The 52,218-nt window shown below is 35.9% G+C and overlaps 3 protein-coding genes across 3 annotated transcripts; 1 reads left to right on the top strand and 2 right to left on the bottom strand.

Annotated features, from left to right (window-relative positions):
* Positions 1-4,481: 4,481 nt before the first annotated feature.
* On the bottom strand, positions 4,482-14,143 carry LOC136814975 (pyruvate carboxylase, mitochondrial-like). Its single transcript, XM_067071398.1, has 16 exons — positions 13,731-14,143; positions 13,380-13,595; positions 13,050-13,230; positions 12,578-12,881; positions 11,689-11,851; positions 11,060-11,242; positions 10,526-10,750; positions 9,964-10,210; positions 9,505-9,740; positions 9,115-9,276; positions 8,415-8,664; positions 7,802-8,046; positions 7,099-7,278; positions 6,500-6,596; positions 5,818-6,110; positions 4,482-5,494 (listed from the first exon to the last, which is right to left on the bottom strand). The coding sequence occupies exons 1-16, from the start codon at positions 14,073-14,075 to the stop codon at positions 5,243-5,245; spliced, it is 3,579 nt and encodes a 1,192-aa protein (XP_066927499.1). The 5' UTR covers positions 14,076-14,143; the 3' UTR covers positions 4,482-5,242.
* Positions 14,144-21,289: 7,146 nt separating this feature from the next.
* LOC136814959 (serologically defined colon cancer antigen 8 homolog) lies at positions 21,290-41,789 on the top strand. Its single transcript, XM_067071384.1, has 19 exons — positions 21,290-21,393; positions 24,395-24,476; positions 24,825-24,898; positions 25,793-25,906; positions 26,493-26,741; positions 32,839-32,898; positions 33,568-33,686; positions 33,906-33,930; positions 34,156-34,241; positions 34,536-34,674; positions 34,974-35,126; positions 35,465-35,530; positions 36,375-36,443; positions 36,964-37,080; positions 37,307-37,435; positions 37,899-38,031; positions 38,241-38,358; positions 38,774-38,927; positions 41,185-41,789. Exons 2-19 carry the CDS (start codon positions 24,431-24,433, stop codon positions 41,296-41,298), a joined length of 1,965 nt encoding a protein of 654 aa, XP_066927485.1. The 5' UTR covers positions 21,290-21,393; positions 24,395-24,430; the 3' UTR covers positions 41,299-41,789.
* On the bottom strand, positions 29,278-31,033 carry LOC136814956 (superoxide dismutase [Cu-Zn]-like). The gene is made up of 3 exons (XM_067071381.1): positions 30,871-31,033; positions 30,087-30,299; positions 29,278-29,669 (listed from the first exon to the last, which is right to left on the bottom strand). Exons 1-3 carry the CDS (start codon positions 30,923-30,925, stop codon positions 29,416-29,418), a joined length of 522 nt encoding a protein of 173 aa, XP_066927482.1. The 5' UTR covers positions 30,926-31,033; the 3' UTR covers positions 29,278-29,415.
* Positions 41,790-52,218: the final 10,429 nt, after the last annotated feature.

The following is a 52,218-nucleotide window of genomic DNA, read 5'->3' as shown; positions in this document are numbered from 1 at the left end:
CAACAGGTAACGAGGAAGCAACTTTGGCTGATGCCTGTTGCAAAACCCTAAATCAAATCAAATTGATTCTAATGTTTTTAACATTATTGCAGAGGAAATACTAAGAGAAAATTAAGTGGGGGTACTTAGCATAGAAGTTGAAGGTTCTTTTAACAGGTGAAATGAGGCTTTTGACAAGAAATTTCACCACTACAGTAAGGAAAAGCTAAGTCTCTTGTTTTTCTTTGTTTTCAAATGCTAAAAATTATTTGCAATTGATCTTTGAAGGGAAGTCTCTTCTTGCATTTCATACCTTTGTACTGTTTTATCATTATAGATACTACACAGACCTAGAAAAGAACTTTGAAGAAAGCTATACTGCCTTACAGATGAACTCTAAGAGGAGGAGAGGATACAGAATTTCAGTGCAACACTGAGTTTTAAGAACCACTTTAATTGAGTTTCATCAAGCATGATCATTTCAAGTCAAATTATTTCAATATTTTGATCAAAACTAATATCAAAGAGTCAAAATTCAACTAATGAAATTGGATGGAATCTAGCATAAATGGTTCTAAAAAATCAATGTTGCACTGAAATTCTGTACGATCCTCTGTAAAGTACTGTAGTTAGAGTTCATCTGTAAGGCAGCATAACTTTCTTCAAAGTTCTTTTCTAGGTCTGTGTAGTATCTATAATGATAAAACAGTACAAAGGTATGAAATGCAAGAAGAGACTTCCCTTCAAAGATCAATTGCAAATAATTTTTAGCATTTGAAAACAAAGAAAAACAAGAGACTTAGCTTTTCCTTAGTGGTGAAATTTCTTGTCAAAAGCCTCATTTCACCTGTTAAAAGAACCTTCAACTTCTATGCTAAGTACCCCCACTTAATTTTCTCTTAGTATTTCCTCTGCAATAATGTTAAAAACATTAGAATCAATTTGATTTGATTTAGGGTTTTGCAACAAGCATCAGCCAAAGTTGCTTCCTCGTTACCTGTTGGGGTCTGCTATTTCTGTCTCTGCGACCCTAATTTGCCCTAAAATTCAGTGAAAATTGTGTCCAAGACTTTGATATTGCAATCTAAGACATTTACCATGGTCTGGAACCACTAGGAAACAGTTTGGAAAATTTTGATAAAGCTGGATGCCTGGTTGCTAGGGAAAACAATGCGTTGCTAAGGGGAAAATTGGCTAAGTCTTGATGACTTAAAAAGATTTTCCAAGATAAATTATGCAAAAATGGTATTAGACCACATGGGTTTGATTTTAGGATTGGGTAATATGGCCAAAACACTAACTAAAAATGGTTTGTTTCAGTGGTGGAACTTAGGGCCATGGCTTTAAAAGCTCATTGAAAATACTAAAAATTGAGCGAAAAGCTATGTTTGACCGCCATTTTAGGGCGTGGCCTTAAGTGTCACATGACAATTTTAATTGAAAGTTAAAGATGACCATAAAGACTTCAGAAATATACAAAAATATCAATGTGACACTTGTGGCCAAGCCAGCTAATTGCTCTCAAAATCTATTCAAAATTAGAAATGTTGTGATTTCAGGCAATGATTTCTAGCCATAGGGTCAAAAAAAATTTCTCAAAATGCCATTTTTTCAAAGAACCCATGGATTTCTTCCAGGAAGATATGTTTTGAAATGAATCTTAAGCTTGATCATGTCTAAAATTGCTCTTGTAGTCAAAGATTTATCAAAAGTGCACTTTTTTGGGCAAATTGGCCCAAATTTTAAAGGCCCATATCTTGGGAACGAAAAAAGATTTTTCAAAAAAATTTTCACAGGATGTTATTTTCATGTATTTGAGCAAAATATCCAAAAATTGGCAAAATCTGAGGATATCACTTCCTCGACCTGTCTGATTCTTACAGAAAATTGCTCTTAAATATATAATGAAGAAAAAAACAAATCATTTCAATTTTCTTTATACGTTTAACCCCCGGAAAAATTATGTATTACCTATTACGTAACTTTACATTTCCCGACTCGCTAACTCCCAGAGGAATTCCGATTTTAAACCCGATTGGTTAATTTCGGAACATCTTCATAATGGCAGATAATTTAGAAGTGTCTAGTGGAAAGGTCGTGTGAATTTTTTGATGTCAGTTAGTATTAATTTTGTTGGTTGATGGCTTATTGAATCTGGCAAGAAAAAAGTAAACAGGTATAGCTTTTTCTAACCAAGGATCTGAAGGATTCGAGCCACACTGCCGAACATGTTCAGGCCATGCCGTGGGTCGTGTTTAGAAACCTAATTTCAAATGGTGCAACCTAAATTGAATGTTATTGATTATTTTCAATAACTTTGATCACCAATTGATTACTTCGCTAACCAGTCAGACCGATAAAATCAATAGGTGGTCACTGAACCTTTTCGATTATTTGATTATTTCTATCTTTCTATCAAAATTAGCGCTATCACGATCGAACATTCGATAGCGATTGGTACCGTCTGGTTGAAAAATGACCTTCTTAATAAAGTAAGTTGCAGCAAAACCAGGCAAAACGTTTCAATATTCAAAGCTTTAAAGAGTTTTCTTTCCAATGCTGTATATACAGAATGCTGTATATACTGGAGTTGCCACAACGGCACACACCAAATGAAGTTCACTTACCCTCAACTATTGGTACTTTTTTATCAAAAATTTCTTTCTGACTAAATAATCTACACGTGAAGTCACATTATTTTCAAACCATAGACCTTTTGTCAATTTGTTCGATTGATGCTAGCTAAGTTGTGTTAAGCTAGGATGTTATGTTGAATAATAAAAAACTCCAGCATCAGAAAAAAGGCCATGTTTTTTTACCTTTTCCCGCCTGTTATAAAAATGATGACTCGGCATTTTCTATGAAAGATAGACACAGTTGTGAAGCAACAGATAATCGAGCTGTCAATCAATTCAAACAACACAACCTTTTCGGGGTTACGGGTTTTTTGAGTCTCTCAATACCATAGAAGTCACCTTTCCCGTGATTCAAACTTCTCAGAAATGGCCCGGGAAAATGTGCGCTCCATCGTTATGTATATAATTGTTTGGCTTTGGAGGTTAATAAACGAACGCATTTTTGCCTGCGATGGGCTAGGGAAAGTGGGTTTTCATCTTCTAACTTTGGATAGTGATCTTATTTTGGCAAAAGATTTTCAGGGTAGTATAGTATCATGAGCAGATTGAACATACTAACATTTGAGGGGATTTTTTTTGACAGAACTTAAGAAAAGCTCAAAAAACCAACTTTCCCTAAGGAAACGCAGGCAAAAACCAAAGAGACCAAACGTTGGAGAGTAACAAAATAATGCGCGTGCATTATACGAATTACGGGAAAGGTGTGGGAGCAGTAGTTCGTCTGGCAGTGTGGAAAGAAAAAGGTCGTTGTCTTTTAAATTGGTTTAATTTAGAGCTTTTAGTTTCTCCCAATAGTTCAGATTTTGTAAAGAAGATATTCCATTTAGGAATGATTTTTGAAGCTGTTCAAGTCGTTGCATTCGGTGTCTCTTGGCTGGTGACCATAGCTGTGAACAGTAATCAATGTGAGGGACTGCCAATGTCTTCCATAGGGTCAGCATTGCATCCATGAACTGATGCCTTTGACTTTTTCGATTACATTTTCTATATAATATATATAGTTGTCATATGTCATACCCACATCTAAAGTGATCCCAAGGGTCTTTGACTGTTAAGTCTTGGTCTCTATAACCTTTTGGGTATCAGTGAAGTATTTGGAAAGTTCTTTAAGTTCTTCATTTCTACCATAATTGAGATGTTAAGTCCATTCGAAGAGGGCTGGTTTCTATATGCTGCGTGTTTATAAAAGTGGTTTTATATGTTTTTCGCTTTTGATCCATTACTTTTTAAACTTTCAGTATATATCCAGTAACAAATTTTACACTAACTTGTAATCTAAAAAATTCTCATCACAATGATACCAAATTATTTCTAAAAAATTTGATAGAAATTCATCAAAGACAGATTTGATTTATTATTTTCGTGCACTTTAGCTTTTAATCAAATTATGGGGTCATGATGCCGTTATATCATTAGAATCGGTAGAAAATTCTGAGCAAGAAAATATAAGTATCTTTTGGTATAAAAGAGGTCTCCCCAAAATATAGGCCCTAAAGTTTACGCATAATTTGACCTGAAACAAAAGAATTTCGTCATACCACGCTAATTATACAATCTTTTTAAGGCAACAACAAAAGAAATCCATTAGCTCGAAACAAACTCCCTTAAGGGCAAAGGACCTGGTATATGACGAGCCGTTTGTCTATTGTTCTGAAGAAGCTGTTTTTCTATCTCTTTACATTCCTCTGGTGTAAGTGTTCGAATCCCGGCCGGGCCCAACTTCAAAACTTTTTTTTAAATACATCTACCTGAAGAAGTGATGTTCGTGACATAATTATGAAAAGGTCTATAGTTTTGAAACTAACGATGTCGAGGGTCGCTCGGAGGCCTGGTTCAAGGTTTGGACCCAAAGAAAGAAGTGAAGTGTATAATTAATTTTTCACTTTTATATTTCATCTTTAAATAACTACTGATAAAAATGTTAGGGCTTTTTTTGAAAATACATATTTTTGCGGTAATAAAAGAAGGTGTACACGTTTTTTTATAAGACAAACTATATAATAACATAAGGCTTCGATGGCAAAAAAATTAAGAACAAGTTGAGAACATTTTAAGGCTTCGCGGATTCACAGCCAATTTCTTAGGAGATTAGGTAAAAATTGTCACAAAATAGTGAAATTAAGAAAATTTTTAGGCTTAAAACCCAAAATGTTAAGAACATCCGAAGGCTTTAAAAATTTTGCATGTTCCCATAAAAAACGTGTACATTGGTAACAATAACGGATATAAAGTTTAACGTTTAACAATAAATAAGTTGAAAAATATTTTTGTTGGTAGCAAAAGGAGGGAGAATAAATAGTTACAAAGCGGGTATGGATGGTAAACTAAAGTGTGGCAAATATTAAGAGAATTATAAAAAGAAAGGATAATTGAAAATAAATACACCGTCGTAATGAAAGAAAATATAATTATAACCATAACCTAAATGCAAGAATTTGTGTCATACTCGACTATTCAAAAAATCCCATAAAATCTATAAATAAACCAAATAAAAATGAAAAGAAATTCTAAATAATCTAAAAAAAATTTGTTAAGATTATCTCTTTTGTGTATATCAGTACTATCTATTTTTTAAATATTTCTTCAAAAATGCGACATTTATCCCATCCATGAAACGTTGAAATATCTCAAGGCACAATGGTAATTAACAAATCAGAAGCGTCCACTTGCATACCTTGTGTCACTGCAATGGATTGGACTGTACCATCTATGGGCGCAGAAACGTTGGTCTCCATTTTCATGGCGCTCAAAACAATAACAGAATCTCCTTTCTTAACATGCTCTCCTTCTTTGACACGCAAGTTGACGACTTTTCCGGGCATTGGAGCTCCCACGGATCCTTTGACGCCTTTTTCAGCTTTAGGATTGCGAACAATGTTCTATTTGAAGAAAGGCAAGAATGCGTAGTTATAATAAGCTATAATAAAAGAAACGAACTCCTAGCTTTTGATATATTGGGAAGAACAAATGTCAAATGACACTTTTTTTATGTTGCGTCAATCTTATGCAAAATCTCAAACTACGTTGAGAAATATTGGGTAGCCCAACGACTTGCTAGGTAGCTGAAGGCTGATGAAAATAAAATTAGTTTGTACCTTTGAAACTAGTTATAAAGCAAATTCGTTCCCGACACTGCACATGACCTTGACGTTTTTCAAAAAGCCTTTAAGTATTTTGACTAAACACCTCTAAAGAACCATACCTCAGTTTCACTTTTATCCTCAATATGGAAAGTTCTCATTTGACCGTTAACCTCACAGAACACTTCACGGTTGCCTTCCTTGGTGACGTCACCAACAGCTATGATCTTCATATGCAATGTCTTCCCTTGTTCAAGCTCAATCTCGAATTCCTCGCCGACGTCAGGACCAACGAAGAAGGCTCGGGTGGGTAGCCCTGTGACAGGGCCAAACTCTTCTTTGAATTGAGCGTAATCAAGGAAAACGTCAGGGTACATACAATAACTCATGACGTCACATTCATCAACCTCGTAGCCTGTAGTGAAAAAGGAAATAGGTCATGGTTAATTCTATATGCAAACCATAAAATATTGTCAATTTTCTCATCCATAAAGCATCAGATTTGCCGGACATTCAAAATAACCCCTAATCAGAGCAAGGCAAATTTTGCAGATTTTTTACTACCCCCTGGACAAAATATCTAATATATCCTCCACCCCCCATGTACAAAAACTTTCTGGAAGAGCCCAATAAAAAACCCTGACAAGACTGGTTACACACACCCCTGCAGAGAGATTACAATCCTTGTACTATGTTGTATAGATCACTAAATTAACGCATGTTGTCCAGTGAGAAACGAGGCATAGAGACATTTACCTATGAACCATAAGAACAACAAGATAAACTGAGTAAAAAAAGATTTACCATGGTCGTCAGTCAATTCTTGTCGGAGAGCTTCGAAATCGACCGGTTCCATTGTCTTACCAGCACGCTCATCCAAAGATGGTCGACCTTTCAATACCTACGTCACAAAAAGAAATAAAAAGTTATTTCAAAAAACAGCTAATCCAATGAACATTGATGTCTCTCAGATCTCAATCATCCTAGAACAATCAGGACTGTTGTCAGAGGTAGTTCTTTAGAACAGAAAGAGTTTTATCTTTTGCTTCGATGAAAAAATCCAATTTTTTTGTCCGAAAATATTGTCATTTCGAAATCGAGCACCCCCTCCTCCCCGACACCGAAACAATTTTAATGTGTCAAAAAATCGTATCCTCGTAAAAGCTTATTTTTTCAACTGTTTGTCAGCTTTTTCAGCCTTTTCCTTTCTTAATATCAAAAGATATGCTCAATTTTTTGGATCACGTTATCAAACACTCCTCTTGGGATTGGTTTCAGATTAAATCACATGATCAAAAAGTGAGCAAATCAAATAAATTTCTCAACGCAAGTCCAAGTTAGAAACAATGGAAAAAAGCTAAAGGCTTCCAGACCGGGGTTTTTTATACGACATAGACAATTACCTTGGTTCTCAGCGGCTCAGGAAAACCACCGTAAGGTTGTCCAATTTGTCCTTCAAAGAATTCGACAACAGAGTTTGGGAAGTCAAGGTCTTCAGCACGATTGATGACGTCAGCTTCACTTAGTTTGTTTTGTGTCATGAACTGTGCCAGATCACCAACAATCTTGGAAGTTGGAGTCACCTGAAACAAAACAAAGACGATGGATAATTGAAAAATATTCCATTGCAATTCACACCTTCCGATTCTTCTCATGGAGACTATACGGGATAAGTCCTTTCTTCGTTGTCCCTTGTCATTAGCAGTTTTGAAAATTAATAATTTTTTAGCGAAATGATGTATTATGTAATTATGCATAAAAGTGCTTGTTTACCGTCGTTCTCAGGTTTAACGTGTCGATAATGTCCGTCTCCGTTGCAGAAAAACAGGGGTCAGAAAAAAGGTGATGTAAAGAGAACCCCAAAATTCCTTACGGGTGACTCTAGAGTGGCAAGAGATGCTTACTCAAGGTACCCCACCTGATCTCAGACTTCGGTCTTAAGCTTAATCACTTTCTTTTGTGTCTTGTGTATTCCTTTTGTTTTTTTACTTTTGTTATTTCTTTCTTCCAAAATGTATATTGGGTTTTTAGTTCAGATTGTCATGGTTAGTCGCTAATTTGTATCTTCTTCAGTGCATATAACTTCACTATATTTCTATTTCTTACCTTCACAATGTTTCCAAGCAAATTGTTGGCTTCAATGTATTTCTGTTTCACTTCATCAAACTGTTCATTCAAGCCCAAACTAAAAGCTTGGAATTGGAGATTGGTGTATTGGCCACCAGGAATTTCATTGAGGTAGACATCAGAATTGCCAGACTTCATACTGGTGGTACATTCAAAGGGTGCATACAGTGTTCTTGTTTGCTCCCAGTACGTATTGTATTTGCCAATATCACTCAATTGAAGTTCTGGAAAAAAATAAAGAACACTGACAAAATGTTTAGTCTCTCTCCGGAACTAAGGGTTTGGAGAAAAGTAATTTATTTTTTCGTTACAGTGAAAATACCAAAAAAATAGTAAAAAAGTGTTGGTTGGGTGAAAAATAATTAAGGATAAAAGCCTAACTATGTATTAAAGTGAGCACAATCAAAACATTCATTCGGTTAACCAATGTCAATCCTAAGCCAAACGAATTTTTGTTTCATCGGTTGAATGAGAAAAAGTAAATTTGTCAAAATGCTGATGATTCGCGAAATTAAATCCAGAAATATTCAGGAATTTTTTGTCTTGCGAGATTGAATCTTGTGAAAATTAATCTTAAAGTAGTACAGCTTACCGGTATCAGATTCAGTATTTTGTAGACTGGCGACGATAGCACCCATACTCGGCTGAGAAGTCATGCCAGACATGGAATCGACAGCACAATCCACAATATCAGCACCAGCTTCAGCGCATGCCAACATTGATGCAACACCAGCACCAGCTGTGTCGTGCGTGTGAATATGAATGGGAAGTTTGGGGTATTGTGCACGTAGTGAACCCACTAAGAGAGCAGCAGCATCAGGTTTCAATAAACCTGCCATGTCCTAAGAGGTTGAAAAAGACAAGCATTTTTAAGTTCACATATCAAAAGAGTATAAAATAAAAACAAAATTATTATGGATTTTTAAAATTTTCCACCTAACCATGATAACCTGGTCACCCGGAGTGTGTTAGAAAATGATGAGTTTGTATTTTACAGAAAAAATTACAGCGCCGATATATTCACAAATAACCAATACAAACATGTAGGCTGTTGGTTTCGAAGCTTTTGGAAGAGCACCTGATATGCACATATACTTGCTTGTGAGCAGGATGCTTTGTTTTCTGCAGAGGGGAGGTTATTTGCTTGGATCCTGAAAACGGAGGGTGACAATTTTGCGTGTCAAAATTGCGGGTTGTTCCGAATCATCAATAAAGTTACAGTCACTTCTCCTTCTTCTAAAAAGTAGATACATAAACTCTCCCGTAAGGAAGTGATGCTGAGAAAGACTTACTTTGATACAGAGGATATGAATTCCAGACTTGACAAGTTCGGAAGCTATTTCCATATAATAATCTATCGTATACTTCGTTTCATTGGGTGAACACAAATCACCAGTGTAACAGATGGCTCCTTCAACTACACCTCCTGCTTCCCCTGCAGCGTCAATACCAAGCTAAATGGAAAAAAAGATCATTTAGGTATTGACATGAAAATTTGCCAAATGTAATTTATTATTCCTTTATCATCACGTGGTCAATATAAGAATTGTTTTGGCACAATTTAAATAAAAAACTAGTTCTATGAAAATTTATTTAGCGTTTGACAATGATCGGGTATTAAGGTTGACCATCGATTCTATTAGGGTGCAACGAATCTGACAGTGAATATACCGTATATCTACCTGGAGATTTGGCAAGTAATTCAAAGCATCAAAAACACGGAAAACATCCAACCCATGCTTGTTGGCCAATCGGCAAAACTCAAAGACGGCGTTGTCAGGATAATTCTTGTATCCGACAGCGTTGGCTCCACGTAACAACATTTGGAAGGGAATGTTTGGAATGGCTTCTCGCAGACGTACTAGTCGCTCCCAGGGGCATTCTTTTAAGAACCTCATTGAAACATCGAAAGTGGCTCCTAAAAATAAAATTTTTGTCGTGAGTTTTCAACCTATCAGCTCTGCCCCTAGTTCTATTACACAACACTCAGCCCCCCAGTATTTTTTGAAAAACACAGCCCCCAATCAAGCAAAAATGGTTTAGCCCCCCCTTGAATTTTATGTATTTGGCGTGAGTTTATTCATTTTAGAGAATAAGACAAGAACAATGGTCAGTCTTTCAGAATGAAGACAATAGATTACCTCCCCAACATTCCAAACTGAAGAGGTTGGCAAACTTCTGTGCAACAAAGGGTGAAATCTTCAACAGGTCGTGCGTTCGTACGCGGGTAGCTAAGAGCGATTGATGTGCATCACGGAAAGTAGTGTCTGTTAACAGGAGACGGTTTTCACGTCTGACAGCTTTTGCTAAACCTTCCGGTCCAAAGGTCTGTAGAATATCGCGGAATCCGGTTGGCTTGTTGACAACTCCACGTCGGCCGTCTTTGTGCTATAAACAGAAAGCAAAACATTTTTATCAACTAAATAAATAAACAAGCATCTTATTTTTCCGTTTGCATACCAAAAAACAAACCGAAGGTCACGCGATAAAATCATAAGCTACAAGTGGCTTTTTTCTAATTTTAAGGATATCTTACTCGTTATAATATAATCGGTATTGCGTGATAAAGTAAGAGATGGAAATTGGATAACTCCCTATCTATTATTCGCCTCCCTCCCCTTAACATATATAATAACATCATCGCCAAACAAACCCTTGTAAGCTAAGTAGCTCTTGATCTTCTAATAAAGGAAAAGAGCTTACATTTGGAGGGACAGGTTCAATCTTTGATGGGAGCATATCAGTAGCTAATGGTGTACATGGACCGTTAACGATAGTGTTGGCAAGATAATATGATAATTTGTGAGCGCGATTTTGTGTGGGTTTGATGTCCAAGAGAGCAGGATTCTTGAAGATGAAATCTGTAGCCACTGAACCATGAAGAAATTCTGGATGTTGTAGGACGTTCAAAACGAATGGAATGTTGGTCTGAAATAAATTATAAGAAATTCTGAAGCCTTTCGAAAAAAATATTACAGCTTTATTGGCTCACCATCGGCCCTTTAATTAGCATATTGCTGTCTGTGGCATATTTGAGTCACTGGGCCTTTACGCGCTTCGTTTATAATGTTCAGCTTTTTACATGAGAAAAATAGGGTTGTTGTATTATGTAGCATCCAATTGAAGGCTAGAAATGTTACAATTTTCAAGAAAAAAATCCAAGAAGACGAATTTACCCGACTAATATCTTGCCAAATTTGATATTCACCTTGGAATATCAAAATAATGAATGTCTACCTTTACACCACGAATTCTGAATTCTCTCAACGATCGAGCCAACTTATTAGCAGCTTCGTAATGTTCCTTGGCATGTGAGATAACTTTGACCAACAAAGAATCATAATGTGGAGATACCACAGCACCAGAGTATGTGGATGCACCATCCAAGCGGATGCCCATACCTTCACCAGACCTAAACACCTGTCCAATGAAAAGTATACATTAAGTAGATATTCAGTAGGTAATAAAAGAAGCTTAAAATATCAGAGGTATTGAAATATACCCCTATTGTTCAATGTCTCTATCGAAGAAACTATTTTATTTAAGTTACTTGTTATCATGCATTTCTTTTTATATCAATTCTTACCATATAAGGTAAGAAATTTGGACTTTCCCTATCTATTATAGTTTCGATAAAGAAGTCAATAATTGCGAAATGGTCAACACGTTTTTCGTTTTTTTTTAAGAAACACACTTTTAAGAAACATGAGGCTCAGAATGCCTTAAGAACCTTCCAATCCAGCCTTCTATGAGGCTGATTATGTCAAAAAGTTTAGAAACATGTAAGAAACATTTAAGACTCAAAAGGCCGATTTCTTGAGAAACATTGAGGCTGCTTGAAAAAACGTGTACGCGTGGATACAGACCTCAAGTCGTCCAGTATCAGGTGTGAAGTTATTGGCAGGATCTTCGGTGGTGATCCTAGCTTGAATAGCATACCCATCACATTTGATTTTGTCTTGTGTTAAACCAAGCTCTTCTAAAGACTGGCCCTCGGCAATACCGATCTGCGCACGGACCAAATCGATTCTATGGCAGAATTATTTATGGGTAAATTACTAACATATGACTGAAATCATTATAATTTGTAGACTTCGTAAAATAAGGAGTACAACTTCAATAACACTCCGTCTATATAAAGAAAGTCTACAAAATAGGGTGTCTATGATAAGGTTATATGACAAATAAATTGTACATAAAATCTATAAAATCTATAAAGTTCAAGCTTCGTTAGTACGAATTTTGAATTTTTTGCCGAGTTGATTTTAGAGGATATAAAGATTTTACAAAGAATCGAACTAAGATAAATCAAGACAAATTTGGACTGTAAAGTCTGTCTCATAATTCAAATTCAGCGGAAGGCATAAAAGAGACAATCAAAATAATCATAATTATCATGTAGTTAAAAGGAAGTAATGTCTCAGATTACAAAATGTCTTGACATAATGTACTTTGTTTCTGAGGTATATGCGAGGTGTGTGTTTCGAATATCAAGGGAAATTACACAAGAGTTTTAAAAGCAAGGGACTTTCCCAATAAACATGAAATATATTGAGATTAAAAGAGTTACGATTAGATACGAGTTCTGGTAAAATAAGATAAAAACGTTTCATTGAGAAGAAAATTTCGTGAATGAAACAAATATAAAGTCTTGAATTAATCCAAAATAAGGAGGATTTCATAACTATAAAGTTATAGTAAAAAGAAACAATCATTTCCCCTTGATAAAAGATCAAATTTTTAAGTGTGACTTACCCAGTGATTTCTTCAGTAACTGTGTGTTCAACTTGAAGACGAGCGTTGACCTCGATGAAATAATGATTGCCTTGATCATCCAGTAAGAACTCAACAGTTCCAGCATTTTCATAACCAACAGATTCACATAATCTGACAGCACAATCTTGTAATATTTTTCGTGTCTCCTCACTCATGTCTGCAGCTGGTGCAATTTCAATGACTTTTTGATGTCTTCTCTGAACTGAACAATCTCTTTCAAATAAGTGGACAACATTGCCGTATTTGTCACCGAGGACTTGAATTTCAATGTGTCTTGGGTTGGCTAGTAAAAAAAGAGCAATTGTTTGAAATAAACAATTTTTTTCATCTATAAAAGTAACGCTTTTTCACGAGACCACTGTTAGCAGTTGACATACCATAACAATACCATCGTGTCAATACTAAGTGATGTAGAAGAGTCTGAAGGTAATTTTGATGAAAATGATCTCACCAATGAATCGTTCAATAAACATTGAGCCATCTCCAAAAGCAGCCAAAGCTTCAGAAGTTGCAAGATCATACATTTTCTCCAGATCCTCAGCACAGCTAACAACTCTCATTCCACGGCCACCACCTCCATAAGCTGCTTTCAACATAATTGGATATCCAAATTCCTCACAAAATTCTTTGACCTAGAACAGAAATTTTTAATATCATTAAATAGAATTGATGATATTATACAATTTCCCAACAAATCTCCCAAAAAAGAAGATAAGTACTGTGAGAATTTGTAGTCATACAAATCATAAAATAAACAGTATAAATTTAAACAACTATATACCTCATCTAAACTTTTGACAGGGCTTTCTGTTCCAGGAATTACAGGAACATTATTTGCAATTGCAGTCTTTCGAGCTTCTATCTTATCCCCCATCAAGTGAATGACATCTGGAGTTGGTCCGACAAACTTAATACCATTTTTAATGCAAGCTCTGGCAAAGTCATGTCTTTCTGACAAGAAGCCATAACCTGGATGAATAGCATCAACATCGTGTTTCTAAAATTATGAAGGTTGAGATTAAGATTACCATTACAATATCTCTCAGTTTTTATCTTCTATTCTATTTCAAAAAATATGAATAAACTCAATTTAAAATAAAACTACTAGTAAAAGCCATCAATCCTCAAATACCTTTGCAATCTTTATGATTTCAGGGATATTCAAATAAGCAGCAACAGGTGGCATCCCTTTTCCAATCAAGTATGCTTCATCAGCCTTCTGACGATGGATTTGTTTGGCATCTTGTTCCGAATATACAGCAACAGTTCTGATTCCTGCTTCAGTACCAGCACGTGCAATTCTAATAGAGATTTCTCCACGATTTGCAATCAAAATCTTATTGATTTTACTTTTTTCAACAACATTTGTGGTACTTTTATAGCGACATAACTGAAGATAGGCTGGTGTTTTGGTTGCAGTTTTGTATGCACAGTAAGAAGAGTACCTGTTCAGACTTCCAAGTTGTGATCTCAGCATGGTTTTGATCAAAATTGCATGCTATTGTTATTTTACTTATCTAAAAGACATAATATACAACTTGACAAAAATCTTAACAAACTTCCCAGTGAATACTGAATTGTGAATAATATTGAAACTTGAAACAAAATATTTTAAAAAGAACCAATTTTGGGCATCATGAGATATACCAGGTCTACCAAAAAAAGTATAAAGGTTTTCGAGATATTGTGAGCTTCAGGATATAAATTTATTGTTCATTTTTTTTTAATCGTAAGGATTTCAGGATATAAATTTATTGTTCATTTTTTTTTAATCGTAAGAATGCTCTAACTTGAATTTTGAGCAATAATTTTGAGAATTATACATTAGGTTTGAAAAAGTAGTTTGAAAATTTTTTTTTTAACTAACTTTTTTTTATTGTCGAAATTTCAAAAAATCATCAAAATAGCAAGCAAACTTTTCTCCTGACGCTTACCTTCTTTACACATAAAAATGCAACTGTGTTCATCAAAACTCGTTACGGAATTCAAGGAAAAGCTGAAAATAGTTTTTGAAATCTCTTAGAAAGGTTTTGATGTTATGTGTGTGCTATGTGAGAAAATCTTTGAAAAAGTAGATCACTACTCCTTGACTAGTTGCTTAAAGAACTTTGATCTCCAATGAGTTTGCTTGTGTTGGAAATGTTCATGACATGCAAAAAGATGAAAACTGTTTGCAAAATATAAATGAAGAAAAGAAAGACTGAACGAAAAACCAACAAAATTGTGATTTTGTCATTTTATCTTATAATGATTTTATGAAAAGTCAGATTTTTAAAATAACTTACAAACAATTTTTTCAAATTTAGTATGATAACTCAAAATTCAAGTTAGAGCATCCTCTATACAATAAAAAAAGAATGAACAAAAAAATTTTAATCTTGAAGCTGACAGTATCTTTTCTAAACCTGTATACATTTTTTGGTACACACAATAAGTCCCAAGAAAAATCAATGATTATATTCCAGACAACATGTTCTGATATTACTGCAAGTCAATGCAATCCATACTTTTTTATATTTGATTGAACCAGATACCAGCTGGCATCTCATATACACTTGACTATGTTGCATATACTACATAATAGCACAAACCACAAGATCAATTTTTTTTCTGCAAAAATGAATTAATTAAGTCAACTGTAGACTTTGCCCTCTGCATTTTATAATTTGATGCCTCTTTCAGTAAATCCCATGCTAATGATTTACACTACTGTGACGTGTAAAGCAGTTAAAATATTATACACAAACAGTACAGTATAACATTTGACCTTTTCTATACATTTATATGAATGTACACCACATACCATTGTAACAGTCAACGTATTGAGATGATAATATTTACTATGAAAGACAAGAAAATTATGATGTTTGCTTTTCTTTGTCGCTTTCCAAATCAAAATTGTATTTAACTTCAATAATCTGATAATCCAAATGTCAAACCTGAATACTGAAAAATGTGACATGCCAAGTAATAAGATTGAAGTAATCATAAATATTTTTATTAAAACAAGTTCCTTGATTAAAAACTCCTCCACTTGCCACCATTTACAACTCTACTCAATTTAATTCGATTCAATGATAAACTGGCTTACCTTTTTTTTAACTTTTACCCTGTTAAGTGTGTTAAATAATTGAAGTGTCTCTTCTTTTATAGTAGTACTTTTATACTGAAAACAAGTTGCAAACCCCTGACCATCCCCTAATTGCTGATTGCATCCTTCCTTTCATCAAAAGATGTATAACCACAATAGATTTTTACGTCATATACTTACACACTTTGTTATAGTGTAGAGAGATAATAAATAATAATTGGACTTTGATAATGCTTTCATCCAAGTACATGCAAACTTCCACTTCCCTTTTTAATCAAAAATTGATAAAAGAAAAGACATTATAAATTGCACGTGGTGACGTGACAACTGCACATGTTTATGTCCATTTAAATGGAAACCAACACAAAACAAAGGTCTTTTCTTGTGCCGCTTAAAAAAGTTTTTGTTTATAATAAGCTGCTCACTTGACTGAGATCATTTCTATTAAGCACTGGACGAACATCCGAAGATAAATCTAGTAATAGAGATCTCAGAGTTAATCGAGGTGAGTGTGCCCAGCGATAGCCGTTTGTTTACTTCTAAATTCAAAATGGTAGACATTCGAATTCGAATTTTTCAGAAAAAGTGCAAGTGGTGTGTTGTGTGTGGTGTGGTGGTGTAATAGCACTGGCGGTGTGCAGTGTCGTTGGCTGGTAAGGGTTTTTGTCTAATAAATTCATATGAGAGATCGTAAGTATAAGTGTGAAAAACCAGGAAATCCAGGTCTCATGTATCCATTATACATACTAGTGAAAAAAAGACCAGGTCAGGACTTTTTGGGTAGTCTACACACAATAATGGTCGTGGGTAGATTGTACCGTGAAAAAGGGTAACTTGCATCATTGGAGGCTAACATGCATAGCCCTCAAATGAAAGACCCAGCTGGTCATTAAAATACAAAAATAAATCAAAACAAAAATGGTAGAGTAGAGCTGCGAGCGGAGCTGCGTAGTTGTATTTTAATGATCAGCCAGGTCATTCATTTGAGGGCTATGCATGTTAGCCTCCACTGATGCAAGTTACCCTTTTTCACGGTAAATACTCCCTTACCTCAGCCAGTCTGGAAAGGAGGGAAATGTTATGCCTGAGCTGCGCCAACTTAACTGGGAAAAGATGAAGGCAGCAGATCTCAAACCTTAAATTTACGCCAGAGATCTCTGGCGCACAAGCCGCAATTTCCAGACACTGGTAGAGTACCGTGAGTGGTCCTAAATCTGACAGCCCTGCCTAAATCCGACCCCCCAAATAACTGCTATGAAAAAAAATTAGATGCTTACAAACATTTCCTCTCCAAGTTGAACAATAAACTATTGCAAAAACTCTCGAAACAAAACATCTAACAAGATGACTATAATGTCAAGATGTTGTCAAACTGATCAAAAAAGTGTGATTTGTAAAAATAATTACCTCTATTATTTTATTATTCTGAATCTGTTGCTTGTGTTTAAAACGTTAACAATTTTGTAATAAAAGAATTATGTTTTGTATAAGAAGCAATTATTGTTATTTGGTTCAAATGGTTCCGTGTATAAAATCTTTCAAGCTTAGTTGACACTTTGGTATCTTCATTGCGTCACAGCGAAAGATTTGTTTTTATTTTAGTTTGTATCTTTAAAAGACCCTATCGGATTTAGGCAGGGCTGTCGGATTTAGGACCACTCACAGTACCCTGCCCAGTTGGCGACCGAAATTTTTTGATTCAAATTTTTCACTTTATTTTTTACTTTTTTGAAAATCCTTTTCGACCAGTGTACGGTTAGACAATTTTTAACATGCTCTTCGTGTTTGTTTTAATTTTTTATTTGAGGCGATCTTCTTAGAATAAAAAACTTTCGAAGCGAGCGGTACTAGTGCCCAGTTCCCGACCGAGTACCAGTCTGCGACCGATCGCGAGAAAGAAAAATTCAGTGCTCTACTTGCAGGTAAGGTCGTATTAATTGATCAGGATGATAAAAAAACTCATAAGCTTTCCCGTATTACATTTATTTACACCCGTTCTTTTGTTTTAAAATAGCTCACTTACATTTCCCTTCTGCATGTTTTTTCAGAGTTTTTCTTCAAGTCGCCATTTTTTTCTAAAGTTTGTTTTTGTTTTGTTTTGAAAGTGGCGGTCTATGGAGAGTCTTCATTTGATAAAAACGCGGGAATTTTTTATGTCTGTTTTTTTCTCTTCGCGCCTGGGATGTTTTAATCGCAATGTAGAGTCTTCTTTTTCATTTTTTGAGTTTGGTCGGTCGCAGACTGGACGTCAAATTTCGAAGCTGATTGCATCAACTTTTTTATCAATATTTCAAACGAAGGAAACTGTATCGAGCTGATTTTTACAGAAATGCTTTCTAACATATTCATCGTTTTGGACAAGTATTTTTTGGAGTGGGAGTTGAAGCGTTTTTTCTTACGAAGCTTTTTTGTCCACAGGTAGCCATTTTTTATTTTTTTCGAAAAATCCGGGTTTTTCATATGCTTCCGTGCAAAGTTGGATCTTTCGGATTCTACTCGTTCTTTTCTAGAACTTTTTTTACACAGTACGGGAAATAGGTCAAGGCAGATTACTACCAAAAGAAATTCTCCAGAGGTTTGTTTTTGTATGACTTTTCTGGGTTCAAAGACGTTCGGTCGCCAACTGGACCGGTCGCCAACTGGGCAGGGGACTCTACCTCAGCCATTCTGGGTTTGCTTGTTTTTTATTTGACGCTCATGAAAATCTTCAATTTTAGGTCCAACTTTGACAAGCAATTCTTCTTTGTGTAGTTGAGCTATAAAATTAATTATATATAATATACAGGTGTGATATTCTACACTTTTGTCTAAAAATTCATTCCAACTAAGGCCATTTTTAGAAAAATTAGATCTGCGGGACACAAAAAAATTCACATTTCGTCTTTGATTTCAAACAGCTGTGGAGAAAAATATTTTCAGACAGTGAAACTTTCCATATTTATCAGAAAATACCTGAGAAATCCAATGGTGCTACTGTAGGCTCTGAAATTAATTCTTTCATTAAAGTTATTATTTTTTACTTTTCATACTTTGGTAAGCATTTTCAGCCTGAAAATGAGGACTAGAATTATAGAGACTGGTACCACTGAAAAATTTGACCCTTTTTTAGCCTAAAACAGTTATTTACTCCAGGGGAATAAGGCGGGTTCGTGGAAGTCAAAATCCTTGCAACGTTACAAATCATTTTCAGAAGCTCGTTTTGGGCTCAAATCAAATGAAGCGTATAACTAATTAGAATAAGATTCAGTCTAGGCAGATGTTTTTTCATTTTGAAATTTTGCGTAATTCGCAAAAATCTTCGATTTTGCGCTGTTTTGATGACGTTATAAAAATTGAAATTCCAATAACTTTTGATAGAATCATCAAAATAATTTCAAACTTTCACCAAAGATGCATTTCAATGCAAATTTTCAAAAGATTTCAAAAGATTTTCAAAATCTTGATGACGTCAGCATTTTTTAAGGATTTTAGTTTTTTGGCTGAAAAGTGATGACGTCATTTTATTAAAATTTTTTTCTAATCCTAAAAAAATTAATAATATGCATCTTTTGTCAAAATTTGAAATTATTTTGATAATTCTATCAAAAGTTATTGGGATTTCAATTTTTATGACGTCATCAAAATAGCGCAAAATTGAGGATTTTTGCGAATTACGCAAAATTTCAAAATGAAAAAACATTTGCCTAGACTGAATCCTATTCTACTTAGTCATACGCTTCGTTTGAGCCCAAAATGAGCTTCTGAAAATGATTTGTAACGTTGCAAGCATTTTGACCCCGCCTTAATCCCCTGGAGTATATGCCATGGGGAATTTTTCCTCCGCAGCGCTTTGATTACAAATATAGGTAGGTTCAGCAATCTTAGCTTCCGCTTTATAATTTTTTTATTGCTTTTTGCAATGCAATGTCTTTTTTTTCAAAAAAATGTCTTTTCATTTCTTCCTTGTAGTGTTAGCATGCCATTACAAAAAGAATTTGATAAAAGTCTGCAGTCAAAATGAAGACATCTGGATTTCTTTTATTGTATCTTGAAATTGGAAAACCATCAAAAAGTGTATATTTCGGTGCCATTTTATATGCCATTTCTGGGCTAAATTGTCAACCTCAAATGTCTAAAAAGGTGCTTTTTTAGCGGAACCAAAATCTCAATATCTCCATAACCGCTTATCATTAGGAGGTGTATGACCCCTCATTTTTTTTCTTTTTTGAAGCTCTACAAGATGAACTAGGTTTGATTGCCACCAGAATAGTTTCAATTTGACCCTGGAATGGCTCGGCTCGAACCAACAAATGCAAGCAACCTTGGTTTCCAAACCCAACGCCTAAACGGTTGCGCCAACGAGACACGGCAGAAACCGAAACAAACAAATACTTCTATAGTATAATTTAAAGACTCTATATATAATAGCAGCTCCCAACCCTACCGGTGCCCCTAAAAGGGCTGCTACACAGCCCTATGTTTAGTCACAGGGTACGAGCGCCCCTAAGAGAGCCTTCGGCTCTATATTGTGACCCTAGAGTCCAACCCTGACCCTAACTGATAATAACAGAACCCCCGTCTAAATGGAACCACCATACCCCCGTCTAAACGTTTCCGGAGATTGAAAAAATGTTCACCTTGGTAGTCATTTACATTCTACCCGACACACACAATAATAATAGACAGCTCTCCAGGCTTTTAGGCCTTACTCTTGGTCTAAAGGCACTGCTATAGGAGGCCACTAGTGACCCCCACTGGGAATTTGCTTATTAATAGGTTTAAACATAATAGAAAGCTTTAACAAAAGATGATGCTTATCTTAAGGCGCTGTGGTATAGTGGTCATATTGACCTTGGTTGCTGTCATTCAGGGCCTACTTTCACTTTATTGATATTACGCAAATGGCAGTGTGTGCTAAATCATTTTGGTTTCGCTTTCAATTTCAAGAAAAGGTCTTAGCAACAGGACGCGCGTACATAGCCACGGGGCTTGGTAGAAAAATCATAGAATAGAATTCAAAAAAAATACTGATCATCGTATAGAGCACTAAAAAATACCCCCTTTCTATGTTTAGATTGTTCTACCTTGGATTATAACTGAATGTATCTTCAAATAACCTTTGTCCGCTATCAGCCCGTGCGGTAATCTTTGCTCGCTTCAATTCTTAGATAATGAATAAGAGAGGTGCGCTTAGCTAAGCCGTGCTTGCAGGCAATAAATTTATGTTTACTTCTCTTGTATGTTTTAGTGGTATTTATTCAATGAAAAAGATGTTGACAAAATATGCCCGGCATGACATCATTAAATATATGTCAATGTCGAATCAACGCCCGTTAAAGAAAATAATTTGTAAATAGTTCTTTTTATTGTGAAATTTAGAAATACCAACAATAAAAGAATCAAATTTAATATTTGTTTTCTATCTAGATTATATTAGCGTCAGAATACGGTAAATGTTCATGAAAAATATTTGGTGATGGCGGTATGCCCAATTGCGCCCATGGGAAAGTTCCAATTTTTAATTATCGGGAAATTGGGGAAACCAGTTCACCACGTGGATAAAAAACGTACGGATGAAACCCGACAGAAGGTTTTCAACCAGATTTATTCAGATACCTATAAGAGGTTCATTACTTGTGGATTTTAAAACCTACATAAGCTAAAACGAAAGTTGTTGGGAAGGAAAGAGTAAACGCAAGACAGAAGGCTTGATTGTGTTGATCAGGTATGTTTTTATTCTATCCGAACTAATGTTATAAAAGACCAAGGAGGCCCTGACTCGTTGCTGTACAGGCGACTGAGGTCGATTCCCACTTGCAGCGGTTCACTTGGCAAGTGAATGAACCTTTGCCCTGGTTAACCCATGCCATATGAGGGAAATTGGGTAGTCAGCTCAAGGGGCTGACGGGCGCTGATTGAAAGCGTCTATAGTTGCAAAAATGGGCCTCAAAGCTTCCCGTGACTCAACCAAATATAAATAGAAAAATCAGTAGAGATTTCAAATAAAATGGAATGTTTAAAACACAGCTAATTGGCTACGACACACCCTGGACACCGCAGTACATTCAACATTGATGTACAGTGGGTGTACGCTGGGATGTACGGTGGATTTCAAGTTAACCTATTTTCACTACCGTACAAAGTTTGCTGATCCCACTGGACATAGTATGGTGGTGCTTTCCCAGGAAGCTTAAAATCCCATAGACAGTATAGACTGAAACTCGTATATCAAGATTACAGGATTTCGAGTACGGGCCAATTTTACTTTCGTTTTGAGTGGTTTCATTTTCGATTTCAAGCCAACATTTAAGCGACGAGGTGCTCGCCCATAGTTACGTGGGGTTTGTGCAAAAAAGTAAACATAGAAAATTTTCCAAATTCTCAATTTCGATTAATACAATTAAAAATGAAACTTTTCTATGTTTCACTTTTTTGCACCTATTCTTCAAAATGAAAATGTTTTTAAGATTTTAAGTTCTTCTTTTATTCAATGATTTTTTATGGCACTTTGTTGACAATCTAACTCTCACATCAAATTCCCGCTTTCTTCAGTAAATTGAAGATGAGAAACAACCTAAGCCACGGATGACTGATTGAAACAAATATATAAAGGGTAGGATTTTACAGCTGCCCGTTGTGCAAGGCACTGAGCGGCCATGGGTGCCAAAATAAAGGGCTATTTGAAATGCGGCAACCTCATTGGTGGAAATTTGATAAACAGCTGCGAAGGAGCGCAGAAGAGACCACTTTCGTTTTTGTTGCAGATTTTGATATAAACTTCTCTCAGGGAATACTTCTCAATGTACATGTACACGTGTGCTGTGTCAACTTGTCAACTTGTCAGCATTGTATTCTTGTAAAGGGAAAGATAAAAGAGGTAAGACTAGCCTAGTTTCTAATCCTGATATAGGAGTTTATGCTTAGACTGATAGACAGTGGGAATTTGATGTCGGGTGGGAAATATGTACGGTGTTTTCAAACCCAACCCAAAATTCCCACCAAGCATTTTATAGATCCAGCCTCACTGTACACCACCACGCAATACAGCAGTGTTCAGGGTCGTGATTGGCTTAGGTTTCTGAGTAAACACCAAATTTTTTGTACCTTTGCTTTATAAACAAACCCTTCCCAATCTCAAAGTAGCAGAAAGATTTCAGAAAGATGACAAGAATCTTAGTGTGAAATGGAAATTTTATACAAAATGGCAATAGTTTTTTCCATCTGGATCTGTTTAGGGGCCACTCACATATCGATTTTTCCCACGCTTCATTCCAACGCTATAGGGTGTTAGATCGAGTGACGCTAAGAAATCTACTAGCGATATCGATTTTTGAGGCCCAACAACAGATGTTCAAATTCCCAGAAAACTATAATAACTTTCATACTTATTATTTTTCTCGTAGCAGCCTCTTCATTTGTCAAGATTCAACAAAACACCCTCACATCAAATTTTCCTCTTTTTCATGGCATCAGGAATAAACAAGTATAGTAAAATGCCGGAGATGCTCATTATGTTAAAAAAGTTTGGGGCTTTATTTTCCCGCGTCATAACTTATGTGGGTCCGGGAACCAATCTGTGTAAAAGTCATTATACCGAAACCACTACTCGGAAAACAAGCGAAATATACCAAGCAGAAGGGGAAAGCATTTTCTCTCTGGCAGTAGAACATCAATACCCAAAGTGAGAAAGGAAAAAAAAGGTTTTCATCGATTTTCGGTATATTTTATATTATCGTCCACCTCTAGGCAAAACGCACTGTCGAATATTTTTAGATATCCGATAGCAAAATATCTCTTCTTTAGCAGCGAGCATAAAGAAAATAGTCTATTGATCAAATAATTATTTAAATGTCACATATATAAAAACATAAACAGAAAGGTCTTTTCAACAAAAGAGAACGTTTTGTAATTAAAGAGTTAAAGAGAAAAAAACAATGAAATTGACATCCTTATAAGATAGTAAGACGTTCGAAAATGTCATAAAAAGAGAGAAAGACCGAATGAAATAGAACATTTAAATGCTTTTCTTCTAATTTGTGAACGATAAACCATATATTCAACGTGAAAAATCGGATATCGAAATTATTCAGTCTCGCTTTAATGATATTCGACTCAGCTTCGCTTCGTCGAATATCATCAAGCTCGACTGAATAATTTTCGATATCCGATTTTTCTTGTCGAATATCTGCTTTATGACGCTACGAGTAGGGGGTGGGTGGGTTTTTTAATAAGCGTCAGAATGACGCTAAGCTTGGGAAAAATCTATATGTGAGTGGCCCCTTATAAGATATTTAAAAAACATGAAAAATATGAAGTAATTATAAAGACTATAAAAGCTGTTAAGAAATTTCTAAGTGTACAATTTAAAAAATATAATAAAATATGTCATCACAAGCAATTTGAAGTACAAATGAAATGGAACGTTCTTAAGCGTTCTCGAATGTTTCAGAACGCTCAGGAAGATTCCAGAACGTTCCAGAATCTTTTTAGAACGCTCAGGAAGATTCCAGAACGTTCCAGAATCTTTTGCGTCCAAAAGTTAATATTTAAGATTACTCAATAAAAATGTTCAGGGAAAGATTTGGAACTTACAGGACAGTTCTTGAACATTTTAAGACACTTTTAAACTAGTAAATAACAGGGACTTACTTACTTAGGTTCCAAATAAACAGCCCCTCGCCCCGCTTGTTAATTTTTTGTAAATTGTTTACATTCTTTGATTTTAGTACAATTATATAGAAACAAATTTAGTTTGAGAGAAAATGGCATCAAACGAAAAAGATTGGAAAAGCAAACCATCGGAAGAGGGTATCGTGATTGTTTTCCTTTTTGAAATAAAGAATTTTGTTTCTTTTTTGCTCTCGTCACTGGACCCAAAGCTCATGAAATTCACTGTCTCCCGCAATTAAAGAATAGAATTTCATCTTCACCAGAACTTCTTTATTGCCGCTGACATATTCATGAATTTTATTTCAACTTCGCACAATTTCGACGGTTTTATTAGAATGGTATTTGAATCTCAATGTTGCACATCTTAATGAGGGCAAATATTTTTTGGGGAAATCTCTCTAAGTTGCAAATTTCCAGGGGCTTTTCGTAAAGATACTGTAATGTAGGAAAATCAAAAGCCTCGAATCTTTCTTTATTATTTTTCAGTGCTCAAATTGAAGAAACTTTTATTGCGAGAAGAAGAAAGGAAGAGAACAAATCTTCTTCAAAGTATCTCCGAGGTAAAAGATTGTGTATTTTTTATGTTTTATTTTTAAGCCATATCGAACGTCATCTTTATCCATGATATTCATGACGTAAAGTTTTCTCTGGAAATACCCAGGTTTTAGCCAGTAGTGGCAAATTTAAACTAGACTTTGCCACGACTGGCAAAAATTTTTCTGGGTTTTTCCGTAGAAAACATTACGTCATAAATATCATGAGTTTCAATTTCAAGATTTTGTGTAATTACTGAGCGCTTCTTTGGAAGAATTCATTTTGAAATTTTTATTAAAGTAAAGTAAAACCTTTTTAGTAATAAGGATAGTGATGATGATCTCACTTTTGTGAAACTTCATTGGGTCATTAAAATTCATCAGGTCACGTCTCAGTGTAGTGGCTTATGAAACAACTGTTTTAAGGAAGTAGTATTTCCTAAATATCAAAACGTAACTAAAATTAGCTCGCTAATTTGTTTATTTTCAAAACTGAAACCAGTAGCAAACAAGAATTTCAAGCATTTGATGAGAGCTGAAAGTTCAAGAATTTTATATTGACTTTGATAACACAACTGATTAAGTTTAATAAGCTTTATTACGACTGAGGAATTCTAATAAACACTTTATAGACTGTTACACTCTATAAGCTCTCTCTTTAAACATTCTTAGTATTGTTAGCTTTATGAAAGATTTGTTAGATTCTTAACACCTACGAAGAAGTGCTGACTTTATTGTCGCTTGCCTATAACGATACACTGCAACGCTCCTCCACATGAGATGTGAAATTGTGAAATTCCAATGATTCACGATACTTTGTCCTTCTTTTTATTATACGTGATTTTAAAATCTTTATAAGTGTAAAGAATCTTGCGTTCCGAGTTTTTGAGAATTTTTATATATTTTTTTTCTTGTGTGTAGAGAAGTCAAGAATTGTCGAACATCAACGTCCCGACAACTTCCACTTTGGAACCTTTGTTGAGTAACCAAAGCTCTGTGGAGTATCAGCTGCAACAACAAGTTCAATTCTATCAGGTGAGATACTCTTCCTCGATTTCATTGTTTTGGAAATTTAATTTAGTTTTTGTTTCTTGCTTCTTGCTGAAAAATATTTTATCGGTAGAATTCGTCGGTAGAAAGTGACTAAAAAATTGCTGGGTGACGAACATTGTGTTAAATTTCTTACAAGTGCTGACAAGTGACAAATTTTTTAATGATGTTTCTTTTACAGACGAACTCTATTCTATAAGATGCATATTTGGTATATATTTTAGACATCAAATCACTTATTATTAATTATTCACCTTATGATCATTGATTGTGGACTTGTTCATAACTCTGATTTAGATGGCTCTGACTTGTCTAATCTTAACTTATATTACACGCAAGTTCAACAGACAAACTACAATAATGATGGAGGCGGAAGTAGAAAGCGTTCTTATTAGATATAGTTAATGATCTCTGGCTAATGTAATCATCCATTCCCTTTCATTGTTACTATCTTCATTTGTGTCAATCAAACTTATAGATTTCGGAAATGCTCAAAAGGGCTTTGTGGGACATACTCGCATGAAAATGGTTACTTTTAAACTCTCATTTTTACTTTTATTTAACTTTTAAGGACGCGTTATCGAATTTACAAACTCGCTCCAATCTCATCGCAGAAGAAAATGCGAAACTTTACGAAAGAATGAGGGAAAGTATTTTGAAAGAGCCACAATTTTCATCTAGTGATGAAGCAACTGAAAGCACACAGGAGGAGAAAAGTAGTACACTCAGTGATGGAGAGGAGGTCGCTCCGTATAAACAAAACACGAAAACAACAAAGAAAGAACGTTTGATGAAAACCAAACAAGAACTTCGGCTTGAGGTTTGTCATAACAATGCATACGATTTTAGTTAGGCCATTATCTGTATGAAAATTACAAAATTTAAATGTGTGCATATGTTAAAGCTCTAACATAGGTAATCAAGAGTCAGACAGCTAGCTTATACGGATTCGATAATGTTGTTTACGATAAAACATGTTTCTTTAGTGAAAGTATCACTCTCAGTTCTAAAGGTCTTTATTAAGACCTTTTGGGTGTATCAGGTAACGGTCCGTTATCGCAGAACGTTTTGGGTCTTGTTCTAAATCAGACCTTAAGGTCTTGAAATTAATAAGACCTTTATCGCGCCCAATAGAGGCTATTCTAGATCCCGAAAGAGACTTCAAGGGTTCTAATTCTATCATACCTAAAAGGTCTTATTTTAAACGAGACCTTTCGAAAAAAGTCCGTTATCGCAGAACGTTTGGGGTCTTGTTCTAAATCAGACCTTTATCGCGCCCAATAGAGACTATTCTAGATCCCGAAGGAGACTTCAAGGGTTCTGATTCTATCATACCTAAAAGATCTTATTTTAAACGAGACCTTTCGAAAAAAGTCCGTTATCGCAGAACGTTTGGGGTCTTGTTCAAAATTAGACCATATTAGTGCCTAAAAGAAACTATGTTTAGTACTCGTTTTTGAAGGTCTGTAATTTTCAAAGGCCTAAATTGCCGAAACAAAACCTAACAATAATTAAGAGAAGAAGAGAATAAAAATACATTCAAGAATTTCAATCTAAAAGATATTATACCACATACCCATTATGATTTCTAGATATTTTTCTAACAAATATCCATTATATTATGTATATAATATATAATAGTTCTTTGATATCGAAACGTACAAGAGATGTATTGTACGTGTCCAGTTTGTTCATGACAATGATGATGATTCACGACAAAGTCTAGATGTTAATGTAAGTACGACTGTAAACCAGATTGTCAAACAAACGTCCAAGAGTTGAAAATTGAATAGACGGTTGTTGGTGACGGTGACACGAAACTTTAACGAACTGGATAGTTGCGTACTAACATGAAAGCTGGATAGTTGCGTGCTAAAAAATTCAAGAGAAGTGTGATAAAGATCACAACACTGGTTTTTAGGCTATTACTTCATCGAAATGTCATTTAGAAAATTTGAAAAATTCTTCACTTTTGATCCAACTCTTCAAAGTTTTCCAGAAAAAAAATACAAATTGGGCAAAGATATATTCAATTCTTACCACAGCGGAGAGTCGATTTTGTTCTGGCCATACTTTAAACAAACGTTTAGAAAATGTGATGGTGGGATTTACAGCGACAGCAACATGGGCTCACATGATGTTGGGTTAGATTCTCGTTTAATGTCGAAGCTGAAAAAAATAATATAATAAAAGATTTAAAACGAATATTGCACAAAAAATAAAATAAAAATTCGTAAAAGCCTACCTTAAAGGAAGAAATTTTGGCGGGAATTTAATTTGGCGGATGGCCAAAAAAGTTAACCTTAAGATGGCGTCAAAACAGCAAAAAAATAGCATAAACACCTTAAAAGAGATCATATTTTCATAATGTTTAATTTGGCGGGAATTTAATTTGGCGGATGGCGGAAAAAGAAATTTTGGCGGGAACTTAATTTGGCGGATTTCAGCCAAATCCGCCAAATCCGCCAAATTTTCTTTCCGCCAAAATTTCTTCCTTTAAGGTAGCTAGTAGGATAATAATACAAGCACAAAATTCGATCGAGCCTTGCTGAAACTTTCCATGGGTGTATTTACAACAATAAAGCTACATGTTTGTGGAAGAAAAAAGGATTCCTCCGATCAAAAGATATAGTTCCAGTTGACAAAAAAAGGATTTTGAGAAATTTTATTACGTGAAGATTGTGTTACTTACCTTTTTTTCTTTTCGCTTTTCAGACTATCTTCAGACCGTCTTCAGGTCTTAACCCTTTCGGCTCCAAAATTGTTTTGATTGTATTTTTGCACTTTGTTCCAATTTTGAACTTTTCGAATTTCGAATGACGCTCGAAACATTCGAAAATTCGAAAGAAGTCGTTACACTGCTCTAGATTTTTTAAAGCGCGCGAAATCGAGACCTTTAGAGGTCTTCATAAAAGCCCTTTTTATCGTGTCTATTGGATGTTCACTATCGTGTCTATTGAAAAGGCTTGTAAATGGCAGACCTAAAAAGGTCTTGTTTCAAACCAGTGAGCCTTTAGAAGTCTTGAAGGAGACCTTTTTGGCGACCTTTTACACTATTACAGCGCGCGAAATTGAGACCTTTAGAGGTCTCCATAAAAGCCTTTTTATCTTGTCTATCGGATGTTCACTATCGTGTCTATTGAAAAGGCTTGTATCAGGCAGACCTAAGAAGGTCTTGTTTCGAAAATACAAAGGAGACTTTTTTGGTGTATAGAACAAGACCTTGCTTGAAGGGAAACCTTGCAAGGTCTCAATCGGCCACACAAGAGTTTCAATTCAGACCTTTAATGATATACTAACATCTAAGTAAAAATTAGACCGGCTAAGGTCTAAAAACTAAACCTAAAAGGTTTGAATTCAGACTGATAAGATCTTTCTTCAAATTAGCATCTAAAAGGTCTCATATAAAACCCTAAAAACTGATAGTGAATAGTTACAATAGATGCCATCTTCATTGACATTTCAATTTACAAAAAAGAGTAAAGAAAAACGTCTTAAGTAGCTCGGTGTGCAATGATACAACATGCTAAACGGGAGCCGGCGTTTCCGGTGACCAGGCTCTCCGCATCTCCACCCATACCGAGGTCGTCTCCGACCGCATGGACGACAATACCTCTACCGAAAACACTGAAGCGATTCGGTCTTAAACTCACTTGGCGATCAAAAATATTGACCCAAGCTACTTCTTTCGAATTGGAAATAATGTTGCCCAAATCTCCAGCATGTCGTACTGGGCTTCTTGGTCCACCTGAAAACATAGAATGAAATTTTGAGATTATTATTACTGATGCACAAAAAACTATAAATGCAAATTTTTTATGTAGAAGACTCAGCACCCTTAATTACTTCTCAATAAATGATAATTAGGAAAAATTAGAGTTCTTCCTATTATTGGTATTCTTGTCGCATTCCAAGCTGTAGACGGGTCGACGTTGAAGTTTAGTAACGAAGTTATGCGTAATTTTAAGATACGCAAAATTATTTGAATAAATTTTTGAAAGACACTATGTGATAACAAAAAGTTAATATCAAAAAGTTGCTGACGAATAAATGCGTCAAGTTTCTTTTGATGTCGAGATTTAGTTTTCTTGCAAATGTTGTCTTGTAGCCGGTTTACGAATAAGTCAGTAGCATAACATTTAGAGTGTTATGTTTTTATTCTTACCATGGTTTCTGTCGAATGGATTCCAATGTCCTCCATAGCTTGTACACCCATCCGATTCATCGCCATATTCGTGAACATGGAATCCGTGAATTCCTTTCGGTAGACCAGTTATCTTCCCTCTGATGCGTACACCGTACCCTAGTTGCGTCAGAATGAGCGTTCCTTTCACTTTGCTTGATTGGCCAAGTATGCAAATAGCTTGTAGTGGTTTTCCTGTGACCAAATAGAATAAAAGTTCGATTTTTAGAAACATGTTTTGGAATCCACTTTCTCAATTTGGTTTGATTCATTTTCGCACCATACGTTTGTCAGGAAGTTTTAGAGGTACCAACAAAAGAAGCCATTGCAGTCTTTTAAAAATTAACGTCAAACAACGCTACATCATCACAAGTATTCAAAGGAAAGTAGACATAGCGCCGTCGATGCATATGCACCGCTATCGAGAGCTGTCATTAGGGTACTACAGTTGACGCTCTCTAATTCGATCTTCAAGGGGAATTGGATTTTCATCGAATAAGGGAGGTTATCTAATAATAGAGCGTCTTTATGAGAAATTCTTGATGACTGGGACTTCAAATTTTATCGAATAAGGGAGCGTATCGAGTAGTGGAACGTCGAATTAGAGAGCGTCAACTGTACTTTCAAAAAAAAAATCGGGTTTGTATAAGCCTCAGTAGATACACTTATCAAGAGAGAAGAAGAGAAGCTAGACAAGTCATAATTAAATTGAATCTAGAAGGAATCGAGTCGGCCCAATAATAGAATTCATTACCCGGTCACTTACCTGCATGGCTTAGTACACACGTTGTTAAAAATACTACAATCGTCTTTGAATTCATCTTAGTTTCCTCTCTCAAGTGTTTCAATTCGGCTTAAGTCTTCTTTTCGAGTATGCTTTTGCAAGAGAATTTTCACCCTTCTTATATCTGCCTATAAAAAATTGAGTGAGGTGTGCAAAACTAAAAAAAATGCGCTGTACTTCCTCGAAGGTGGAAACAATTAATGTCCTATTTGATACTTTAATCGAGAAGTCAGGTCGTGTGGGAATCGAAAAAAAAATTGATTAAAAAATAATCATTTCTTTTCCTGTCGCGAAAATTTCTTGATTACCTCATCGTGAGTATGTATGTTGCAGTTATCGCAACTTCCTCCGTTTTCTATTGATGAGATCTTCCCTTAGATACCTAGGCGAACTTAAAGTGATGTAATGTCTAGATCTTTCCATCGTCTTGTAAACCTTGCCCTTTGAAATTGAATTAGCATTGTTTCTCACTAATGTATCACAAGTATATCAGTTTTAAGGACGTATAGCTTCTCTTTCATCCCCTAAGGAAGACCTTTTTCATCCCCTAAGGAAGACCTTTTTCATCCCCTAAGGAAGACCTTTTTCATCCCCTAAGGAAGACCTTTTTCATCCCCTAAGGAAGACCTTTTTCATCCCCTAAGGAAGACCTTTTTCATCCCCTAAGGAAGACCTTTTTCATCCCCTAAGGAAGACCTTTTTCATCCCCTAAGGAAGACCTTTTTCATCCCCTAAGGAAGACCTTTTTCATCCCCTAAGGAAGACCTTTTTCATCCCCTAAGGAAGACCTTTTCATCCCCTAAGGAAGACCTTTTTCATCCCCTAAGGAAGACCTTTTTCATCCCCTAAGGAAGACCTTTTTCATCCCCTAAGGAAGACCTTTTTCATCCCCTAAGGAAGACCTTTTTCATCCCCTAAGGAAGACCTTTTTCATCCCCTAAGGAAGACCTTTTTCATCCCCTAAGGAAGACCTTTTTTCATCCCCTAAGGAAGACCTTTTTCATCCCCTAAGGAAGACCTTTTTCATCTCCTAAGGAAGACCTTTTTCATCCCCTAAGGAAGACCTTTTTCATCCCCTAAGGAAGATCTTTTTCATCCCCTAAGGAAGACCTTTTTCATCCCATAAGGAAGACTTTTTTCATCCCCTAAGGAAGACCTTTTTCATCCCCTAAGGAAGACCTTTTTCATCCCCTAAGGAGGAAGATAGGTCTTTGAATTGGTTTCTCACCTCTTTATCCATACAGGAATCTAGTTTAGCAGACAAGGGAAGGTATTAAATTATTTTAAAAACTTGAAGAAGAAGTTGATAAAGCGATATTTCTATTCTAGTATTCAGACTCAGAGGAGGTTCTTTAGTTGATTCGAAACTGTAAGAGAAATAGAGCTTGGATATTGTATACAGTATCCAGAAATTGTATTTAATGGCCTTTGATTGACTGCAAGTGATATTAGCGGCCTTAGTTGTTTTAATGAGACAGGGTAATTATCATCAGTGAAATTATTTATTACCTCAATTACATGCCCTCATAATAAAACCCTTGTTTTCACTGCTGACTGATGGTGAATTAGCAATTTGTTCTTAGAATTATCAAAAATATACGTCACTTTCTCAAAGAAGCCCCGATTCCTTCAATGATCCAATATAGTTTTCTTTGAAAATATTCGTCCGTAATAAAAATCAATAAAAACTGAATAAACCCACCTCATCGGACCTATTTTGATACTCAATGTACTAGAATTTTAGCATCAACAGTTAATATGAGATGAATGCAGTCCACTGATCAATGCCGAGTCGAAAAATCATGCAAATTGTATCAATTCTAAAACTCCTCTGTTACAGCGACCGGCATAGCAGGCTCAGTTGTTATTGTTTTGACTTAAAGGTTTTGTTTTTGAATTAAGTTTTATTTCATCAGCATTAAATGAAAATTAATCCGTCTTTTATTTCAGAAATCGAAGAAACACCAGCATGATGAAATTGAAGAGCTCAGTCTTCTCGGAGATGAAATGGTATGTAATTTGTGTGTCTTTCACAGGGCCAATATTGTTCGTGCTTTAATGAGCTTAAACGAGCTTAAATGGCATCCGAAAAATAATTCCTATCACACTTTGAAAACATTTAGTGTAGGCGAAAATATCTTCTAAAATAACTCTTCCCGTCATTTAAAGAAATTAAAGAATATCCCGTGTCTTAGTTATTTCTTCATTTTTACTTTCCTTCCCCAAGACTCATCTTCATCTCATTTTCGACGGCTCGATCTAGTGTATGGTTTCTTTGTTGCCACAGGCTTTAATGTTCCAACAATCGTAAAAATATGGGAGAACATCCCTACAGAAAGGAAGAGTTTCTGTTGTAAGCCCCAAAAACGAGTTTATATATTTGCACTTTTGATGACGGCGGAATTTTCGGGCTCTAAACATTTTTTACAGCGTAGAAAAAAAGCCGCGACGTCTAGTATAGGCTAGAGTGACTGAAGTGGTTTTAAATAACCTTCATTTTCGACCCGCCGAATAAAAAAGGACAGTAAAAGTGGTGGTTTACCATCGTCCTCATTCAGTCAGGATCTAGACAAATAAGAAGTTAACCATCTCGCTAATGTCGCCTGTGCTGGCTGGTAAATTCAATACTATAAATTTTGGCCTAACCTCTGCTTCATTATATTCCCTCTGATCGTTTAGGAAAAGCTAAAAGAACTACAGGATGCCAAAACACAGCACCTGGAAAGTCTGCTCAATACTGCAAGAAGACAGGTGGACGAAAAAGAAAAAATCATCTCCAACCTGAAATCTGAAATGAAGTAAGTACTATCTTTTAGTTTAACCGCTTTTCAAATCAAAAGCTTACTGGGGATAAAATTGTTGGAAGATTTAGAGGAAGTTTTTGACCAACATATCTTTTGAACGAATTTCTTACCTTTCTGTAGTATCTAAATTGCTTGTTTATTTCGTATAATGACTTTTTGTCTGGCTAACTAGGCTCAATTGTTTATTATTATTAAGTACTTTCGATTTTTTAGTTATTACAAGATGCCAGTAAAAGAGGTGAGAAGAAGAAAAGCATTACACCCCCTATTCCCTTTCCCTCATTCTCTCCTCCTTCGTCGCAGCTCCTTGTTTTCAGGAAATTTTTGATAAATTCGCTAAATGCGGAATTCGCCAGAATAGTTTCACTGAACATTATCGCTACTCTTGTTAGTTACTTTGCTTTAAATACAGAAATTATACCAAACACCAAATCTTCATTGTTTGTTATGTATGTATTTTTAGGACCCGAATTCGGTGGTGAATCTACCGATGACGAAATCGTTGCCCAACTCCATCCCTGGTACCAAGTTGGTTCAACGATTGACCAGGTATTCATTTTTGTTGTTTGAATACCTTATTGGTATCAGGAGATATTCGTGTACCAGAACCGATAAACTGCATTGAAATACAACGGCTTGGTTTACTAGTCTAGATATCTATACGAAAACTTCAAAATTCATTGCCGTGTGGGGTAGTTCGGGTGTATACGAAATGCGGAATGACTTGTGCAGAGTAAGCAGAGCACATGTGCTGAACATTACAAACGATGAAGCTGAAATCCCTGGTGTTTTGAATGTGAGAAACGCTTTGAAACAAATAATCAAATTTTTAATGTTTTTCAGAGAATGCCAAGACCTTGCAGAAAGTCTTGAAAAACAACAAAAACAGGTGGAAGCAGGCAACCAACGCGAGGTCGTTGCTTACGAACAAGTCAAGAAGAGTTGTGATCTTGTCGAACAAGTTCAACTGGAGAAGCAAGAGGTCTGATATTTATTCTGTTTGCTCATAAAACCGATTTATTTGGTAGCCTGGGAATTGAAACTCTTCGTCTTCTAATGATATTTGGAACCTACGCATTATCAGATGCAGTCATTCACCAAAGCTTATGGTGGAACCTCCATAAGTCGAACCTCTTTAACTCGAACAAGTAAGCTGGCCATATCAGTTAAAAGTGCCTTATAAACCATAACTCGAACAAGTTCGTGCTCCCCGTGTGTCTTCGAGTTATGGAGATTTTACTCCCATTTCCTGATATTTTTTATACTTCTTTTTTCCTACAGCTTCTGGGACAAGTGCTTCAACTGAAAAAGGACTTAGCAGAATACAAAGAGAAGTATGCTGACATGCAAAAGAAACATGAAGAACACCAAGCGACGTTCAACAAACGTACAAAAGATCAGCTACAATCAAGCAACAAAGAACTGAGTCAAAAGGTATACACACAACTTGTCTGTTTTCCTTAAGCCCTCATAATTCATCACCAGCTAACCTTTATTGTAAAAAGTTAGAATCGATATCATAGCTCGGTAATCTTTTAGACATTCTTTCAATTGTTTTCACGAGGTCCACGGCTAGCCTGATTGGTTAAATACTAACTAAACGGAACTTTTAGAAGGACCAAGGATTTTTAAGATCAGGGAATCCATTGTTTGTGGCTGCTATACCTTAGATCAGTCAACTGTCGTTCTCCTCCCATTATAGATTATGTGTACTTAAGAAAGAAGCACGAAACACTGTTTATACCGTTGTACTCCGTTTTTTTTTCTCTAAGGTTGAAGAGCAAGCACTGAAATTAGCTGGTTTACAAAATGAGCTCGAGAAGGTCACACGGTCGAAGGTATACATTGCCATCGAATATAATAGCTCGTAACGATTTGGAATAGATAGGCTCTGTCTTTGAACGATAGCTTTGTGACGTCCTAGAAGAAATAAAGGACTTTCTTTGGAACTTATAATCGGTGTTACGAAACAGACAGACGCATTCAGGGCTGAAATTTGACCCTGACACCCTTATGTATAGTACACAAATTTTTTTGAAAACACCCACCCACCCCATGATACATGCCGCCGTTTTGTACATGGACCCCCCTGACGCATTATGTAATTTAAAAGGACTTACTTATCTGTTTTTCTTGCTAAAGTTATAATAAATTATTTTAAGCTTTTCATTTTACTTGTCACTCTGAAGATTCATGGTCCAAGTAATATTAAGGAGTAAAATCTTGTTTTAGAAGGGCTCAACTTTCCATCGCCGATTAAATGAAGAAGGGTGATTCGAGTCCTTTGTAGTCGTCTTAGTACAGTAGCCTCTCGCTTATATTCGAACTTCTATTACAGTTGACGCTCTCTAATTCGACATTCTACTGTTCGATAGGCTCCCTTATTCGATGAAATTTAAAGTCCTCGTCAACAAGAAACTCTCATAAACGACGCTCGCTTATTCGATAAGCTCCCTTATTCGATGAAAATCCAATTCCCCTTGACAATCGAATTAGAGAACGTCAACTGTATTTGAATCTTACTATAATTCATACTTATTTCGGCTCCTCCGTTAAGGAGGATCCCTCTTAAAACATTTTCTATAATTTGAATCTCTGTAATTCGAACGAATAAGATTCCCCGTTGGAGTTGGAATTAGCTTGAACGCACAATCTTGACATTTTCTCTTTGGTCATACATAGGTTGAATTGAAACGAGAATTGGATCAACATCAGCTGAAAATTTTGTGTCAAGAAACGGAAACAAATGCGGTAAGTGAGAAATATCACGTGACAAATGTAATGAAGCCCGTTTTTTTTTTGAAATTACAAAGAGTCTGTTGCTTTCTTATCGTTCCTTCTTTTGAATGCGATTTTACCAATCGAAAGCTTAAAAAAAAGTCCTCGATTGTTGTCGGGTGTATCTACCTAAAATATCGCCTCGGTAATTTTCATCAGATTTAAATATACGACTCCTACTCTTGTCTCCCGAATAGACGTCCCCCCCCCCCCCGCTAATTGTTAAGAGCAAAAAAAATCCATCCCCCCGCTAATTAAAATTGATCTCAGTTAAAAAAAATTATGTCTTGAAATTCTCCCCCCCTCTCTTATTCCATCCACCCCGCTTATTAAAATTTAGAAAATTTTCCTACCCCCTGCTTATTCGGACCCCCCCCCCCTCCCGTCTATTCGGGAGACAAGAGTAGTCAGTTAAAGGCACATCCCCAGATATGACCTCAGTCAAGAATTACCCACTCGATATTTTGAAAACATGTTTAACGGTTCGTTGTAGCTGATGGACGAGACGAGGAGAGACACACTGGAGGTGATGAAGAGTAAGAGTCTGTTGGAGCAAGAGATGAATCAAGTTCGTCTCGATTGCCGCAACAAAGAAAAGAAGAAACAACAAGTCAGTAAAAGCTCAAGTGAACATGCCTCATTTTAGTTTTCTTATTGTATGACTCCAAGACACATACTACTACAACAACATAAATAGATCCTCCTACTAAGTCCGAACTCCTATCTAATTAGCGGATTCTGATTCATCAAGGCTGACGAAGTTACCGGAAAAGGTAAAGCGAAGCTTACATCGCAAGATTAGTCATAGGTTTTATTGTTGATTAATCTTTCTTCAGGAAATCGAACATTTGAAGATTGAATTAAATGAAACGAAACGTAGACTACAATCAACTGAAGAGTCGGTCAATGAACTCCAAAATGATATCCTCCAACAAACCAACAATAGTAATACCATTGAACAAAAAGTAAGCGTTTATGTCTTTAAATCATTAGAATATAGTTGATGCTCTCTAATTCGATTTTCAAGGGGAATGAGATTTTTCATCGAATAAGGGTATCGAATAGTAGAGCGTTGTTTATAAGAGTTTCTTTTTGACGGTGACTTTCAATATTTCTCATATTGTACTCGTAACTGTCTAGAACGTGGAATTAGAGATCGTCAGCGGTATTTGAGTAGTTTTCTTTCACTCCTCTCAATTTAAACTATGTTTATATTCTCCATAACTCAAGCTTGTTTTCTACATCTTCTCCTTCGGTGAACAAATCTCGCTTTAACCAGTCTCTATAAATCGAACTTTCTGTGACACAAACAGAATTACATTCCCCTGTTTGTTCGAGTTATGTAGAGTAGATTTTTTGTTGTTAAGTTGTTATATTATTTTTGATAGCAAGTTTCACAAATAGTATTCTCTTCTTATCCCATCCCAGTTTCACCGTGAACAGATTCAGCGTCAACTGGACCAGAGTTCTTACGAAGAGCAGAAAAGGAGAATGGTTTTGGAGAGCGGCAAACGAGAACAAGAACTTCTACAACTCATCCAACTAAATGAGGAAAGAGCAGGTACTATTTGGACGTACTTTGAATTCTTGTTTTACGGAGTAGCTTACGTCATGGGTTTCCTATTCACATCAATAAGTACCTGAATGGCTGTCTTGTATGAGAGACGAGGCGTCGAGACTATTTATTTATTGTGGATCTGTGTACTATTTCAGGGATGTACTTCGAATTTTAATGCCGATATTGTTCAATATTCTTCTCATATTTGTCAGCCCAAAGTCAAGACGAACTATCGCAAATCATGGAAAACCAAGCAGAAATCGTTCAAAGGTTCAAAGAGGAATGTTTAACACTGAAAGACAAACTGATTTCTGAAAAACAATTAAGAGGGTAAGACCATATTGATTTCGAAGCGCTGATATGGAAAAAAAGAAGTAAATATTGGCCGGGTAGCTCATTTGGTAGAGCTCTCGCCTAACAATCCAAGGGTCAGCAACTCAGTGAATGAGTAACTTAGATTGCGTAAACTGATCTAAGCGGTAAGTTACTGGGAGCCGAGAGTAGGTGTGGCGCTCCAGATCACCCAGGTTGAGCGCAAGTAGAAAAAAAACAGACTCCCTTACTCCCGGCTCCGCCGACAGCCACCAGACGAATATACTTATTTAAATACTTTGTCAAAGGCTTTATATTTCCTTCGTGATGCAAATACAACCTCCAGTGATATTAGTGGGAGAAGCGACATATTACTAAACAATATTTGCTGTTATCGAAGATGATAGTGAAAATTCAATGATCTCACTTTCAGGCAAAAGGTCAGCGAACTGCAATCCAAATCTAAACGATTTCTGGGAACGATTCAAGAATTGAAGATGATCAATTCGCAAAAAGACAAACAAATAACAGAGCGGAATGAACAATTATGCATTTTCCAAGAAGAATGTGCAGACTATAAAGACCAGGTAAAATTCCTTCACCTTTCAAGTCTGCACTTTCTCAAAAAGATCACAATCTAAACATCAAAAACATTAAATACGAAATTTTTTATACGGAGTGGGTGGAACCAAGCTGAGTGATTTTATTTTTTGTAATTTTTTGTGGACCTATTTACAATTATATACTTATTTATGCTACTTATTTACAATTTCATCTATCCAAGGTTTTTGAAAATATTTTTGTTTACACCTGGTTGATGGTGTCTGTTTCTGAGGTTGTATTGAAACAATTCAGCCGGCAGATTTTCTTTCTCATCCATGATTTGAGGGTTTTGAAGATCCCTTTTCTTTCGGCAGAAGTTGTGATTGCTTCTTTGTACTCCTCGAAAATTGTTTCATCTTCATTTTCATCTTCATTTTCATCTTCATACAAAGGACATGCAGCGAACAAACGAAGAGCGCTTTCAGACAAACTAATGAACAAAGAACGTTCTTTTGTGTCCATGCCATCTGTTGAAGGTTCTTCTTGTCGTTGATTTTCAACACAGGATCCACTAGTGGTCGGCTGTTGTTGAACTTTTGCAACCAGTGAATTTGCAGAGATGCAAGCTTCCTGTTTTGGATCAAGAAAACTCGTAGGTTTGACTTGATAATTCTCAATTTGACCAGATTGACCAATACGAACAGGGCCATCCATTGTAGCGACCACCAAACCTGGAAACATTGGACGTCCATTGATCTTTTTCGAACAATCAACAACATTGCCGACCGCATATTCACTGTTTTTTGTTTTGATGAAGGATTTTTGTGATTTGATTTCAACTGGCATTTTCAACATTTTTGGTGGACTGTCAAATTTCTTTGAAATAGGTTTGGCAGAATCAGATTCGGTATCTTCTTGAGAAGATGGTTGTTGAATGGATTTGCCAACAGTGTCAACGACATTCGAGTTCTTTGGATGAGATACTGGTTGTTTTGGGATCAACCATTTAAGAGAGGCTTGGACGCCTTGTGGAGATGGTTCATCGCTGCAAGTTGATTGGGTACTGGACTCCAATGACTCTTCGGTTGTTTCATCGCTATCATAAGAAGACAGATTGTCTTTATTACATGGACAATGATAAAATGGACAACTTTCATCTTCAGAGACATTTGCACCAACTACGATTTCTCCAATAGATCGATCTGAGGAATCTTCCGAATCTGAAATGAAAGAATTCAAAGAACGTTAAAAATTTTGAGTTTTGCGGTAACAGTATCATGCTGAACCTAGCCTTCTAGTTTAGAGAAGTGAAACCTCAAGATACCATGATGAAAGTTTAAAAAGTCGACCTTGATAGTCTCGTTTTTTTTTCAAACTACAAAACTTAAACTTACCAAGAGATTCACATTCAGAGCTGGTGTCGATTGGAAAATCGTACGGCATATGAAGACTGATGGATCTCCTTTGTTGACTTGTTGATAAAATATTCAAAGCATCTCCAAACTCTGATGATGGTTTTCTTGGTTCGCAAAGAGATTTCAATTCACGTGTGACATCAGGTGTCTGGATGTCTTCTTCGAACAAGAAACGCAAATCGAAAGTGCGATAAACTTTCTCATCCCAAATTTCGAAAAGCTTTTCGAGATAAAATCGTTCATCTTGCACTTTGCGCGGTCGTTTTCCTTGTTCTCTGAATAACCTTCGAAGGTTATAAATCGGTTGATCGATTTGACGATCAACTTTGAACAAATTTCTAACATTGTATACTTCATTGATAATACTTTTCTCGCAGAAAAGATGCTTAATAAAAGAATAATCGGCTTCCATTAAAGACGACATCTTGAATCAAACGGCATTCACTAGGAACTGGAACAGTTTTATTTTTAAAGTTTGTTTATTTTGCAAGTTTAGTATTTGACGTCACTATCATTTTTATTTGACGCTAGTTTTTAGTTATCTTTGACGTGACGTCAGTTTTAAACTGTCCGAGCATCACCGATCCTTGTGTTATGTATGATTTTTAGGGCGATTTCTTTTCCTTTCAATTTTCCTGAAGCATTTTTATTCCCAACCTTTTCCATTTATTTATTTGGTTCAGCTATCAGTAAGCTATTCAGCCTATACTTCCAATTGCAAGACTGAAAAATTTCTCTTGATTACTCAGGTGAGGGTTTGTTCACCTGTCAAGTTAATAGTTTTGAATGGCAATGAAACATCGGTCGCCTAAACATAAATCAAGGTTAATGATGACTGTAGCACGAAGCTGATTGATATCTTTCGATATTCTTTTTATATTTTCAGGTCATTGCACTGATGAACAAACAAAACATTATCCTGCGTGATCGCAATCTGCTGACCAAAGAAATAGAGATGTTAAAAAGTCAATTGAAATCTTTCAAATTCGAAACTCCTTGAAGAAACTTGCAAACAGGATGTGACAAATTGATTGGTATTGAGTGATAGTGAGATTGATGCGACATGATTTGGAGTTGCCATAGGATGATTATAGATTTTTTCATTTTTCTATAAAGGTGTAGGATGATGTAATAAGCTAAATTTTGATCCTGCAAAACTAATTCTAATACCCAGAGTTAGGATTTTCGAGTCTTCTGATTTATAATTGAAATGAACGAGAGCTGAGTGCTGGTCGCTTAGCTTGCCCCCGGTTGGGAAAAATTTGTTGCTCGTTCAATGGAACGCCAAGTTTAGTTTCAATTAAAATGAATCAACAATTGGATCAAACTTTTCTTGTAGAAAGGTGGAAATCAGTCTTCATCAACAGACCTGTATTGCTTTTTCATCCTTTAGGACTAGCTTCTTAATATTTACTTGAACTTTTGTACTCATATGTAAAAAATATTATTTAAGATTTCTTAATTTCAAAAGAAGAAGAAAAGTATATTTTACATTCAGCCTCGCTTTTATCTAGATAGAATACACGGGTTTCGAATTAAATTTTTGCTTAGCTTTAGCTTTGATCCCATGTAAATTTGCACGAAAAATATCAAGTAAACAGAACGAAAATTGGCCGTGTATCAAGCAATTTTAGCTCATTTTTTCATTTTGACAGACTTTATTATGGGTCATTATGAAAACAAAAAACATTAAAATAAAAAGTCAATCGTTTAATCATATTTCTTTTATTGAATTTAAAATAGAAAAACATCTTTTGAATGAACACCTGGCTTTCAAAAGAGAAGAAAGGAAATCTATCAACCTTTTATAAGGCATTTCCCCTTATCGCTCCTTTTATTTACTTGATTTTTTCTCTCGCGCCAGATTTAATAATTCGAAACCCGTGTATTCAATCGATCTGTTGGAAAAGGACAGTTAATATGAAGCGTATTAAAACATTGTTGAAATTGACAAATTCTTTACTTTCTTGTACAGTTTAAAAAGAATTGAAGTAACCTGGGGTGTACTGGAGTTTGAGATCGGTTATGTGTGGATCAGCCCTCCCTCTCTTAAGATCGTACAAATCGGCAAAATTCAACGCCCATCAAGAAGAAGATTTCAAATCATGAAAAGGACGTGGTGGTTTGGAAGTTTTGCTTTATCGGCCCGCCGTTGGCAATTATTAACGCCCATTCATGATCGTTTTAATCTGTTTTAATCATATAACTATGCAAAAATATGTGAAAATCGCTCATGAATAAACTTTAAAATCAAGATTCTAGCTCGTGGTAGATTTGTAAGACGTCGGTTATATATTCATTCAAACATAAATTCAAAAAAACAACGAATCTTGATAATTTCAGCCTCGATCATTTTTGCCGTTTTTGCGACCGTTAGGTCTTAGAGCACATGAACCAAGCATAAAATTTCCCGAAATTTCGGCCAAACTTATTATATTTTGAACAAAGGAAGTCCATTTTCATTGTTTGCAATTTTGCGATCCTTATAGAGCAGAGAGAGACTGAATTGCTTTTTATGGTTTTTGTACCCCTTTTAAAGAACTTTTGTTTTGAGGAAAAAAGGGACCTTTATCAACATCCGGCAACCAAATATTGTCTAATATTTGCAACTGTGGCTGTCCCAATGAAATTTAGCTAATTGCTCGGCAAGATTTCTATATTACCTACCTTTGATTACCTTTGATGTGTTTCAGCAAATTCTCTGCTCACTCAACCCGTAGGGTCGGTGTTTGACCATTTCAACAATTGAATTCGAGTCAGCCATCCTGTAAGGGAGATAGGCAGGGAGCAGTGGCCGGGAACATCTTGGAGAAATTGATCAAGTTGTTTTTTGAAGGAATTTTTGGAACATTCGTTCATGTCACGTATTTTTCTTGGTAACACAATAGTCTTGGACCGGTGTCCGAAAGGCAGCTCTTCCAAATGTTCTTGTTCGTTGTATTCACTGGTTTGAGGTATGGCATTTTCTTCCCAGGCGTTGGTTTGTATATGAATAAATACCGCCTTCCCCTTCACCATAGTTAAAATTTGGCACCAGTTGTTCGATTATACACCATGTATATATAACTTGGTAGCTTTCGCGTCTTCTCTCGAGACTGTACATATTGAGGTGTTTGAGCTTCTCCCAATAATTCAAATTGGGTGGAAGTTGGATCCCTTTTATAAAGGATTTTTGCAGATACAGTTCTTGCATCAGGGATCGCTTTGTAGGAGACCATAGCTGGGAGCAGTATTCCAGATGTTGAAGTACCAATGTCTACCAAAGAGTGATCATTACTGATTTATCTCTGGACTTAAAGGTTCTGTATATCCAGGCACTTATACCCTTGACTCTGTCAGTGATCGTTTGAGTGTGCATTTCATATGACAGGTTGTTTGAGAGTAGGATACTCAGGTCTTCCACTGCATTTTATATTTCGATTGGCTGCTGTACATCTGATTTGTAGACTGAGTTTATCTTCAGTTGTTCATTTTTTCCGTATGCAATGTGTTCATGTGTTTTTTCCATTGAGCTCCATATTGTTGATGGATGTCCAGTCATAGACAATGTCTAGATCATCTTGAAGCAGACTCACATCTGCAGCGCAAGATATTGCCTTCATAAGTCTTGTGTCGTCAGCAAAAGATGAGAAGATGGAATTTTTAATATTTTCGTTGATGTCACTAATCATTACCAGAAACAAGAGGGGGCCCAGAACTGAGCCTTGTGGAACTCCACTTGTAACTTTCTCTTCGTCTGACAGGAACGTGTTTATGGAAACTTTTTGGTATCTCTCAGTAAGGAAGGATTGTATCCAGTTCAATAGTTGTCCTTTGATTCCAACGATTTTTAGCTTGTGTAGCAAGATTTGATGGTCCAAAGGCCTTGCTGAAGTCAAGGTAGATTACATCAACATTTTCATTGTTTTGTAGGTGAGATATCAGTCTTTCTACATGAGCCAATAGTTGACTCAAGCAAGATCGCCCTGGTCTGAAACCGTGTTGTGTTGGATTGTATAGGTTATTTTCTTCAAGGTGGGTTTGTAATTTCTCTCTGACTATTTTCTCAAATATTTTAGTGGTAATTGATGTCAGGGCAACAGGTCGATAATTCTCTGGTAAACCTTGATCTCCTTTCTTGGAGATTGGTGTAATGTGGCTTGATTTGAGAATTCCAGGTGTGATTCCTTTGTCAAAGTTGTTTTGCCATATCATCTTAAGTGGCTTAGAAAGTGATTTCTTGCACATTTTGAAAAACAATGCTGGCAAGCCATCTGGTCCGGCTGACGAGTTGGTTGGAATAGTGTCAATTTGTTGGATGAAATTATCTTCTGTGAAAGTAATGTGCTCAAGGGTTGAGGAGTCTTTTGTCTCATTTGAATTCAGAAAACTGTAGTCTGTTTTGGGATTGATAAATACTGAACAGTATTGCTTTTGTAAGATGTTTGCCATCCCTTGCGAGTCAGATGTTAATTTGTTGGTGGTTGGATTTTTCAGTGGGCCAACTTTAGGTTTAGTTTTTGTGAATCTTTTTGCATAGGAGTAGAAGTATTTAGGATTGTTTTTGATTTTCAGTGAGGTATCCAGCTCTGCTTTATCACATTCATTTTTGTGGGATTACTGTAGCATCAGTTCAATGTCAATTAGTTTCTGATTTGTTTTATTGGTTTTGAAATTCTTTTTGGAGAGTCTTTTACGTTTTCTCATAAGAATACGACGATCTCTTGGAATCTTTGAACATTTTTTTGGAGGTTTTCTTTTTGGCAAATGCTTTTTCACAATCAGAAGACATTTTTCGAGGAAGTTGGCATATTGACGATTTGGGTCATAGAGGCCCCCCCCAGCGGCACCCCTAATCACGCCATCACGCAAAATAAAATTTTCTCCATCACGCATCACGAAAATCGCTAAAATTTGTCATCACGCAAAAAATAGCGAAAAATAGCCCAAATCGCACGCATCACGCCTCAAATTTTTGCCCTATCACGCATCACGCCAAAATCTTGATCACGCCATCACGCAAGAAAAAAGTCCCAATCACGCCATCACGCAAACCGCTGGGGGCCTCGTCATATAGACTTGTGTCCAGTTCTTGAGACCAATTAATGTCTGTTAATTCTTTGTTAATAATTTCCCAGTCAATTTTATCACTTTGGAAGTTGTAGAGGTCAAATTTGCTTATTAAGTTACGTTCTTCAGTTTCTCCGAATTGATTATCACAAATTCAAATGTGTATCATATACAACAAGATGATCAGAGTAGATAGTAGTTGAGCATGTATAGTTACTTAGGTGGCTAAACTTTACTATGACTTTACTATTGCCACTTCACCGCAATGGAAAACGATCAATATTCTAGGTAGTTAGAAAAGTAGCTTTAACTTGCTTGATGGCCAGTCACAATGGTGAAGTGTGAAGTCCACGCATTTTTACGCAACAAAATACATCTTTGCCCACATGTCCGTAGTAAAAAAATAGTGGGTCTATGTATTTGCACTTTTAACGGTCACGGATTGACAGAAGCTATCGATTTGGAAAACTTGCAGTTCTGACCCGCAAATCAAGGACGGTATAAGTGTCGTCCTCAGCCAGTCAGTATTATGTAGACAAAATAGAAGCCTCTCCATCGGTTGCATATAACATAAACTCGCTAATGTTTCCCCCGACGGGAGGAATGAGTGAGAAGTTATTTTAAGTCATCCCACGGTGGTAAACAATTTCGAAGATCCATGTCGTATAATCTAAGAAAATTAATGTATGATATTTATCCATACTTCAGATCATTCAATATCACGAATGATTTAATAAAGTTCTGTAAGATTTTGTTGAAAAAAATACCTCGAAGTCGAATCGAAAAAAAAAACTACTGTGCGCAGTAGTTAGGCGGGCGGGCACATGCGTGGAATGCGTGAAGCATCAAGACCTGTTTGGAGTTTAATTTTTTTGCTGACTCATGTAAATTTAGAGGCTATTTCAAAAGGACGGCGTAGCCGTGGTGGTTAAACTCGCAACTTTTTCAAATTTTGTGGTTGATACTGTCCTGTCAATCTCTACTCTAGCAACTTCACTAAAGTACAAAGCGCATCGATTAAGATATGGTAAGATTACTCTTTTTTTATTTGCTTGGGCTCAAACAGCCATTCCAGAATTTGTCTGTAACAGGGGGGCGAACGACACAGGATTTTCGAGGGCAAAAGTTTTCACCAAAATTCGAAATTTCCACAAGGCAATACACCTTTCCCGTAATTCAAAGTTCTCAGAAATGGCCCGGGAAAATGTGCGGTCCACCGTTGTGTATAAAATTGTTTGGGAGTTAAAAAACGCGTTTTTGCCTGCGAGGGCGGGGTTTAGGGAAAGTGGGATTTCAGCATCTAACTTTTGACAGCCAATCTTCTTGGCAAAATATTTTCAGGGTGGTATAATCTCAAAAAACCAACTTTCCCTAAGGTAGGGTGCGCACTTGTCGGGATTTTTTGCGCGGAACGAGGGAGAATTTACAAAAATGAACTTCAATGCATTAGTACTTACCTTTATGCTTTAAATCATCCAAATCTATTCATTCTTTTTTTAAATCAATCAGGAATTATCAGGGAAACAAGTAAAAAAAACTGTATCCAGGTATCTATTTTCTTTCCAAAGTGGAAGATATTCATGTTTTTTGACGTCAAGGTGAAAACGCGATCAGTGAAAATTCCAAGCACTTTTCTGTGGCCGTTATACGGCCAGAAAACTCAATTTTAAATTGAGTTTTGAAACTCAATATTTGAAGAAAAGAATTTTTTTCAGTCATAAAATGTCGAAAAAATATTGACAGTAAACCTTATAAACAATAGTCAAAGTTATTTACTCTATAATCAAAGGTAAGATCAATTTCTCTCATTCTTTATATCTTTCAACAATATATTATTTTTTCTTCTCTCTTTGTGTGTCTCTTGCCATTCTTTTGACGAAATCAACATCAAAACATTCGAATCGAAAGCTCATTAGAAAAATATCAAAACATTTGTTTTTTAAGGACCATTCTTTTTATTGTTACCTACAGTTTTATTTTTTTATTCTATTGTAGAGTAGAATTATTAACCGTTTTATTGATTTACTAAGAAGGCCGCTAGAAATATGTCCCATTTTCTGATCAATTTTTCCTTTATATTCACTTTTTTAAACTCCAGATTTGTTAGAATAATATCGAGTGGAAAGTACATTCCACAATAGACAAGCAGCTGAGGTCACAAAAAAATTGGACGGGGTGCAAACAATCTCAAACCACTTTTAATTGAAAATATACAACCTAAATATCTAGAAACCATCAACCGGAGTTGTTGAAATTACTTACCGGACGTGTCCGGTAATATTTTAGTACCTGATGACGTCATGCAGCGTGCCCATAGGCTAACTGAAAAAATTTTGAGAACCAACTTAGACATATTATATACCGATCGAAGCGTTTTTTAACGTAGATTAAGAAAATGGTCAGTAACCATATCTGAAAATTTTGCTATAAAAAGTTAGAACGCTTTTCCTTTATGTCCGTAACGTCAATTTTACCTGTCCAAGACGAAAAAAAAATCAAAAATTCAAACTTATCAAAATTGAAATCTAAGACCGCCATTCGAAAGCTCTCAAAAATCGATATAGAAGACTTTTAAGTGGATATGTATGATTTCTCAACTTAACTCGAAAAAATCGATCCTAAAGAAAGTGTAAATATGACGTCATCAAAACTTCGGAAGCTTTTAACTTTTTATTTTCAAATTTTCAGACATAGTTACTGACCTTTTTCTTAATCTACGTCAAAAAACGCGTCGATTGGTATATTATATGTCTATGCTTTTTTTCATAAAAATTTTCATTTTGCTTGTGACGTCATCAAATACGAAAATATTTTCGGACGCGTCCGGTAATTATTTTCAAACTGTCCGGTTGATGATTTTGTGTTCAGAAAGGTCGTATCTATTGAAAACAACTGTTTAAAGTTTGCTCGCAAACTTTGTAGCTACTGCACTTTTTTATGTGACCTCAGCTGCCTGACTACGTTGTGCTTGCTCCTTTTTTATTTTGAAATCTTACTTTAATAAATAAAGCTTTGTTTCTTTTGTTCTTGAAGCATTTCTTTTGTTCTTCAAGCATTTCTTTTGTTCTTCAACCATTTCTTTCCATCAGGGGCCGTAAGCTTTAAAAAAGACCTGTTTTAACCAGTCTAGAAGGGCTAATTTTCAAAAATGTTCTCCCGTCGGCGCCAACCATCGTGGCGCCTCCTTAGACACTAATTACACTAAACTATGGCCCTATCACCTAACACCTACCACTTTCAAAGTGGAGCCGCGGCCCCTATCCATGCATGGTTAAAGTGTATTCTATTATAGTTACTAGTAAACGATAATTTTGTTTATGTTACGAAAGAAAAGTACTTATTTTTGTTGCATTTTAATTCTTGATATCATTAATAAACTCTTAACTAGGAGTCCGTTAGGGGGGGGGTCTCAGATAATAGCAATGGCATGGCTGAAACTCAATTTCTAGATCAGAAAAACGGCCAGTGGGAAAAGTGCTTGGAATTTTGCCTGGCGATTTAGCGCTGACCATTCTAAAACAGAATCAAATAACATGAAAACCAGAAAATGATTCTTCAATGGGAATCAAAACTATAAAGTGCACTTACAAACATCAATTTGTCAGATCTAACAAAATTTATAACGGCACTGTCATCATTGACAATAGACAATAAAACGAACAATATTCTGTCAAGAGCCTTGTAAACATTCCAACAACTTCCATCGAAATGAGCTATCACAGCTCAGTCTACCATTTTTAGCGCAGTCCAAGGATTGAGCCGAGAACTCTCACAGAGCGCCCGAGCTCCCGAAAAACTTCAATCTGTCAATCATTTTCTCAAGCATAGAGTACGCAAAGCAATTCTAGCTTTACGATAGTGCCGCGGATCATCAATGGATAGTATTAAATTATCATTACTGTATCCCTTTATTTTCATTCATAGAACTTTTGCAAAAAAAGGAAAAATAGAAAAGTTGTATTTTTTACTGCTCTATTCACATACTGAATTTGAAAGATCTTCTATGTGGCGTTTTTTTGCAAACTTCAAAAAAATTGATTTTTGTCCCGCCTTTGCGGGATTTTGGCTCAAGTGCTTGAGTGCAGCATAGGGTACAAAGTCCAAATATGCGTTTCCCGTAATTTTTGTATGAAGAGTTAGGTCTACACTGTCAAAGATAAGCACAAGTGTTTCAACCGGAAACGCAATCGAATCTCAATCGAACGTCAAAATTCTGGGTAATATTCGATTGGTTCGATTGTTGTTCGACTGGTTCGATTGTCGATTCCGTTCGATTGAGATCGTTTGGCTTTATTCTTGCAGCTTCCCAACATCCAAGCTCTCAAATATCACAAGCCGAATGAGAGTACTTTCGATTTCCCGTAGAAATTATGCGATGAACAATCCGGGGGTCAATGAATCGATGATCAAACGCAATTGAACGCAATCGAAGTTCAATCGAACGCAATCAAATATCAATCTAATCTGAAAATTGCGGTAATATTCGATTGAGATTCGATTGCGTTCGACAATCGAATTTCAATCGGTCGATTGTGTTCGATTTGGTTCGACTGGTTCGATCGTCGATTCCGTTCGATTGAGATCGTCTGGGCATTATCAATTACTTAGGTATTAGCTTTTCTCAAGATTGGCTCTTTCATTCTTTATGATTTTTTGCACAAAGATGCATAACTATAAACCCTGGAATGTGACGGAGCCTGATTTTCGATGAAAAAAATGTTTTTGGGCAAATTTGGGCCAAAAAACGGCAATATTGGATCATTGTTTTTTTCAGATTTTTTTTGCATGAAAGTAGATAAAAGATGGCTCAAGCAGATTTTTTCAGCAGAATTTTTCAGCTCAAAAAACGCATCTTTAATTATAAGAATCACTATTAATATAAAGCATACATCAATGTTCTTAGCCAAATTACTAAATTTTTTGATGAGATAGATGTTTTTTTTGCTCACGAAGTCTTCAATATGAAAGAATATTTCAAGAGTATGAAATTTTGGTTTTTAAACGTTTTTTTATAAGAAACAAACAACTAATTTTAATAGATCGTCACTATTTGTGTTCTGAATGATTGTTTAATGGTCATGCTCATGTAGATATCAATTATATGTGTTAAATGCATAACCAGGTAGGTCCATAAAAGTATCACTTGTTTAAACACTTTTCAGCTTTTTAAATGAAGAGAATCTCTAAATAGGTTCATTTTATTTTGTACATTTGAAAAGTGCAGGTATTTTCTCCTTTGTTACGAGTGATTAATCGTTAATTGCACGACAAAACATACGATTCCGAGGTAATCGTCAGTAAATAATCATTAGTAAATCATAGTTTTGAAAAAGAATCTTTTTCTAACTTTTATATTTTTGTAAACATTCGAAAACCTCCTTTTTTCTTTTGTTTAAAAAGAAAACACTGCAGTGTAATTTTTCTTTGTTTTCAATTAAAAGAAGCTATTGTAACGTAAAATGTCTTTGTTTTTTATTATATAGTAAAAAAAAAGTCTCTGGAGAGAAAAGAATAAGAGGCCCCCGCCGAAGAGTGCAAAAAGTGGTAATAGTGCAATTAACGATTAATTGCACTCCTCTAAACCAATCAGATTCGAGTAATTTTGCACGGCTGACGATTACCACTAAAATTGACCACAAACTGACTGAAAAAAAGAGTAGAAAAATTGATAAATCACATGACTTTAGTTTCTTCATGGGGGTTGGTTAAATCCGTTCATTTTTCAAGTTTCAATTAAAATTTATTCTCAACTTCAGTTGAGTTAGAATCTGAGAATGTGTGTCTGTGTGTGTGTCTGTGTGTCTGTGTGTATGTCCCAAAACTTTGGGGCAGCCTGGAGACTTCAAAAATTGTTCGATTTGGGTGAAATTTAGCACACTTGTTCCTTGGGTGAATATCTGGGGGTGTTTTTTTCATTTTTCAAAAATTTTGATTTTTGGGGTCTGGGGACGAGTTTTCGCCAAAACGAGGCTAAAACTTTGGGGTAGCCTGGAGACTTCAAAAATTGTTCGATTTGGCTGAAATTTTGCACACTTGCTCCTTGGGTGAATATCTGGGGGTGTTTTTTTTTTTTCATTTTTCAAAAATTTTGATTTTTGGGGCCTGGGGACGAGTTTTTCGCCAAAACGAGGCTAAAATTTTGGGGCAGCCTGGAGACTTCAAAAATTGTTCGATCTGGCTGAAATTTTGCACACTTGTTCCTTGGGTGAATATCTGGTGGTGTTTTTTTCATTTTTTGAAAATTTTGATTTTTGGGGCCTGGGAACGAGTTTTTCGCCAAAACGAGGCTAAAACTTTGGGGCAGCCTGGAGACTTCAAAAATTGTTCGATTTGGCTAAAATTTTGCACACTTGTTCCTTGGGTGAATATCTGCAATCCTGGCCATAATATTTGAGACAAAAGGGAAATTCCCACGAAATCTTATAACCACAAGTATTTTGGAAGCGCTCTAAATTAGGTTAGACGAATAGAGTTTTAACTCTGAGTTTTAACATTAGACTTAAGACTTAGAATCTGAGGATCCAAAAGTCCCAGAATGGTCCAACAGGGCTCAGAATATAGCCTGGAAGTCAATTAACCCCACCCAAATCGAAATACTCGAATAAATTTATCAATTAGCCCAAAAACGACTTTCTCGCCCGAATTCCAAATTTTGAAAAACGAGGAAATAAGCTAAATTCTCAATATATTTTGGCCCGGATTGTGGGGGCGCTTTTTGCATTTTTCAAAAATTTAGATTTTTGGGGCCTAGGGACGAGTTTTTTGCCAAAACGAGGCTAAAGCTTTGAAGCAGCCTACAGGGGTCTACAATTGGGCCTATGGATAATTTGAAGCCACTGAAGTTGAGCCCAGTGCGTTGCGCACGTTCGAC

The sequence above is a fragment of the Clytia hemisphaerica genome, unplaced genomic scaffold (assembly GCF_902728285.1).
Source record: "Clytia hemisphaerica strain Z4C2 unplaced genomic scaffold, Clytia hemisphaerica genome assembly, whole genome shotgun sequence".
Taxonomy (NCBI): Eukaryota; Metazoa; Cnidaria; class Hydrozoa; order Leptothecata; family Clytiidae; genus Clytia; species Clytia hemisphaerica.
This window is presented reverse-complemented; position numbering and strand designations above follow the sequence as displayed.

Excerpts from the sequence above, each read along its gene's own strand:
- LOC136814975 (XM_067071398.1), bottom strand. The coding sequence starts at position 14,075 with ATGCTGAGATCACAACTTGGAAGTCTGAACAGGTACTCTTCTTACTGT. Across the intron at positions 10,751-11,059 it reads TCAGAATTCGTGGTGTAAAG|ACCAACATTCCATTCGTTTT; the intron begins GTAGACATTCAT and ends AATTTATTTCAG. Across the intron at positions 9,741-9,963 it reads CAGTTTGGAATGTTGGGGAG|GAGCCACTTTCGATGTTTCA; the intron begins GTAATCTATTGT and ends TTTTATTTTTAG.
- LOC136814959 (XM_067071384.1), top strand. The coding sequence starts at position 24,431 with ATGGCATCAAACGAAAAAGATTGGAAAAGCAAACCATCGGAAGAGG. Across the intron at positions 34,675-34,973 it reads TTCAACTGGAGAAGCAAGAG|CTTCTGGGACAAGTGCTTCA; the intron begins GTCTGATATTTA and ends TTTTTCCTACAG. Across the intron at positions 38,928-41,184 it reads GTGCAGACTATAAAGACCAG|GTCATTGCACTGATGAACAA; the intron begins GTAAAATTCCTT and ends TTATATTTTCAG.
- LOC136814956 (XM_067071381.1), bottom strand. The coding sequence starts at position 30,925 with ATGAATTCAAAGACGATTGTAGTATTTTTAACAACGTGTGTACTAAGC. Across the intron at positions 30,300-30,870 it reads GTGTGTACTAAGCCATGCAG|GAAAACCACTACAAGCTATT; the intron begins GTAAGTGACCGG and ends ATTTGGTCACAG. Across the intron at positions 29,670-30,086 it reads TCCATTCGACAGAAACCATG|GTGGACCAAGAAGCCCAGTA; the intron begins GTAAGAATAAAA and ends CTATGTTTTCAG.